This window comes from Cornus florida, unplaced genomic scaffold (assembly GCF_030987335.1).
Source record: "Cornus florida cultivar Cherokee Brave unplaced genomic scaffold, ASM3098733v1 CherokeeBrave_3.0.0_Hap2_Chr11, whole genome shotgun sequence".
Taxonomy (NCBI): domain Eukaryota; kingdom Viridiplantae; phylum Streptophyta; class Magnoliopsida; order Cornales; family Cornaceae; genus Cornus; species Cornus florida.
This window is the reverse complement of record NW_026775581.1, coordinates 63,689,153-63,753,545: the sequence shown is the minus strand read 5'-3', so window position 1 is coordinate 63,753,545 and position 64,393 is coordinate 63,689,153. Positions and strand designations below refer to the sequence as shown.

Sequence of the window (64,393 nt, the reverse complement as noted above, 5' to 3'; positions counted from 1 at the left end):
TGGAAGGAAGACATCTTAGCAACCAATTAGAATGCAACAAGTCATCCAACCTTTTTGCCCTTTTTTTTATTTATTTTTCCCCTTTGAGTACCCAACCACACACTGACACACGCAACAGTAAATATTCTTCCTCTTCTTTCCTCACACGCATCTAAAACTACGTCGTTTGGTTACTCCCCCAGGCCATTCTGTATACACACACACATATATATTTACATATATACATCTTAACTGTTCATCTTCTTCACAACACATCTTCAGTTTTAGTATCTTTTTTAATTGCAGAAGCGAATTTTCTATTTGTGGAATCTCATGTTGGAGTTGGGTTCCCCTACACTAACACACCCTCTGATTTCACCAAATTGGATGATGGGTTTGTGGGTAATTCAATAATTAATCATATTTAAATCACAAATTGCAATCATTTTATTTTTCTTATTTCTTATTTCTTATTTATATATTCAACTTTTATATATATATATATATATATATATAGGCTGAGGATGCCTACAATTTTATGGTGAATTGGTTGAAAACATTTTGACAGTTCAAAACCCATGATCTCTTCATATCAGGAGAGAGTTATGAGGTAATTGATTAATATAGCCTAACCTCAAGACTCCATTGACCAAACAAATTTTCGATAAAAAAATTTGGGTGCCTTTTTTATAATGCCAGTGAGGACCGAGAGACCAAAGTGGCGAGGGAAAAAGTAGGCCGGAAGTTTCGACGAGCGCGATGACCAGCAGATGTTACGGTGACGGCGAGAGAAGGCTCCAACGATGAAGATCCGACGGCTTAGTGATTTATCAATCGATTTCATCATCACTAATTTGAGAAATTCGAATCGTCAGAGCCAAAGTAGTGTTATAGTATAGAACAGGGGCATTCACTTCTTCTCAACTGGGTGTGACATGGTGCCTGTGTTGACTTGAGGCGAGCCGAAGTCCCTCGCAGACAGTGAATCCCATAGCCGACGGTTCCTTGTTGCCGGCCGATCCTCATCGCCATCCCCATGGCTGCAGTACTTTTCCCTTCTGGTTTGCAGAGACATATATGATATATGTGTATAATAAATAGGGCAATGTTTGGTTAGGATTTAATGGTAATAAAAGGGGCATTGTGGTCTTTTAGCTTCATAAAGGGTTGTTTTGGGTTGTCACGTGACCCATTATGTGATTCTTCACGGTCAATTTCAACCGGCTTCTCATCGGACGGGGTTAATTACAACAAATTGGTTAATTCAAAGAGGTTATATGCCAAATTTAAGGATGGCAATGGGGCGGGGTGGGGCGGGGATTCCATTCCCCATCCCCATCCCCGATGCATTTTTCATTCTCTATCCCAGTCCCCATTCCCGCTTAAAATTTTGCCAGAATCGTCATACCCGCCCTTGCCCCCGACACCTTATCCTCGTCCCTGCCCCACCCCTCCCCTGGCCCCGGCCTCATAATTTTTTTTATTAAAAAAAAACACATTTTTTCTTATATATATATATATATATATAATAAATCTAATTTAGTAATAAATTATTATATGTAAGGGTATATTAGTAATTTCATATTTAATCGGAGCGAGGTGGGGCAGGTTTATCCTGTCCTAGCCCCGGCAGAAATTTATAATTTGCCCCCATCCCCATCTCTGTTTAGCTAAAAAGATCCCCATCCCCGCTATAAACGGGACGGAGAGAGGCGGGCCCAGACGGGGATGGGGAATTTGCCATCCCTAGCCAAATTATTATATTAGGGGGGTTTTCTATTATATGGCCAATACTTCAAGGGATTTTTTTTTGCACTTTACCATATATATATTTGTTTTCAGTAAATATGATGATAGAATAGTATTTTATAAAGTGATGACAACTTTAAACTAGAGATGTGAGAAGTGAAAAGAGGTTTGATAAGTTCAAAATTTTAATATGTTTACACTCCAAATCCCCTCAAATTCTATCAATTTTTCTTGGATTTCTCAACATTATGAAATTTCCTTTGATATCTGCAATCCTATTTCGTTTAAAATTCCATCTATTCCAAACCACCGAAATCCTTTTTGAAATCCAATTCCCATGAAATCCTATTGTTACAAAAACAGTGTATTTCCTTGTTTTATATTGCCCTTGAAAACATACATGTTATGGATTAAAAATATTTGGCAATTACATATTCAAAAATAAAATTTGTAATTACATATTAAAAATAATTTTCAAAATATTATCCTCAAATTTACCTAAATTTTTTCACATTTATAAGGTTCAAATTAGCAAATAATTATAAAGGAATTACTCCTAAAAAAATTATAATTAAAATGATTTCAATAGAAAAGTATGGGTAAACATGTCATTTGAATACTTAAAGAAATAATTTAGTTAGTCAAACTAAAGTCATATGAGGGTAAATATGTCATTTGAATCATTAAAGAAACAATTTAGTGGGTCAAACCAAAGTCAAATGGTAAGAATAACTTTTTACCTGTAAAAAGTGGTCTGACACCCTGTCAACTAACTTTTGGGATGTGAGTGAGAAACGGAGTAAACGTTTATACCGTAAGTGATAGTTATTTTCGAAAGATGGTTGAGGGTGATATTTGGCCAAACCTGAGGTGTCAACTAACTTTTGGGGTGTGGGTGAGAAACGAAGCAAATGTTTATAATGTGAGTGATAATTATTTTCGAAATATATTTGAAGGTGAGATTTGGCCAAACCTAAGAGGTATCAGTGAAATTATTCTAAAAATAAAATATAAAGTAGTTTGGAAAAAAAAAAAAAAAAAAATGAAAATTGTCATCTTCATTTTATTTATGAGTAATTAAGAATTTTTTTTATTTATTATAAAAAATAAGGAATTATCTTTCTCACTTCACTCATTTATAAAATAAACAAGCTTCAACTCCAATCATGCTTTCAAAGTTCAAACTCTCTGCCTCTGTTATGGAAGAACACACGGAGTATTATTTTAATCAGGTTTGTTAATCAATGGTAATATATTACTACTATGTATAATATTAAGAATAAAAAATTAGATAAGAGTATACGATATAATAGTGATTACTTTTCAAATTAAATTTAAATTATTTAATTTTTTAATGAGATGAGTAAATAGTATTAAATTATAATACATTCTTGAATGATGACGGCTTTTAGACTCAAATTTATCGTCATTTGTACTCTATAAGTAAAGCAATTATTTCAAAAATCATATTCATGCTTTAGCATTTGCCAATCTAACATAAAACGCCACCAAAATAATAATAATGATAAGTTAATAACAACAACAACATTATGTTAACTTAAACAAATAATTCTTACAAGTTACAATTATAACATGAACCATCCCAAATGATGATAATAATAATTCTTACACCTAAAACATGCCACCAGACTTTAATTAACTGGACTCTTTGAAGAGACGTTCTTCGATCTGCTTTTTTCATGAGTAAAAATATCCGTCATATCCAGAGTTTTTGAGAGATGATAGAATAAGTTTATTTTCCGGTAAACCACCATCCATTAATTTTAGAAATTTAATATTTAGTAACAAAAATTATATCTAGTTTAGGGAGTGTTTGGACCCACAAATAATTTCAGCTTTTAGATCGGCCTCCAATCACTCTTAGTGATGGGTTATATATGGGTCTCAGTCCCACCTAACTCATTTTTCGTAAATGTTGGTGATACTCTGCATGTAATATACAACTGATAAAAGAGTTATGTTTTACATGCGGGCATCACCAACATATTGAAAAAAGAGACGGATTAGGTGAAACTGAGACCCTTGTCCCATCACGAAGCACTTTGAGTGATATTGTTTGATCTAAAAGCATGTTCCCCTATCAATATGATATTTTTTTGTTACTGAATGCTTGAAAATCTAGACACAGAGAATAAAAAATAGTAATTTATTTTGAAAATGAAGTCACTCTAATCTTCTCTCAAAAATTCTGGTGGATATCTTAAAAGTCAGATAATAAAGAATTTGTATAAGATTGGAACGAAAGATGACCACGCATGCTAAATCAACCGAGTACAATTGAAAAAATAGTAAGAATTCGACATAACGAATACAGAGTAATGAAAGATTTTGTAAACGATAGGATGCTAAGAGTTGGGCGGTCTGTACTTATGTTTGTCACCTCCTGTATTTGTTTTATCGTTGACGATAGGACGCTAAGAATTGAGCGGTATGCACTTATGCTATTCACTTCTTGTATTTGTTTAATCATTGGAGGATGTGTAAAAGTTGACTCCAAATGTAAACGTATTTGCCCGACGTTTGTTATAATTTGGACTACACATTCCAGCCATACATAAACGCATCTAGGTGCCAATGATGTGCATAAATACTATAGTATAAGTTAGTAGGGGTACACACGATGCGGTTCAGTATGTTTCCGTCAGGAATCGGAACTAGTTCCATCGATTCCTTAAAAATAGAATCAGAATCAGAATCAAAACAATTAGATATGGAACCGAACCGAACCGTGAATACTGGTTCGATTCGGTTCCACGATTCCCCAACTATCTATTTCTTTTATTGCAGTTCCCAAACTTATTTGAGACTTTAAGCCCATAGCTAAAACAATTAAACAAAATATAATAGCAAAATAATAATAATAATAAATATAGAATAGAAAACTTCAAACTGATTGTCAATATTCAATAATATTACATCCCATGGTACTGAGTCAAGTAATCAACCGATAGTCTGAATGTCGGATACTGAAATATTGATCGTCCATTACACTTCCAAAAAACCGAATCAACGTCATTGATAATCAATTACTTTATTCCAAAAAACTGAATCACTGATAGTCATGCTTCAATTCCATTATGCTTCTGCTAAGTGCTAACTAGTGACCCCCAGTAGCCACTTCTGCAAAAGCCAAAAACACAAATTTTATAATAATTTCAATAAAATCTTTTGTTTCTTGTCTTTGCTGAAGTATTTGGGACAAACTTTAGTAAAATATTTTTTAAAAACACTAATCTCATTCTCACTCAATCACTTAAATTTTGATCCACAATACTTACATTTAGCACAATTTGGCTTCCCAATATCAAATTCTTTAGTAAAATGTTGCCACAGACTCACGACCCTTTTTTCAGGAGGAATTTGAAATACCGTTTTAGAAGAAGTAACAATAGGTTCATGAGAATGCTCATTGGAATCGCTTGAGTCACTTGGCAGAGACGGTCTTGACATCTGGTGAAAATTCATCAAAAGGTAAAAATAAAGCAAAAGTTTGATTAGAACCAATACCTACCCTGAAATTCGGAGAAAGAATCAATACCAACTCTGAAACAAAAATATTCACCCAAAAAAAAAATTTAGAAACAAAGATTCCAGTTTGGTAAGCGCATCTCTTTAAGTTCAAATCCTTTCACCTTGGTGTGACGAATTGTAAGATCAATTCGAAGTAGTTCCCTATTATGAAAGTTGTGGAACTATTCCGAATTGTAATTTATCAGTCGATGAATACAGATTCTTCTCTTTAATTTATACACAAAAAAAAAAAAAAAAAAAAAAAAAAAAAAAAAAAAAAGAAAAAATGACTTTGAAACAAAAATCAAGATAAAAGATAAACACACTCACAAATTTTTCATAAGAAAAGGAAAAGGAAAAATGAAAAATATAATAAAAAATAAAAAAAAAAAAATTACTTTGACTGAGGAAGATGATAAAGCCGTGTGGCTTCAAAATATTTATGTAATCATTTGAATATACTTTTTTGAATTAATTATACTCACACTTTCTGAGTTTTGTTTTATTAACAACCAAATAAAAGTTGGCCAATTTTTGAACAGTCACACCTCCAATTTGATCCAAGCAAAACCCAAAAAAGATTGAAATGTCTTACTTGCCCTTTAGTAAAATATTAATTTTTGATCTAAAATATCATAATCTTTAAATGACATAATTACCCTTCAACACCCAACCCCACCTCCCACTGTTACTTCTCCCATCATCTCCACCCCCCGTTTCTCTCTCTTCTCCACCTCATCTATGGTCGTCCCAATTCTCACAGCCACCTTCTCTCTTCTCTCTTTTCTCCTTTTGTTCTAATTCCATGTATATGTATTTGTGTGTGTGGAAATTCACATCACCCAAATTTTTTCTGTTTTATGTAAATTCACTTCCCCTAACTAAAAACACTAATAATTTAGTTTAGGTGTGTCATTCATTTCCATTGATCTGTTTGGCTACTAAGAAAAATTGTACGCAAAAGTAAAACAAAAAATTACTAGTTTAGTTGAATGAAGCCTTAACAATCATTTTGGCTTGATTGAGTTTTAAAATAAATAGGGCATTGCGTGACTCTGTTGGCGATTGGTGATTTTCTGATGAATTGCTTTGAATTCAAAGAGATACTGAGTTCTTTCATTCTTTATTTTATTTTATTTTTATATAAATATTTTTGTACAGTTTGGAAAGTAAATGGTGTATGTATATGACGTAAAGATGCAAATAACAGTGCCTCTCTGATCCTCCTCTGGATGGCCATTTGTTTGTGTTCGTTTCTAGATGCTTTGAACCACCCACTGTTTCAAATTTGATTTGGCAACATTACATTTATTGTTTTATATAGACAACATTACATTTATGATATAGATACATATCACACACATAATTTCAATAAGAGCATCAATGGACTCTCTCTCTCTAAAGACTTTCTCTTTCTATATATAGATGTAGATATGTGTGTGTATATATGATGTATATAATTACTTTTGTGGTGATGGAGTGAATATAGTGAGGGAGGGAGGAGATTAAAATTAGGTAGAGAGGGCATTCAAGTCATTTCATAATTCAAATGGGATGGTTGACAAGTCAAAGGGTTAGATCATTTTGCCTTGTGTCAGTTGTGTAGGTGATGATCGGAAGATGTTTGTTAACTTTACCAAACATAAGGGCTGTCTTTATTAAAAAATAAGTTAATTTTTATTTGCGTGTCAATAAATAAATCTTAGAGAATATGAGTGTAATTAATCCTAGTTTTTTTTTGCATATGGTGTTTTGAGTAAATGCGGAATATGTATTTGATATTTATATGTGCAATCCATTCTAAATTTGTAAATTTGGTTGTTGTTCAATGGGCTTCCAATTTTTCTGAATTGCTATTTATTTTGTTATCCAAATAGTCTAATGGGTTTAGGCCTATAGTTAGTTACTTTGGGCTTCTTGAGTATATCCGAGAGAGTTTGGGGATGTTTGGAGCTTCGATTTATTATTTACAAAATTGGGCTGTTTACTCTTGCATAATATTCAAGATTGGCATAAAGCTAAAATTGGGCCGATTCAAGCTTTGCTGAAGCATTTGGCGTAAACCCGAATCAAAATTAAGACTAAATCTGACTTTGATATCAATTATAACGAGTCGGGTGCGTTATAGTCCACCTTAAAAATTTAAGCTATTTATCATCCATGTTATAGGTAGATAACTTGAACGAGAAAATGATTATTACATTCTTCTAAGATGGCAATAATTATCCCAACCATAAACACAAAATAAATAAGGAATTATTTATGTATTCTGTCCAACATATTGTGCCCAGTGCACAATATGAGGAGTGAGATAGTTGAGACTGGTATGATCAACATACCATGTAACAAACCAAATTCAACTGGGGAATGTTCAAGCATACATATTTTGTCAGCCATAGCATCTGATGGTTTCTTTGCAGCCCTTTGCAGCAGATTGTTTCGAGCCGTGACCACCACCCTTCTCCAAATACTGCTGATGGTACTCCTCTGCTCTATAAAATCTCTTTGCTGGAAGAATTTCTGTCACAATCTTACTGTCTTTGAGCTCCATCTGCTTAGCTTCCATTGACTCACGTGCTTGCTGAGCCTGGGCCTCATTGTAGTAGTATATCCCTGAGCGGTACTGAGTGCCCACATCAGCACCCTAGCACATAAACAGGTCATCATATGTAACATGGATTAGCAAGGATTTCAATCCGTCAGAAAAATGCTTTTAGTATTCTTTACATTTTATATACAAGAGCAACTGTCGTAGAATTCAAAGTTCAAAACCATTTAGGGTTGTAACTTAGTTTTATCTCCTCAACTTCCCAAACGAAAGGTTAAGAGTTCAAGTCCCCACCGAGAACAAAATCAAAAAATAATAATAATAATAATAATAAATAAAAAAAAACCACTTAATCTATCCTATAGATCCTAGTTAGGACATAGAACGGAAAGGAGATTTGAAAAGTTACCACTTGTTGCTAATATTATGGCAAGTTCCAAATTTTTCCTCTACATACTTTGAAACCAAATGGAGGCTTGGGCTTACATATGGGTAAGAATGGAATACAAGACTTGAACACTTGAGGTTTAGTAGGTTTTAGGGTAGAGTAGTAGACCAAGCTAGGAGGGTTGGTTTGTTAAACTTCCAAATGGCCCCAGGTTTGTTGGGTGTGTGAGAAACAATGAATGGAAATATAAGAAATATAAAGATGGATTGCATTATGAAATAATATTCTAGCAATCATCTTCGGTCTGTTTTAGCCTTGCATATTCAAATCAAATCACATAATTAAGCATATTCCAACCCTACTTCCAATTATACTGAACATCCGTTTTTTTCCTTTCTTTATGAGTTCCCCTTGTTTGCATGATATTAATATCTAATAATTGCACTAATGAGTTCCTTAGGGAGCATTTGACAGTATCACATAATCAGTGACCCGTTCAATGAAGTCCCCTCTTCCTCTAGATAATAGGAGACTATGTCAGCCATTTTTTGGTCAGAGTTAGTGACAAACCTACACAAAAATACCCAAAAACTGATTTTTTTTTTGTACTCACACAGTATCTCTCCACTGAAGTTCGAAACTTTTCTTTCTTTGGGAAATTTGGGAAATAGAAGGCTTGTACGGCTAGATTACAGGTACGATGGTAAAAAAAATAAATAAATAAATTGATCTTTGACTAAGCTTAAAGCTGAATTAGTCATATCCAACCCATGTTGCGCAATTCAAGAACAAGCAACTTTATTAAAATTCCACATAAAAAAAGAATCTTGAATATTGAAAACAGAACAAGGATTGGAAAATACAAGAATATTATTTCAATGGGTCGAGCAGAGAATATCCAAATACCTGGCGATTAACACTGGTGGGATCATGGCGGCCCCAGAAAAGAGAGAGGAGGTTGGTGTATGGGCAAACGGACGGGTCGAACTGGACCCGGACAACCTCGGCGTGATTGGTGGTTCCGGTGCAGACCAGTTTGTAATTCGGATCGGGCAGTTGACCCTGAGAGTAACCCACCTCAGTCTTGGTCACTCCTTGAACCCTCTGGAACGCCAGTTCCACTCCCCAGAAGCACCCGGCTCCGAACTGAGCGAACTCGAGTCCAGGTTGGTCGGGGCAATCCAGATCGGGATCCAAAGCCGGATTCTTGGTGTCTGCGCCTGCTTGCTTAGAAGCCATTTTTCTCCTTGGCTCCAGTCTGAGAAGCGAGTAGATATATATCTATAATGTGTGCGCGTAACTGTGTGTGTATAAAGATAGAGAGTCAAAGATAGAAGGGTACTTTTGGAAAGTAGAAGCAAAAATTAGCCTTTTCTTAAAATAAAAAAATATATATACAGTAATTTGGGAAAAAAATAAAATTTGATGACTATATTCACTCTCTGCCTCTGTTACGGAAGGAGATATTATTTTAATCAGGTTTGTTAATCGATGGTAATATATTACTATGTATAATATTAAGAGTAAAAAATTAGATAAGAGTATACGATATAATAGTGATTACTTTTCAAATTAAATTTAAATTTTTTAATTTTTTAATGAGATGAGTAAATACTATTAAATTAAAATATATTCTTGAATGATGACGGCTTTTAGACTCAAATTAATTGTCATTTGTACTCCATAAGTAGAGCAATTATTTCAAAAATGTATTTGTGCTTTAGCATTTGCCAATCTAACATAAAAGCCTACCAAAATAATAATAATAATAATAACAACATTATGTTAACTTAAACAAATAATTGTTACAAGTTACAATTCTAACATGAACCATCCCAAATAATGATAATAATAATTCTTACACCTGAAACATGCCACCAGATTTTAATTAACAGGACTCTTTCATCTCTCAAAAATTTTGGGGTATATCTTAAAGTCAGATAATAGAGAATTTGTATAAAATTGGAACGAAAGATGACCACACATGCTAAATCAACTAAGTACAACTAAAAAAATAATAAGAATTCGACATAACGAATGAATACAAAGTAATGAAAGATTTTGTAAACGGTAGGATGCTAAGAGTTGGGCTGTATGCACTTATGCTAGTCACCTCCGTATTTGTTTTATCGTTGACGATAAGACGTTAAGAGTAGAGCTGTATGCACTTATGCTAGTCACCTCAAGTATTTGTTTTATCGTTGGAGGACGCATGCAAAAGTTGACTCCAAGTGTAGACATATTCGCTCAACGTTTATTATAATTTATACTACACATGCCAACAATGCATAAATGCATCCAGGTGCCAATGACGTGCATAAATGTTGTATAAGTTAATAGGGGAATACACAATGCGATTGGGTACGGTTCCGTTAGGAATCGAAACCAGTCCCAACAGTTCCTTCTTGAAAATAGAACCAGAACTGTTAGATACAATATATTTCTTTAATTACAGTTCCCAAACTTATTTTAGACTTTATGGCCATACCTAAAACAATTAAACAAAATACAATAACAAAAAAAAAATAATAATAAATACAGAATAGAAAACTTCAAACTAATTGTCAATATTCAATAATATTATATCCCATTGTACTGAATCAAGTAATCAACTGATAGTCTGAATGGGTTCACGAGAATGCTCACTAGAATCACTTGACAGAGACAGTCTTGACATATACTGAAAATTCATCAGAAGATAAAAATAAAGCAAAAGTTTGATTAGAACAATTACCAACTCTGAAATTCGGAGAAAGAATCAATACCAACTCTGAAACAAAAATATTCACGGAAAAAAAAAACTCTGAAACAAAATTTCCAGTATGGTAAGCGCATCTGTTTAGGTTCAAATCCTTTCACTGTAATAATCCGAATTTTTAAGAATTGAATTTAATTATTTTTATGACTTTTAATTGTTAAGATTGAATATTTATTTAAATTGATGATTTACCCAATTGAAATTTAATAGATTTTGGTTGTTTTGCATATATATATATATATATATATATATATGTCCAGCTGATTGTAGCAAAATGGAGCTACTAGCGAAATTGAAGAGAAAATGGTGATGGAAATTTAATGAGTTTCGTGGGTTTCACAAGAGTTGTTGATTTAGTTATTATAAATTAAATCAAGTGGTGGAACTTACAAATTACCATTTATAATAATTCTTTCCTCACTAATTTGGTGGCAGGCGCATCTCCTTTGCACCAAACAAATTCAACCCCATAAATAAAGTGGTGGACCTCACAAATTACCATTTATAATAATTCTTTCTTCACTAATTTTGAGGGCAAGTGCATCTTCAACCCCATAAATCAAGTGATGAACCTCACAAATTACTATTTATAATAATTCTTTCCTCACTAATTTCGGTGCAGGTGCATCTCCTTTGCACCAAACAAGTGGTGGACCTCACAAATTACCATTTATAATAGTTCTTTCCTCACTAATTTCGGGGCGGGTGCATCTTCAACCCCATAAATCAAGTGGTGGACCTCACAAATTACCATTTATAATAATTATTTCCTCACTAATTTCGGTGGCAGGTGCATCTCCTTTGCACCAAACAAATTCAATCCCATAAATTAAGTGATGAACCTCACAAATTACCATTTATAATAATTCTTTCCTCACTAATTTCAGTGGCAGGTGCATCTCCTTTGTACCAAACAAATTCAACCCCATAAATTCAGTGGTGGACCTCACAAATTACTATTTATAATAATTCTTTTCTCGTGGTGGACCTCACAAATTACTATTTATAATAATTCTTTCTAAGAATTATTATAAATAGTAATTTGTGAGGTCCACCACTTGATTTATGGGGTTGAATTTGTTTGGTACAAATGAGATGCACCTGCCATCGAAATCTGAGGAAAGAATTATTATAAATGGTAATTTGTGAGGTCCACCACTTAATTTATGGGGTTGAATTTGTTTGGTGCAAAGGAGATGCACCTGCCACTGAAATTAGTGAGGAAAGAATTATTATAAATGGTAATTTGTGAGGTTCATCACTTGATTTATGGAATTGAATTAGTTTTATTGCATTTATATCTATATTATATATTTGTATAATGTAATCTGATGGGTTAGGAAGTGGAGCACCGAGATTGGGAAATCAAAGAATGGAATTTAGTGATAATGGTTGGCGGGTCCCATAGTTTGATTTTGTTGTTTATATAATATAGATATTATGATGATTAATGTGACATGGAGATAAGAATATGAAAATAAGTGGGTTTTGACTTGAGTTTGTTGTATGCACATATGATATATATATATTAATATATTGCATGTCTGATGGAATGGAGTAAGGAGCAGGTGCCGAAAATGGGGAACAGAAAAATCACATGAGAGAAATGTGATGATGCTTTTTGCGGGACCCACCAAGAGATTGTGTGGCCAAGGTTTTTTTTCGGGCTGCACGTGGCTCTGTTGTTTTAGAAAGAGGTAGATTGTATTGTTGTGTATATCAGATGAATGAGAAAGAAATGGGATCAGGTTGCCTGAATGTAAAAGAATTAAGGAGATGATAAGATAAAGTGGATGGTGGCGGGACCAGATGACTTTTTGGTTTAAAATGAGATTATTTTTATTTATTTATTTTAACACAAACAACTGCGAACTCACATAGAAACGGAAAAAGAAACATAATCTGAGAGTACATAACACAACTATGGGGGCAGATGCTCTATTCCAAATCGCCAACCTTGACCTTCAAATGCTTGCTCACTAAATAAGCAACACTATTACAAGCCAGAGGGACCCAAGCAAGGGAGGAACCCGAGCAATCCCCCCAAAGAGCAACACTATTTTTGGTTTGGGCATCTAAATGTGGACGCGATGAGTTGTATTGAAATTTTATGGTGTGCCTTTATATATTAGTGTATGTTTTGAATCTTTGGTAAGAATACAAAATAAAAAAATTAGAGAAACAATAGATAGAGAGTTTGAGGACAGAGCCGAGATGGACAGTGGGGGCCGAAGGTTTGAGTCTCCATTAATTTAGATATTTAATTTATAGTGTAGGGTTCTTTATACCTTGAATTGTCTAGGTGATTTTATCTCAAATATTTTGTGATTGCTCTTTTGCTTTAAATTGCATATATGTATTTTGTTTAAAATCATATCTATTATTTTGTGAAGCTAATTTTCATGAAACCCCTTGAAATTCTTGTAATGGTTTTTTCTACTAGGACTTCCCCCGTCTCACCCCCTTCCAGTTTCAGGTACCGGGGATGGACGTGGATTGCTAGGTGTGGGCTTATGTGGAAAAGTTGGTGTTGAGGATTTAATTTAATTTATTTGGAGATGTTGTATATTTTTTTATTTGAAGAAATTGATATTGTATCAATAAAAGGATATTTTTTTTTGAGATTCTGAGAGTGTAATACTGATGTATTTTGATTTGAATAAATCGAAGAATTTATTTAGAAAATTCGGATAGTGACATTCACCTTGGTGCAGCGAATTGTAAGATCAATTCGGAGTAGTTCCATATTATGAAAGTTGTGGAACTATTCTGAATCGTTTGAAGCAACAAGTTTAAACATTATACTGATTTCGGAATATTTTTACAGTAGAATTTTCTAAAACAACTACCGAAACAAAACCCTTTTTTATGCAAAAATATGTGATTCACCGTTTTGAGTATAAAACAAGGTTAGACCAACCAAGGCATACACACTAATTGATTGGACCAAAACCCTCTCCATTGGAACAGTGGCTCTTGTTCTGGCCGGTTTTCACTGTAGCAACACTAAAAAAGTGAAAAAGTTAAAATCTGTATTTATGGAAATATAAATTATATACAGAATATATATAAATTATACGCAATATATAAGTATATCAGAACAGTATTGCAGTCAATTTGAAAATTGAAATTTCAAAAGCCCGCCCTTTATTGTATCTTCTTCTCCCAAAGCTCAAAATAGAATAAGATTTTTATTTGTTACCAAAACAAGAGAAAGGTCTCATCTCTTTCCTAAAATTTGTTCTTCTTTCTTTTTTTACTTCCATAGATAATGGTTTCCAAAGAAATAGAGCAACTAGTACATGTTATGAATCCTCGGGTACATGAATGGCTGGAAAAGGAAAGTTGTAAGAAGGAAGAGAGAGAAGAAAAAGATTGCGAAAGTGTCCGGCGTAAATTATTTGAGTTTACAAAGACAAAGGAGTTTACAAAGACAAAGACTTCTCTATTTTCAATATTGTAAGTTAAGGTCGTTTCCAATATATTAGGTTTGTTTGTTTTTTTTAGTTTGTTGATGTATTTATAAGTTTATTCCTAATCTAAACCACTATTAAAGATTATTTATATTGTATGGTATCTGAACCCTAATTAATGTTGGAGACAAATATTGCATTTATTGTTCTTCTGATTATTTGGATTCGGATTTTGTGAAAGAAAAAATTGGTTCATTTTTATATAAATCTGAACCTTAATTAGTGTTGGAAATAAATATTGCATTTATCATTGTACTGATTCTTTATGATTGTATTTTGAAGAAAAAATTCCAGCCCTTTTTAATGTTGGAAACAAATATTGCATAATTATTGTTCTTATGATTAATTTGGTTCATATTTAATATTTCATATTGTAAAATTTTCTCACCAAAATTAATGTTGGAAACAAATATTGCATTTATTGTTCTTATGATTAATTAGGTTCATATTTTGAAGAATAATTCTTAACCCCATTTTTTTTTTTATGACATGCGAACCCTAATTAATGTTGGAGACGAATTTATATTTTTAAGTATCAGTATATAGTTGATAATTAATAAATGGATGGGAAATTGATCAAATTTAATTGCTGATACATACTAGAAAAGAGTTGGAATGTACTTTGTTATACAGAATGGACCATATATTTTTGTTTGATATTGTTTGTAATGGTAATTGAGAATTATGAGTGGTCGTAATAATTAGTAGTAATTTAACATAATTTTAATATTTAAGAAAATACTAGCCCCAAAAAAGATTTGAGGTTCATGTCTCAGTTGGAAAAAGTAAAATTAAAAAATTAAACTGTCACATTATTGTACAAAATTACATATATTCATTGACTTTAATTTTTTCTATAGTCTTATCCTAACGTTATAGAAAATGGATTGGCTTTGGTTTAAATTTGGTTTGTAATTGAGGGTCTTGGATTCTTGATACATTGTGTTTGTTTAATAATCTTAATGAGTCAGAAAACTGTAGTCGTAAATTTGCTGAGATGAATGCAATTTATAGTTGTGGTAAAGGCAAAATTGGGGAGCAACAAAAGCACTGACAAAATCCCCAATAGCCTCAATTGTAAAAATCTATGTAAATAGAAATGTAAGAGGTTGAAACCAACCATGGAGCTAAAGATTCACAATAAGATGAACTCAACGAAAGGAACAGTTCAGGTTGAGGTACTTTTCTCCCCTTACCATTTTCCATGTAGTTTTATAAGTAATACCATTTGTCTATTAAATTATGCACACGTAATAAATCTCATTATTATGTTGCAGAATTTCACTGAAGCCCTCGTATCTGGAGAGGCAGGTGGCAGTCAAAGTTGAACAATCCCCTACCACTTGTTCTTTACTGTCAGTATTGTTGCAATTATAAGAATTTTCATATGTGACTCCACCAGCACCTGTAATATTAATGGTGGTGAACTCAATACTCTATTAACAAACTAAGCAAATGTGCTATTAAGGTGGAACATGCATTTAAGAACCACTCCAGATGTAAATTGGATTGCATTTTGTCCCATCATCATATTCAAAGACTGGCACGCCAACGTCCCACTTGCCAATTTCGGAGATAGGTTGACCAATTCAACAACGACTCTTTGATTCTTGACAGTCATTCCAATATGTATTTGACTTTAATTTTATGATGTTGTTCATTTACGTTTACGTACTTGTAACCTTTTGGAATTTGCGCGAGTTGTTTTATATGATATGTACATTTTGGTATATCTGGAAATGTAGTAGTTGACCGACTTTTGATAATTTTGTGTATTATGTATGTATTAAAATTAGATATTTTCTTTCGATGATTAAATACAGGTGACTGACCTATTTAAAATGAGGCAATGCATTGACGTATTAACACAATATATTTGGCATATAATACCGTTTATTACTCCTAATTTTAATGATTCCTTTTAAGTCAACTCATCAATTCAAGTAAAATTGTTTTACAACACAACTTTTTTAACTTATATAGGCTAAGTTAAAAAAGTTATAAATTGTTTTACAAAAATGCAGTTGCTCAATAAAAATAGGGATTAATAGTAAACCATCAATTTAATTTCATTTCATAACATATTTTCATTCATAATTTATAGAAAACATCGCAATAGATTTGTCAGACATTTTGCAAGGCTCAAAGGAATACAATCCAAATATAACTCTCAACTGATCCATTTATGCAAATACATATATTATACTTATCCTTATATTTATATAGATAATTTTGTTAATAATTTATAGATAATATCCCAATAAATTTGTAAGACAATTTGCAAGGCCCAAAGGAATATAATCCAAATACAACTCTCAACTGATCCATTTATGCAAATACATATGTTCTATATATCCTTATATTTTTATAGCTAATGTCGTAAATAATTTATAGCAAACATCCCAATAAATTTGTAAGACAATTTCCAAGGGCCAAATGTAAATAATCGAAATACAACTCTCAAGTGATCCATTTATGCAAATAGATATGTTCTATTTATCCTTATATTTTTATAGTTAATGTCATCAATAGTTTATAGAAAACATCCCAATAAATTTGTAAGACAATTTCCAAAGCTCAAAGGAAAATAAAATCCAAATACAACTCTCAACTGATCCATTTATGCAAATACATATGTTATACTTATCCTTATATTTATATTGATAATTTCGTTAATAATTTATAGATAATATCCCAATAAATTTGTAAGACAATTTGCAAGGTCCAAAAAAATACAATCTAAATACAACTCTCAACTAATCCATTTATGCAAATACCTATGTTCTATATATCCTTATATTTTTATAGATAATGTCATAAATAATTGATAGAAAACATCCTAATAAATTTGTAAGACAATTTCCAAGGCCTAAATGCAAATAATCAAAATACAACTCTCAAGTGATCCATTTATGCAAATAGATATGTTCTATTTATCCTTATATTTTAATAGTTAATGTCGTTAATAGTTTATAGAAAATATCCCAATAAATTTGTAAGACAATTTCCAAGATCCAAATGAAAATAATTCAAATATAACTCTCAAGTGATTCATTTATGCAAATAGATATGTTCTATTTATCCTTATATTTTTATAGCTAATGTCGTTAATAGTTTATAGAAAACATCCCAATAAATTTGTAAGACAATTTTCAAGACCTAAAGGAAAATAATTGAAATACAACTCTCAAGTGATCCATTTAAGCAAATACGTATGTTCTATTTATCCTTATATTTTTATAACTAATGTCGTTAATAATTTATAGAAAACATCTCAATAAATTTGTAAGACAATTTTCAAGGTCCAAATGAAAATAATAGAAATATAACTAACTCTCAAGTGATCCATTTATGCAAATATATATGTTCTATTTATCCTTATATTTTTATAACTAATGTCGTTAATAGTTTATAGCAAACATCCCAATAAATTTATAAGATAATTTCCAAGGCTCAAAGGAAAATAATCGAAATACAACTCTTAATTGATACAGTTATGCAAATACATATATTTTATTTATCCTTATATTTTTATAGCTAATGTCGGTAATAGTTTATAGAAAACATCCCAATATATTTTTATATACTTATATTATTCATGCAAAAACATTAAGACTATAGCGTATACGCATACTCATTTCCTACGAGTAACTTGTTTACTCCCCGTAGTTGTTTGGGATATTTTTTAGGTAAGGAGACCTTATTTTAGGATGCACAACATCCCTAGGTTGGCTTGGTTGTATTGACGTCCTTTTATGTAATCGGTGATCAATAGCCGAATTCGAGACTCGAAATCTTCATATGCAAATACATTTGTACATCCCAGACAATCTCGTACATTTGTTTAGATTAGCTTGGTTGTATTGACATCCCTGTTCTCACAGTTTTGTTAAGTTTTTTGTAAAATTTAGAGGTTTCATATCTTCTTTATTTAGACTCCGAATCAAGTGATTCTTGAGTCTAACTTTGTTAATTTTTCATTATCTTTCCAATGGTGTGCACTAAATTCCATGAATAATTGTAACCGAATCACCATTTATTTCTCCTTCAAAAAATCATCTTTAATTTTTTTATTTTGAACATATTTAATTATTCATCATGGAAAATATGTATCCCATAATATATATATATATATATATATATATATATATATATATATATATAATATGTGTTAAATTATAGTTAATATAATTCCAACGATAACCTAAAATGAATCATCTTTTATTTCACGTCAACACAAGAACATCATGAAAATATATACATCCCAAAATTAAATGTAATATGTGACAATCAAATATCATACAATAAATCCCAACAAAATTGTAGAAAGAATCACCCCTTATTTCACTTGAACACGGTTTCTAGTCTTCATAGATAAAACACACATCCCAATTAAAAATAACTTTTGATTACATTTTAAGAAGACAAATTAAGTCAATCTTAATAGAAAACATACATCCCAAATTAAAACTGAAGTGTGTGAAATTATAATTATTCATTAAATCCCCAACATGAACCAAAAATGAATGCTCTTCACTAGAACACATTAATATGGGTAGAATACATCTCAAGTTAAATGTAACGTGTTTCAAAATTATTTCTTCTCTATATCATAACATAAATGTATAATAAAAATTTCAATTATACGTAAATAATAATAATCGTAAATAACAATAATAATAATAATAAATAAATAAATAAATATATATGGCATTTATGCCAACTTGTACATGAATAATTTCCTGTTCTAGCTCAACTCCATTTGTATTCAGGAATGCCAACCATCTAGTGTCGTAGATAATCCAATCTACCTGCAATCACAACAATTTAATTTGCAGTTTAAATTTAAAAATTATAAATTTTTAGAACTCTTAATATAAGTTTAGAATCTTAGTTACCATACCACCCTTTACAAACTTTGCATCATGATTCCTAAACTCAAAACAATGTTGGAGGTACATATGCCGATCTCCGATTAAATTTTTTGGCCCCTCAAGTCCAAGTATTTGCTCTATTGCACCGTAACATTCCCATGTCGTCGTCCATTTAAAATCTAAAATGGTTAGCTATCAGGACCAATATCTATGAATATGACACACACACACACACACACGAGACTGAGCATATAAAGATCCTTTTGTTGGTAACTAACAACAAATGATATGCCTGAAACTAATGTGGTCCGTGTTAATAGAAGGTTTTAAAAGGGATAGACATTGATCATAAAAATACCTAATATTTAACATTATTTGCACAAAAAAATACAAGATAAAAGAATATTGATCGGAGACAATTGAACATAGTATAGCAAAAAAAATCATGATTATAGACTACGCATAAGATAAAGGAAAGAGTAGCACCGGTTAGCTAAAACTCAATATTTTCAATTTATAGTACTAAAAATTCAAATACCAAAGTTTTAATACATCGAGATATAAATCAAAATATGGTATGAGAGATATATAACAAAAATCATCATAGATGGAATCAAACACTAACATAAAAAAAAAAAAAAAAAAAAATGATATGTAAACCTAAGAAATTAAACACATGCAAAAGAAATCAAAATATGAAATACAAGTTAATGCACGCAATAGAAATCAAAGGTGGCATGAAAGAAACATGAAGTTAATATTACGGTCACCAATTAACTAATTTTGTTGCTTCATAAGAATGCGTACAAGAATGAACACATTAATTTTAGAATTAAAAAAAAGTGAAAAAAGAAAATAAATGGTAACTAATACAGAGTTAATATTACATTCAGCAATTAACTGATAAAAATTTGCATAAAAATGCAAACAAGAATGAACACTTAATTTTAAAATTGAAAAAAGAGAGGAAGGAAACTATTTCTTTGGATGTTTTTTTGATAGACTTAGTTTTTTGCAAAAGAATTATCTTTAAAAAATATATATTAAATAAGGAACTTGTTTACCTGTGTGGATAACATATATATACTCTCCAATTCTATATATATGAAGCCACTGATATAACATTTACCGAATAAGTTAAAATAATGATAGTAATAGTAATAATAATAATAATAATAATGCCACCATCAATCTTATTATAAATCAAATAACAAAACCTTAAGCCAAGAAAGTGACAAATTTGTTATCCAAACTAAAGTAAAAAATTTTGGTGCATAAATTAGTCTTTTTCTAAACGGTTAAAAAAGAAATGATTGAATAACTGAAACAATATATATACATTCGATACTAGCAGTGCCTGTAGGATATATATACATTAAATTTTATGTGAATTAGCTCTCAAACTTAAAATCAATTCATTGAACATAACTAATGCAATGCAACCAGTACATAAAAAAATAAATAATAAAAATAGAAGGAAGTTGGAAATATAAATACAATCTTAATTGGTTTATAACATATAGTCAAACAAGTCATTCAGTACATATTTTTCTAATGAAATTAATTCCATGAGTAATTGAATGATAACACTTTTATCCTTCCTTGACGGCTGCGAAAGCTTACCTAAAGAAATGAAACAACAGTACTAACTTGCTAATTTATTTTTCCTTTCACTGGAAAACCAAAGAATTAGGAATTGAAAGAAATTTAGATTTCCTTTTTGTAATCTTTCTACTGGTTTCTCAGTAACCAAATGAAGTTGCTAACTAAATATAAGATTGAAAAAGAAAGATAAAAATATAATCTGAAAGAAACAAGAGAAGTTTAGCCTTTAAATTGCCATTAAAGGGCTGAGTTGCAGTCGTCATATTTTACTGCAAACCACTGAACCAAATGATCAAATGATGATATGATTGCAAATGTTGAATGTTACAATATTGAATTTTTAATTATTAAATTAAGGAACAAGACCTAGAGAGCAACTACAACCGAATAAGGGCTAAACATGGATAAATTTAACCCCAGAATGAAAATTAAGGTTCTTTTCAAAAAAGGCTATATATGCCTACCATGTGCCATGATTTCCAAGAACCTAAAAATCTATTCGAACACTCATCCTTACCATAAGTGAAAATCACGAGTTTCTAATCGACTGGCTAAAATTATTGTTGGAATAGTATTCTCAAGGCACTTTCTATCATTATGAACATTAGACTAGTTTCTCTATTTAAGCAACATAAACAACAAACCAGCACTACTAACCTATGATTTCAATTTATGTGATAGAAATAAAGAAATTCGAAGAGTGATCGTTTTTCTACCTTGGAGCTAGATTTAGATTTATTTCCATTGTGACTTGAAACTGATGTCTTTGCTCGTTTCTTTGTTGCCCCTATCCTAACTTCAAAAATTGTTAGAAGATCGTTTTATGATATTGAAGAGGCGTTTCCTGCATCAAACACAACAAAATGTCAATGGAGGGATGAAACCATAGAATATCACAACCCATAGGAAAAATGCAAGAAATAGTTTGGCCATAGTTGGCAAAACTTCAGAAACCCAAATGCAAGACTTTTGTGCTTATTTTTTTGATGCCTCAATTTCAGTCATCATTAATTATGGAAATAGAGGAGGATTTTGTATACTGAGGCAAAGTATCAAACAGGTGGTGAACTGAAATATTAGCCTGACAAACGAGTACTTAGAAAACAACAACATATATAGAATTCCATTTCTTTAAACAAACATGCTAGGAGAATCAATTTTGGAGCAATCTCACCGGGAAGAAAGATGATCAAATGATCACTTCATAACTTATTCTTCAGAATTCTCGAATGGCAGTAATTGCTGCCGCATTTTAAAATCTCAATTTCAACCATCTCCTAAATTCATGCTTGAAACATTCCCCGCCCAAAATTCTTGCAATAATCTAAGCTTCTTTCATTAATAAACTTTCAACTGCTTTACCAAAAAAAAAATTCACCCACCCTATACTAAATAATTGTCTAAGGAAAACCATGACAAAGTCTTCATCTTTCTTAATATGTTGTCTTCTTCAAGTATACTTTAAGTAATTGGCATAAAGTTTATGTTTGGCAGCTAAGAAAGTTTGTGAAATGGAAAAAAAAAAAAAAAAATTATATTGAAGTCGTATTCTTGGGTTCCATCAAGAAAATTAAACGTGTATTTCCTCTCAACCAAGAGGATTGTATTAGGTAAAGTAGAGTGGAGAATTAACTTTTTCTTCGGTTCCAAATAATAAGATTTTCAATTTCATCCACAACCGCAAATCCACATAAATTTAGGAACCAAGTGAAAAAATTAAACACATAGTAGTAGCTGAATTAAAGAATAATCAAAGTGTCTTAGCTGGCAATTCTACGACTAAAACTAGATAATTACAAAATAAATAAATAAAATAAAAAGACTCATAATTCATATTACATTGATAATTATTTTCGCCATTAATATGAGTTCTCTTTGAAAATTAAACAGTGAAAAAAATCCGTTTCACATAATCTGATTTGAATTATGGAGATCTATAAAATAAAAAAAATAAAAAAATTATTATATGAAGAGATTAATTGGGTATCAGAACAGGAATTAGATGTAATACTGTAGATGGAGAGAGAATCATCTTTGATGATTTTGGAAGGTGGCCTCCAAGCATTCCAGAGAACTTGACGACGATCTAACCCTGATTATGGAGATGTATAAAAAAATAAAAAAAAAATAAAAAATTATTATATGAAGAGATTAATTAGGTATCAGAACAGAAATTAGATGTGGAAATAGAGGAAGATCAATAATACCGTAGATGGAGAGAGAATCGTCTTTGATGATCCTGGAAGGTGGCCTCCAAGCATTCTAGAGAATCTTTTAACTCTCAACATTTCCTCTCCCTTTCTCTCTCTAAAACTCTCTCTAGAAGTTTAAATGACAAGGGCATATTTGACTTTTCCTGAGATAACATAAGGACCCTTTGGTAAATTTATTTGTTTAGATAATTGTCAAAGTATTTTGTTAATATAATACAAACGTATATATATATGTGGGGCCTGCTGTGGTTAAACATTTGTTACTACAATCAACAGTATTTTTTTTAATTGACGTGGCCCAATCTGGGCCACACATCTGAACAGGAGGGAATAGGAACAGGAGAGGATTTTTGCCCCTAAATGATTACCTTACCTATCTATTTTATTTTGTTTTCATGGAATCCTAACAATCGTCCATTCAAATTCTGATTAAAGAGATTATAGAAGAGACGTCCTATACTATTTTTATTGTTTACAATACAAACTAATTAACTATAATTCCGAGTCAGTAATTTAAGAAGTGACTGTAAGAGTGAGAGAGTCGCAAAAAATAAAATAATAATTATAATGATGAAATTCTAATAATATTTCAAGAATTAGGTGGTAATAAAATTCTAATCAATTCAACAAATGATTTTGGTCAATTTTTTCGGTATGATATTTGTCAACTTGCATGGCCTTTAACAATATCATTTAAAGGGTAAAGGCCAAAACATCATTGTTGAACTATGTTTGAATCGTAAATAACCTCCTTAAACTGTATTTTGTGCATAATATCTTCTAAATTATCACATTTAATTATAAAATGCCCCACTGCCTTAACTATTTTTTATTAAATGACTATAATACCCTTTCTATTTGAATTACAGTTAATCTTTTTTTTCTTATTGAAATAAATTATGAAAAAAATTCATATTAATTTGATGACATATTCTTCATTAAATTTGCATAAATTTACCTTTAAATTTTGAAATTAACTATTTAAATAAAAATCTTAAGTATAAAATTTTAAAATAATCAAAGTAATTTCTTATTTTTTCATGAATATATTGCATAAAAAAGAAGTTATTTTTTTATTTAAGTAATTTATTATTTATTTATGCATATATTATATATTGTATGAAAAAGAATATTTTTTTTCAAGTAAAAGAGTTTAAACTAAGTATAATAAGTTTTATTATAAATAGTAAAGTTTTAATAATAAGTTAATAATGTGACAACCCTAATTTTTAGGATTTTAATTTATTTCATCATTTTTAATTGTCATGATTATTTAATTATGATGGGAGAGTTACCCACTAAAGAGATATTTAGTTGGTTAATTTGGATTGTTACATTATATATATATGATATATATATATATATATATATATATATATATATATGTATGTAATCTAATGGCACAATTTGGGTAGCAGCCGAAAAGAGGTTAGAGAGATTGAAATGTTTTTTATTTGCGGGTCCCAAGTGGCTTTGCTTTATGGTGTGAGTAATGATTATTAAAATGGATAAAACATAGAGATAAGAAGAATAAAGTGATAAGATTAGAGAAATGGGAGATGCACCAGCTGAAGTGAGGAGGAGAAAGAAAGATTAAGTTGGTATAGTGCGGGACCCACGGAGATATTTAGGTTTGATTTAGTTTTATTATATATATATATATATATATAGTATGCTAGTGGTGCTGCCAGCCGAAATGGGTTTTTGTTTGGCTTTCTTCATGTGGCCTTATTTGTTTTTGGTCGGATGTATTTTGTGGTTGTGTGCTATGAGTGTGAAGTGGGACCCACTTGTACCAAAGTCATTACAAATGACTTAATTCACATATCATACTCTCATTTTCTCTCTTCTCAATTACGTTCTCTCCTTTCCCCCCTTTCAGTTCCTTTTTTTCTTTTCTTTTACCATCATTTACAAGCTTGATTTTTCTTCAACTGTTGGGAGTTTGTTAGTGTCGTTTGCGACAAATCGGAAAGCACGGCGAGATCTACGCGTAGGTGTGAACAATTCCTTGTTTGGTCAACTCTAGGGATTTCAAAATTTTGAACCTATTTGGGGGGTTTTTGCATCTTTGGAGATAGGGGTATTCTAATTCACAATTTCTTTGATTCTTTGTGAATTTTCCTTTCTAAAGTTGGTTATAAGCATGCTTAATTTTAGTTATTTTGAACATGGTGATTGTATTTAGTTATGTTCATGATGATAAGTGATGTGGTGTGTTAATTGAGTCTATGAACTTAATTAATTTGTTGTAATGAAAAGCACGCTCATTAATAACAAGTTGTATGAAAAATGCTTGCCAATTGCTATGTAAATTTGAGATTATTAGTTGTAGAAATAAATGTTTAGAATATGACATTGATGGAATGTATAGAATTTAATTGTTGGATTTGCGAATTAAAAGTATGTAAAATGCCATGATTTAGAAATATGAGAATGTAATATTGTGTGGAAATTCATGTTTTAAACATGCTTAAATGATGTGGATGATATGTATAAAATTTCTATATTGTTATGGCATTGAAGAAATTGCATAATTCATGCATTGCCATTGGGAAAGTAAAGGGAAAAGTTTATTTAAAAAAAAAAAAACAAATGAAATTATTTTGAAAAATGGTTTTTGAAAAGTGTTTGTGAAAACCCAGACGTCTAGGAGGAGCCTAGTGGTCCGTGGTGTTAGTGTGGTCTAGAGGGGAGCTAGAGAGAGACTCTAGCGTGGTTGAGCTACTTAAGCCCAGACGACGCCATGGATGTGCCATGTGGTTGGGGAAAGCTAGCCAACCCTCCTTTCGTGACGCCTTAGAGGTGCCTTGTGTCGGATCGCACTAACGGTTTGAAAGTTAAAACGGTAATGTTTCGGAAATGGGGAGCGACATTACATGGCATATCATTGAATTGGCATACATTGTATATTTGGTGGTTAGACGACTTACGTATGTATTTGTTGATTATTATCGTTACTTTACTTATTTTCCTCAAGATATGATCCCGTTCTCTCGTATCCTATTCATTGTATGGATTCACAGGGTCGTAAGATATATGTCTTAGACGTTTTCTACTGAACTTTATACTCACCCCATCATTTTAACATTTTTCAGGTCACGTGAAAGAAGTTGTGGACGACGTTCCTCGATAGGTTTGAATGGGTTAGTGGACTGTTTTATCATCTTTTATATTTATGATTTCATTTGTCTTAGGATAGCACGTACATTATGTATCGACCTTAGAACTTACCATAGTGCCCTTAGCTGACCTCGGGTTCGGGTAAGAACCCGATTAGCAATTCGGACCCTTGGGTTCGGGTCGTCACAAATTTGGTATCAGAGCCTTAGGTTCAAAAACCTAAGGATGACGGGTAGGGTTGACCTAAGTGGGACTTGAGTTGATTTAGAAGTATTATATGTTAAAATGTTAATTGTTTTGTGAAACATGTTTACTTGTTACTTGCTTATGTGTTACGATTTTGAAAGACATGCTTTCTTGATAAGTGTTCACATGTTTACGTGTTTAAATGCTAAAAATTGTGTTACATGGTCATGTATGTGGAATAATTATATATAATTCAAACATGTAAATAAAATGTGAAAGTATTTAAAGCATGTTATATATGATAAGATGGAAAGTATGTGATACATGACGATGGCAAGCAGTAGGCACGGTTGGTGCAATTTTCTTTTATGATAATGTGACAAGTAATGAACATAGTATTTTGGGTTTCATTTATTTTGTATATGGAAATATATTACTATATACTTATGTGTGTTTATGTGGTCGAGTAGGGGATGGTTGCTAGTACAGTAGAGTATTTGTCACGGTGTAGATGGTTATGTAAGTTTTGACCTGAGTAGGTAAGGAGCTCGGTTGCTCTAGGTAATTAGGTACTGGTTCTTATTGAACGACAGATATCGACTTCTAGCTTGTGGATGAGCTATTCAGTATGTAGTTATCCTGATTTTCTTATTACATTTTATGCGGTGCTTAGGGCACGACTTTAGAATGGATTCATATTTCATGGCATGGTGTTTTTGTTGTGTGTGAGTTTCATGCATCGGTGGATGGGTTCCTGTGACCATGGAGGTCAGGTGTGTGAGTGAGGGTTTTGAGGGAGAAAGGTATGACTTTAGGAGGTTAGTGTTTGTGACTTGGGTCACAGTTTGGTACAGAGGTTCTTTTCGAACCAGTTGTGGTAGGTGTAACAGAAGTTGTTTGAGTCACAAATGTAGTCTTTGGGTCATAGATGTGTACTGCGGGTGTTCTGGTACGGTCTAAGGAAGTGTGTTGGTTACGGTTGGTTGAGAGGTGATTCCCATCCTGGGAAACTACATGAGCATGTTACGGGTAATTGACTCTCGGTGAGTTGATTGTATGGCTCTGCGGATGAGCGGGGTTATAGGTTGTCATAGTTGTCAAGAGAGTCTCGAGGTGAGGTATTATGGTCAATTTTAGCTTTGTAGTGTAGGGTTGTGCGATAAGGCAGGTAATATAGGGTCATTGAAGTACTGGTTGTTTAAGGATCTAAAGAGATAGATTGATGATTCAAATGATTGGGACGAGGGTGATCTCGTAGGTTTAGTTGGTAGCCTCATTTGACTTTTATCGGGGCCAAGGGTGCTCTGAGGAACGGTAAAGAGTGAAAGGGATGGTGTTGACGGTAGGGCATAATGTTTCTTTGGTTGAGTATGTAAATTGTTTTAGGAAGAATGGTCGAAGTAGCCGATTAAGTGTTAATGACTGATTGTCTTATAAATGGTTTAAGGAAACATTTGGATGTTGAGCATTTTGGTTTTTGTGCTCATTTTTCCTTTGGGATTTGTCAGCATGGGATTGCCATATGGAGGTCCTTTTTTAGTCGTAAGCAGTGGTTACTGAAGGGAGTATTGAGAGTGAGACATACTCTTTTATTGTGATGGTGTTATCTTAGGGATGTTTGTGGAGAGATCGCTTGGCGGTAGCCTGTTGAGTCGATGGGATGGGAGTTCGAGTTGTCATTCGAGGATGATGGTAGTAGAGGTGTTGTGACGTGATGTCTTAGTATTGATGAGCAAAATGGTATAAGGTATGATCCGAGGGTGGATTAGAGAGTATGGGTTGTTTGTTATGTGTTGTCAGGTAGGTGATGGGATTGGGCACCAGTTGAGGCGATTGTGGACGGTTTAGTCTTTAGAGCCAGTAAGGACAATGTTACCATATAGGCACCTTTTTTTTTTTGACGAGTTAGTGGGTTGTTGAGACTGAAGTCACAGGTCTTGTGTGTACGGTGTTCGAGGGAGTGTCGCCTAGAAAGGTAGAGATGGAATGAGTGGTTAAATGTTGCTGTATAGCATAGGGGTTGTCATTTAGGAGTGACGAGTTCCAGTTGGAATGTGACGCGGCATCTGAAGGGCAGTGATTGTTTCTAGTGTTAGCATGTTGTAAGCATTGGTGCTCTCATCTGATGATCGTGTTGTGAGCTGTATCCTGGTACTCAATGAATGGGTGGTATAGATCTGATTGGTTTTGGCTAGCATGGGTGTTGCAGGGTAACGTATGCGAGGTTCCGGGGTTGATAGTGTATGACGGTCCGTTAGTGGCAAGATCGCCTAGAATTGAGTTCATAGTTCTGTACAGGTATCCAGCTAGTTCTTCTCCTTGTGTGTAGGAAGTTCAGTTCTTCTCAGGTAAGATTAGGTGTCCACGGTTGGACGATTGATGAGTAGCGTGTGATAGGGTGTCGGGTGGAATCAGGTCCGAGTCGTCAATCTCTTATGAGAGCGGGGTTCGTTACCCTTTCCGTTTGTTTTAGTCCTGAGAAGGACGTCGTTGGTTGGAAGTCTTGTTCTCCATTTAGGAGTTGTGCACGTTTGCAGGTGGGCGGACCCGTGTTTGATTTGTTATGCTGTTAGAGTTCACCGGTAAAGGTTTGGTTGAATGGGTTGACTCACTCCCATGGAGGGAGATGGAGCCTTTGGTTTTGTTTTGCTTATTCTGAGAGTGGTTCTGACTGGTGGCGTATGAGGCACGAGTTACCGAATAGGAATTGTGTGTTTCTGGTGCCTGGTACTAGCGGTGAGGGCTAGGGGATGTGTCATGAATTGTACATTCGAGGATGATTAGGTGATGTGATGTAATGTGAGTCATGTACTCGGTTGTTTTTATAGACATTTGATTCGAGCAGTGTCTTGAGGATAAGTGTCGATGTCACCTTAGAACTACGTGATTAAAAAAGTGAATGTTAGGATTCCGTTGAGGAATAATTGGAAAGATTGACTTTGATTTTGAGATCTCAGGCATGAGATAGTCGAATTATGTGTTTTGACAAGGTTAAAATTGAATTGAATGATGTTATGGAGTTGTCTACCTAGTATGGGTGTTATGAGGAGATCGGGAAGTTTTATGTTGGTCAATGATTATGGTATTTGGTGTTGTGTTGCTTTTCATTTATTATGGGTTGTGTGTTCAGGGCATGGTTGGGATTTTAGAGCAGGTTTATGACTGTATAGTTGTTAAGGTTACGTAGAGTATGGATTGATAGTGAGTGGATTCCATGGTTGTATTGTGGACTTTGTGACATTGTATTTGAGGTTTGTACCTGAGGACAGGAATGACGTCTGTGTTGAAACCGGATCAATGATGAGAATGGCCTGACCAACCATTTCTCTTGAATCAGTCCCTCTTTAAGACAATGTCGAGTCAAAGGTCAATGATTGTTTCGATTTGTTAGTAACAGTGAGAGCATGATTTTGCACGTTGTGTTAGTGTGACAATGTGGATTTGGGTGGCTTGTCTTGGGTGATGAAGTGTGTTAGGTAGGACCAAGTGTCCGATAAAGGGTTGTGGTAAAACCATTGACTTTTAAAGATCTCATTATGAGGATTTAGGTCATAGGTACAGGACAGTACATTTTATTGTTCTGATGACTCATGATTATGTAGTCATTGGGAGATTTGTTGTTTAACCATCTTGTTGTTGTTTAGTATGATGATTGTCGTATAGTGCGGTTGCTAGTCGCTGGTGCGGTTATGCGATGGTGTAGTTATGTGGTAGATAGCGAGTGCTTGGTCTAATAGGGATATGTAGATTTGAGTTTAAGCTTGATGGTGCGACGGATGGGATTCCTTGTCTGGGGTTTTGTGTATCATTTAAGGGATAAATTGGGATTGGATGTTTTTGGGTATGAGGAAACTGTTGGATCTGAATATCGGGACGAAATTCTTTTTTAGTGGTGGAGAATGTGACAACCCGAATTTTTAGGATTTTAATTTGTTTTATCATTTTTAATTGTCATGATTATTTAATTATGATTAGAGAGTTACCCACTAAAGAGATATTTATTGGGTTAATTTGGATTGTTACATTATATATATATATATATATATATATATATATATATGTATGTAATCTGATGGCACAATTTGGGTAGCAGCCGAAATGAGATTAGAGAGATTGAAATTTTTTTTATTTGCTGGTCCCACGTGGTTTTGCTTTATGGTGTGAGTGATGATTATTAAAATGGATGAAATATAGGGATAAGAAGAATAAAGTGATCAGATTAGAGAAAAGGGAGATGCACCAGTTGAAGTGAGGAGGAGAAAGAAAGATTGAGTGGGTATAGTGCGGGACCCACAGAGATATTTGGGTTTGATTTAGTTTTATTATATATATATATATATATATATATATATATATATTGTATGCTAGTGGTACTGCCAGCTGAAATGGGTTTTTGTTTGGCTTTCTTCGCGTGGCCTTGTTTGTTTTTGGTCTGATGTATTTTGTGGTTGTGTGCTATGAGAGTGAAGTGATAAAGGAGATATTTTTCTAGCAGTGGGACCCACCTGTACCAAAGTCATTACAAATGACTTAATTCACATATCAGACTCTCATTTTCTCCCTTCTCAATTAAGTTCTCTCTCTCTCTCTCTCCCTTCTCAGTTCATTTTTTCTTTTCTTTTACCATCATTTACAAGCTTAATTTCTCTTCAATTGTTGGGAGTTTGTTAGTGTCGTTTGCGACAAATCGGAGAGCACAATGAGATCTACGCGTGGGTGTAAACAATTCCTTGTTTGGCCAACTCAAGGGATTTCAAAATTTTGAACCCATTTGTGGGGTTTATGCATCTTTGGAGGTAGGGGTATTCTAATTCACAATTTCTTTGATTTTTTGTGAATTTTCCTTTCTAGAGTTGGTTATAAGCATGCTTAGTTTTAGTTATTTTGAATATGGTGATTGTATTTAGTTATGTTTATGATGATAAATGATGTGGTGTGTTAATTGAGTCTATGAACTTAATTAATTTGTTGTGATGAAAAGCATGCTCAATAATAACAAGTTGTATGAAAAATATTTGCCAATTGCTATGTAAATTTGAGATTATTAGTTGTAGAAATAAATGTTTAGAATATGACGTTGATTGGATGTGTAGAATTTAATAGTTGAATTTGTAAATTGAAAGTATGTAAAATGCCATGATTTATAAATATGAGAATGTGATATTATTGTGTGAAAATTCATGTTTTAAACATGCTTAAATGATGTGAATGATATGTATGAAATTTCTATATTGTCATGGCATTGAAAAAATTGCATAATTCATGTATTGTCATTCGGAAAGTAAAGGGAAAAGTTTATTTAAAAAAAAAAAAAACAAATGAAATTGTTTTGGAAAATAGTTTTTGAAAAGTGACCCGAACGCCTAGGAGGCGCCTAGTGGTTCATAGTGTTAGTGTGGTCTAAAGGGGAGCTAGAGAGAGACTCTAGTGTGGTTGAGCCACCTAGGCCCAGACGACGCCATGGAGGTGCCATGTGGTCGGAGAAAGCTAGCCAACCCTCCTTTCGTGAAGCCTTAGAGGTACATTGGGTCGGATCGCACTAACAGTTTAGAAGTTAAAACGGTATTGTTTCGAAAATGGGGATCGACATTGCATGGCATGGCATTGTATTGGCATACATTGTATATTTGGTGGCATACATTGTATACTTGCGTATGTGTTTCTTGATTATTATCATTACTTTACTTGTTTTCCCCGAGATATGATCCCGTTCTCTCGTATCCTCCTCGAGATATGATCCCGTTCTCTCGTATCCTATTCATTATATGGGTTCACAGGGTCGTAAGAGGTGTGTTTTAGATGCCTTCTATTGAGCTTTATGCTCACCCCATCATTTTAACATTTTTTAGGTCACGGGAAGGAAGTAGCGGACGACGTTCCTCCATAGGTTTGAATGGGTTATTGGACTGTTTTTTTATCTTTTATATTTGTGATTTCATTTATTTTCTACAACAAGTCTTGGGATAGCACGTACATTATGTATCGACCTTGGAACTTACCATAGTGCCCTTAAACAACCTCGGGTTTGGGTAAGAACTCGGTTAGCGATTCGAACCCTCGGGTTCGGGTCGTCACAAATAATTTTAGAAAATGGTGTTACAAATTTAATTATTTTTTCTAATTTATTATAAATTGATATTAATAATAAAATTAAGGTAAATGATATAATTAATTTTTAGATAAGAGAAGATAATAAAAATATTTAATAAGAAATGAAAAATTTAATGAGAAAAGATAAAATAGTATTTTGGAATGAATTTGTCCTTAATTGTAATAAATCAATAATTTAGGGAGTTACTTGCGAAAGGATAGTAGTTTAGGAGTTTTTTTACACTTTACCCTCGTACATAAACCTAAGACTTCAAAGTAACAAATTTTGAGAGTTACATCATTTAAGTTTTTATTACTACATGCAAAATATTTATGTTAATCAATTGAATATAGTTTCTTTAACATTTAGTGTTTTGAGTAAATGCGGAATATGTATTTGATATTTATATGTGCTATCCATTCTAAATTTGTAAAACAAATACTCTGGAAAACAAGAACATAAAAATATATAAATTTTTTTAAAGGGAGATGTTATTGACACTGTAAAAAATTTTTGGTTGTTGTTCAATGGGCTTCCAATTTTTCTGAATTGCTACATATTTTGTTATCCAAATAGTTTAATGGGTTTAGGCCTATAGTTAGTTACTTTGGGCTTCTTGAGTATATCCAAGAGAGTTTGGGCCTGTTTGGAGCTTTGACTTATTATTTACAAAATTGGGTTGTTTACTCTTGAATATTATTCAAGGTTGGCATAAGCTAAAATTGGGTCAATTCAAGTTTTGCTGAAGCGCTTGGTGTAAACCTGGATCAAATAAAGACTAGATTTGACTCTGATATCAATTATTAGGGGTGCTATCCTAATCACTTCTTTATTTCTGGGATTGGTTCCCCTTATAAGAGCATCTCCAATGCGAGAAGCTAAATTCGCTTGCCAAATCTATATTTTGACAGGTGCTACAGTGTCAAAATGCTACATTTTAGCAATTCTGCTCTAATGGTGCATTTCATGCAAAATACTATTTTTTGACACAAACCGTCATTCTTTTTCAACTACCATTCCCACCATTTATATTTTTATCAGTAATATTAATATTAGGCAAATTTCAAGTCAAGTTGTATACAGTAGAAGAAAACTAAAATTAAACCTAATTAAAAAGAAGCAAAAATTTAAAATATCTGGTCAAAAAAGGAGCCAAAAAATAATAATAATAATAATTTTTTTACCACTATTTGTGAATTAATTTTTTTATATAATTTTTTTCTTTTTCGGAAATTTATATATATATATATATATATATATATGTATATTATATATATTTGATTATATTATTATTAAAAATATATATATTTTTAGGGCAAATCATTTCAGCCTCCCCAATCACCTCCATCTCTATTCTCCTTCTCAACTCCGAGAACTTGCCCTCTCTCTCTCTCTGTGCAACTGCAAACTACAACTCCAACGACGACAGAAAGCTTCGACAAGCAAGGAATTGTTCTTGAGACAACGGAGAGCTTGGGACGGCAGTCGCTTGAGGCGGTGCTTGGCGGGATGAAGCGATAACCGAGAACAGCAGCTATGATGGATCCGGCGGGGATGGGCTGGTGATGAGTTCAGATTCTATATTTGCAAAGGACTTCCTGCATTTTTTTGTTGCTTATTAACTTGGGAATTATTTGTGAAATTTTTTGTTGCTTATTAACTTGGAAATTATTTGGGAAATTTATGAATATAGATGTTTTAATTATAAGACCTCAAACAATTGTTGTAAGGTTCAGATAACAGGGATGGATGGATTAGAATTCAGTGATGATGGTGGTGGGGTTAGATTAGGGCTTTCTCGAGACGGATAGGATGAAAAGGGGGAGAGACAAAAGGACAATGAATCGTATAGTGAAATAAGAGATCTGCCAAAAAAATTGGCAGCTGCTAGATTTGAGAGTGAATTTGAGAATCTCAAATTTTGAGAGGCCAAATGAGAGTGCATTGGAGAGCCTACCTTTTTGCCACCTCTCATATTTTGAATTTGAAAGCTCAAATAAGAGAGCATTGGAGTTGCTCTAAGTAAGTCATCTGACGCTAATGCCTCATTAAGTATCTGGTTATGAAATTTTATATTAAAATATTATATATAGATGGTAAGTAGTATTAAAAAATACTCCCAATATCTTATATAGATAGTCTCAAACCAATACAAATGCATCTTTGCATCATTGTCCTTTTAAGTTTTTAAAATTCTTCTAACCTTATAATACACATATTTAAACATAAATGAACGACTTGACAATTTTAAAAGGAGATAATGCATTAATTGCATATCTCCTTAAATAATTCTAATAACAAAAATAAATAGTAACTACTATGGTAGGAAGGAGTAAACAACATTATAGTCACGTCTAACGATGTTAAAAGTTACCAACGGACATCTAGCCCAATCCAAAGTGTAGGCAAAAAAGTGTGTGAGTAAAGGTGTGTTTCTTGCCATATATATATAATAGTTAGCAGCCTACAATCCAAAAAGACCAGAAATTTTAAATTTTCATCTATTATCATAGAGATAACAATTCCAATGTGACAAATTTGACTACAATTGTCACATAAATGAGGTACTAAGACTAGCAGACTCCAACAGCACACCACTAGAGCAATTCCTGAAGTATAAGGCTCTGAAAGCTACCAATGGTTTCATAGAACAAACAAGAATTAGATGAATTGGGCCTCTACAGTTATAGGGCTATAAGTCTGAAAAAACTTTTATTAATAACATTGTTTTCAGATAGAAAAAATGCTACTTTTAATTGCATGGACTAGTGATGAATCAGCACTTTCCCTAGCCCATCTCATTTGAAAGGCAAAGGTTGAACTTTCAAATATAATTAAGATGCACGTGATGAAATAATTATTAAAAATAATAAAAATAAAAAATAATGTCATATATTAAAAATTTTACACAATTTGGGAATAAATTAATAAATGACCAAACTTATATCATCAAGCAATTCATTCATCTCTCAACTAAATTTTAGGGTTAATTACAATGACATCTTCTGAGGTTTGGGGTATTGATAGGCATATATAAGTTAGACCTTTTTTGAACAATAAGACCCTTGAAATTTGACAAAGTTAACAAAACATCCCCTGACACAATCTGGTATGCCCGACACATGAAAAATTGACCAATTTGTCTTTGTTTGTGGACCGTTATTACTTTACAATTGAATTAACTGGACCAAACTACCCTCATTACCATTTGATGGGAAAAAAATTACATAACTACCAAAAACCGCTAGTTTGGTGCCAAAAATTCTAACCATATTGACAGGCATAACTACCATATTGACAGGGTTAAATACAATGGAACTTGCTATATATAACCAACATTTAACATTAATGGAACTTGTACCGGAACTTGCGATATATATATGTCAAAATACAACTAGTGAAATAGAGGAGAAATAATACAGAAAATGGCAAGTGGAAGCTTTGTGTCATTTTAAGTACAAAGCTTTGCACCAATTTATTTATTTATTTATTTATTTTTTTTACAATGGAACTGAAGTTTTGCACCAAACAAAAATTGAAGCTTTTCAATTACAATGGAATTGAAGCTTTGCAACAATAAAAAAAAATTGGTAAGTACTTCAATTGTCCTTTATATCATTGTAGCCAACAGAAGCTTTACACCTAAAAAAAAAGGAAATTTGCAAGTACTTCAGTAGCCTTGAATAAAAATAACATTACAGTCATTACAAACTTGTACAAGTTATTACATAACCGTCATTTGACACCAAAAATTTGTATAAGTCATTGCATAGCCATCATTTGACACCATAAATTAACCAAATATGATGGGCAGTTAGCAACTATGTTGTGCAATTAGCAACAAATGCATGTGCAATAAACCAATTGTGCAAACAAAAACCAGTTTTCTAGTGTCTCACCCAATGAACAAAAAAACAACCCAACTGGTGTTCTATGTGTCATATGTGGCATTTACAGAAACATAAATATTACTTAACTCCCAAAAATAACAACGATTTCATAATAAAACCCTCAAACATAAATTAACAACAAATTGAACATAAAACTCTCAATCAAAAACCCTAAATGGAACTAATTTTTTTTAAAAAAACAATAAATTGATAATAATTAAAAAAAAAACTTATAAAAAAACCATATATGCAACTAATTTCATGAAATAACAACAAATTTATAAAAACTCCCATCAGAAACCTCAATCACAACACAAACCCCCAAGAATCTGACCGGTTGATTACACCAACCAACCAACTTTAGAGTTCATGAAAAAAAAAAAAAAAAAAAAAAAAAAAAAAAACCATCAGAAAAACCCCATCACAAACCCCCATCAGAAAACCCTCAATATCTAAAGTTACAAACAAAGAAGCACTAAGTCATCATATATGCAGCAGAGGAAAGATTAGATCACTTACAGAGAAAGTGAAGAACAGAAAAATGAACAACACAACGCAAACCACCAAGAATCCGAACGGTTGATCACACCAAGCAACCAACTTTACCATTCCAGAAATTTGATAAAGAGAGGAAGAGGAAAATATGCACGATTTATACTAGGGCTTCGAATGGTGGTTCATGTTTGTAGAAATAAAGGTTCCATTTTTGCAGCAAATAAAAAGTTTGAGAGATCGAGATAGAGAAATGAAAGGAAAAAAGCTTTGTTTTTCTTTCAGAGAGACAAATGTGAAATAAAGGGGTAGGTGGGGTAGGCTGCTATTAATTGAGGGGCATATTAGACATTTTGTCATGCCTGATATTTTAGGATAAAAGTGATTTAAATATTCAGGGGTAATATCATCTTTTCGAAATCAATAAGGCCTTGTTTGGATTACAAAAAGGGTCTTATTGTTCAAAAAAGGCCTAACTTATATATATCTGTCAATACCTCAAACTTTAGGAGGTGTCATTGTAATTAACCCTAAAATTTAGTTGAGAGATGAATGAATTGCTTGATCATATAAGTTCGGTCATTTATTGATTTATTTCCAAACTGTGTAAAAATTTTAATATATGACATTATTTTTTATTTTTATTTTTATATATTTTAATAATTATTTCATCACCACGTGCATCTAAATTATATACACAATTATATTTTTTTATAATTATTTCAATCTCACATAATGTCGTTGTAATTTACACAATTTGAGAATAAATCAATAAATGACCAAACTTATGCGATCAAGCAATTCAATCTTCTATAAAACATGCGCAGGCACTTCAAATGACAGTTAAGAAGTCAAATACTCTTCATCAATTAAATTTTATGAATGTGGGCCCACAGTTGGACAAAACAAATAATAAGTCCATTGTCAAGGATTCCATCAAGCCACAGGCAATTAGTGAGACACTATTCTCCTTCAAGTCACCCTTAGCACTTTAATGGGAAGAGATTGGCTTTCTGGCCTCATTATAATGCCTCTTCAATTGAAAATCTTGAATAAGGTCACGTAGAGGCTAGTGGAAATTTGATCTTTAAATGAAGTGTAATCAATTCAAATTTAAAATGATTGTCATATAAAAGAACACAAATCTCTAATTTATGAAAATTAAGCATAATTAGGAAAAAAAAAAAAAATGAAAATACCCCTCTTTAGCCTATAAATACAAGATCATCATACACATTCAAGACACACACGGAGACACTAAAAGATTGCTAAAGCTTTGCCGAATCTTTAACACATTAAAATCTCAAAGTACTGTTCTTCCTTAAAAAAACCCCAACATCCAAAATTCTAAAGACGAAGAACAACAAGTACGTCACACTAGGGTCGTTTTTAACACTTGAAATTTCTAAAAACGAATTAAGAATAACAAGCACGCCACATCTCTGAAGACGAAGAACAACAAGCATGCCATGAAAGTGTTGTTTGTAGATGTCTAAAATTTGTGATGGGTACGTAGACAGCTTGGAGGTTTGTTCCAAGTTCAGTTATCCATCAAAAAAAAAAAAAAAAAAAATGTGTGTTCAACTCCTGGCCCGCAAAAGTATAAACTGTGAACAGTTAAACAGATAAACAATGACAACATCTCTGTTAAAAGAATAGGGGAGATAATAAATCATTTATATTGTTGGGATTCAAAGTTACAACTTTTGGGATTGCTTCAAAAAAAAAAAAAAAAAAAAAAAAAAAAAAAGGATGATGATCAACATTAAAATTCCGCTATGATTTCATCACGTTTTTGTCGTAATATCTCTTCTAATTGCTTCACTACTTTAAGATCACGATTAGAGATGACGTTAGCTTCTTCCACTGATTTTTTATCTTCCCAAAGTTTGGTGACGGCTTCCTTCTTCGTTGGGTTTGGAACCATCAATGTCAATTGCCTAAGGTGGAAGGGCATGCATAAAAGTTCATCTTTCGTTGGGTTTGGAACCATCAATGTCAACCATATTGCCTAACATTGTCAATTGTTTAATGGGTCCAAATGGACTAGTAAAGACGCGTTCCAACGGAACCATAGGTCCAAAGGGACTAGTAAAGATGCGTTCCAACAGAACCATAGGTCCAAAGGGACTAATAAAGACGTGTTCCAATAGAACCATGGGTCCAAAAGGACTAGAAAAAAGTATGTTCCAACGGAACCATGGGTCCAAATGGACTAGAAAAGACGCGTTACAACAAAACCATGGGTCCAAAAGGTCTAATAAAGACGCGTTCTAACGGAACCACGGGTCTAAAGGGGCTAATGGAGGTGCGTTCTAAGGGAAGCACGGGTCCAAAGGGACTAGTGAAGGTGCGTTCCAAGGGAACCATAGGTCCAAAGGACACTAGTAAAGGAATAGATGAAATATCAATCACTCTGCAAGTCAGCACCAAGAATTACAGCAGCATTCTTGTCCCAGCCAATTTAAGTAGTTTTAAAAAAAAGGACAATGCTTAGCTACTCATTAGTGAGTAGGGTGAAGTTACTCACCCTTATATTATCCAATAACAAAATAACACATTACCTTTAATAATAAAATAATTTATACCTTTCTATACTTTCTTAGATCAACTATTAAATAAACGTATATAGTGTTTTTAGGTATGAATTATTTTATTATTAAATATGATGAGCCTTCGCTCAAGGTTAACACATTAAATAGGGCTCGGAAGAATGAACCCTCGGGGAGATCACTTCCACTAATAAGAATTTCCCTTACGACTACATAGTGGGAGATGAAAAGACTCACACTATTTATAAAATTACCTAGTCAAGCGTTATTTTATTATTGAACTACATAAGGGTGAGTAGTTTCACCCTACCCACCACCACTAAGTAGTTAAGCATTGTCCTAAAAAAATTGTGAAAAGTTTCTCCAAGCTGTCTGCGCAAGTTCATTTCATTCGATCTGGGTTCTTGATTTTGAAGGCTAATGTATGAATAGAAAACTAATCATTATTGGAATGGACGCGGGAAGAAAAGGCTCTAAGAAAAGTCTCTATTTTCTGTCAAAGAATAGAGCAATATCCAGTCATAAAATAATAATATATATATATATAAAATAGAAAAAAAAAAAAAAAAGGGATAGAAAATGCGTGTATAGCGGATCAAGTTCTCTAGTCAATGTTGGTGTGAATGGAGGATGGGAAGCGTGACAGAAAATTCATTGGGTCTGACTTTTCTTCCAAAAAAAAAACTTTGCATGGATTGGTCTTCAAGTGGGTTACGCAACAACCTACAGCTCCATTGACCAGGAAACAACTAGTGGAAAGTAACTCAAGAAGCACATAAAATTGTCAACTCCAAGTTAAAAATGGTCAGGGGCAATCACAGAAATCACGGCACCAAGGTTGGAGCTTTCCGTTCAGAACCATGCCAAGTTGCCAACTCCTTGCTGTAGTCGGAACTTGAAAATTGTCCAGATCCCTTGCTTCGGCTTGGAAGCCCATGTCGACTTGAAAAGATCTCTAAGCAAAGCTTTCATGAAACCAGAGCAAAGGGAACTCATTGTAAGCCTGGAAATTGCTGATATCATGAAAATTGAATTGACAAGCAATACCAAAAATAAATAAATTGGAAGACTGCATTACAAAGTTCCCTGTGGTGCACAGTGCTCATGTATTAGGAGTATGAAAGAAGAAGAAGAAAAGTGTACAATATTCTTTTAAGAGAGAAAGCTCACTGTGATTGGCACCAAAAGAAGATAATGGGCTCAAGCCAACTAACCACCCTTAGCAGAGAGTTTTCAGCCATCTAGTCCCAGCCAATGTAAATGGTGCTAAAGGACTGGAACACTCACGTCTCTCCAAACTCTTACAAGCAACTTCATCAAGCTATGTACACAAGTCCATCTGGGTTCTTGATTTTGAAGCCTAAGGCGTGAATAGAAAACCAGTCAATTCCCAGAAACCACCACTAGAAGGAAAAAAAAAAAAAATTCAAGATAAGTAGGTGAAGTTTCAAGACTTGACACACAGTGAAGTTGGCAAAAGAAGTTGGTAAAAGGAGCGTTGATTTATATGACAGTGCAAATTCCTTTTGGCTCCAGCCAAATAAAAAAATGCACATCCATCATGAGAATGAAGCAAGATTAGTTTAGTTATGTTAGTATGCCATTCATGATCAATACTGCGTATATACGGATTGCAAAGCAAAATCATTTTGTAAAAAAATTTGCACACGGAATATAAATAAGATACCAGATTTTGGAGGCCAGCGACACGAATTCCAAAAATGGGTTAGTATACTTCTTCAGCGATTTCGCCTCTTATGATGACTCTAGAACATTGTCGTCGACCAAACTAGGACAGCAACGGAAACGCACAACCATGGATTAACTGTCTGCACTTGATTCATATTGGATATGATCATCAGATGGCCACATAAAATTGAATTCATGCACCTCAAATTGGTGGAGCCTTGCCTGCCAACTATTGGAATTCCCAATATACATATATTGAGTCAGGAGGAAAAATGCTCTCTGTATTGTATACAACCCATCACTGTCCAAAAAAAAAAAAATCCCCTAATAATTGAGGCCATAATTCTACTCCCATATCTGCTTCTTGTTTGGATGAGGTTGCGACATCTATTTTCTCATGTGCATTTGAAAAGATAAACAAACTACTCTTGAATAATGGTGATGATTATCTGTCAACAGCGAGGAAGAAACAACTTAAATTGGACATGCAACACCGCATGGCAGTGGTAAAATGAGGATAGTCGACACAATTAACGAGTACATCAAAAAAAAAATTCTTCAAGCTTTCTATATGAATGAAGAAGAGTCCAGTTTCTTGAGATGGCCAAAGCATCAACATGCCCAGTGGAGTGTCTTTCACATGGCAGATTTTTAGGTTAGTTGTTTAAAAAAAAAAATTGGTGATGCTCTAAATGGGAGTGTTGGCTGGGTCAAAAAAAGTTGCAGAGGTCATTCAGTGTGCATGTATTATCTTTAAATATGCATGTATTATCATTAAAATAATTGTGTACATTGCAAAAAAAGAGGGGGGGGGGGGGGGGGGGGGGGGGGGGGGGGGGGGTGGGGTGTTGTGGGGGTGGTGGGGGGGAAGTTTGTATACATGTGTACAAAGTTATGAACATATATATGATCTCAATACAATGGGAAATGCAGTATATGGGCAAAGTCTTTGAAAATAGATTTATCGGCCCAAAGTGTAGAAATTGGTCCGGCTTGGTCGAAACTAATGACTTGAAGACATGACGACGAGAAGGACGTCTCGAATCGTCTGGTGGGTCGTCAAAGTCCTCCAGAGGAAGTAAAACGTAGCTCATGCTGGCTGCTTTGAGAGGAAAGCTTGAGAACCGTCGGTGGGAATGACAAAGGTGTTGTTGAAGCAGCGGAGGGCGAGTCGCTTGGCAAAGCCAAAGACTCGTCCTGGACTTGTAAATGAGTTTCCATGATGCTTCAAATTGATGACACTGATGCAGAAGAAATGTTCTTTCTTGGCCTTGATTTATAAACACAATGAGTGACACGTTTTGCCTAAAGATTAGGCAAAAGATCTGCCACGATGAGTGTAAAATAATCATTCATTGCCTAAATTGTTTAGGTAAGTTTGGAAAGGAATGATTCCACCGTTTAAAAAAAAAAAAATTTCACAGGCTGCCAATGAAAATTTTCGTAGTCTCTTACATATATATATATATTTGGGTTACTTTCCAAAGAAACAGTTTATTTCCATTCAAGAATTTTAACCTTTTTATTTATTCACAGTTTATTTCCATTCAAGTTTGGAAACTTTCGTTCATCAAGGGATTTGAGGTCGGCACAGCTGTGTGAAGAAAGAAATCCTTGGTAAAAGAAATCATTGATTCAGGTTGTGATTCAAAGATGAAAATTAACTCTCCACGGTCATCAACAAATTGATCAAATATATATATATATATAGACCCGGTTCTCTTTCCAAGCAAAACTTTCTACTTGTTTCATAGAGAAAATATGCTTGGGAAGATTTTGAAATATTGGGTCAGAATTGTTGTTATGGAAAGTAATGTTGAAATTCCCGACATGTATCAAGGATTCAATTAGAATTTTCCTAGTGCACATATGGCATCGCACCAAGCAAGAGATGAATTAAACTGGCTTACACTTCAATACATGGAAATCAAGTTTGGTAAGAAAGCCATCCGGAGCTGGTACTTCGGAACTTAGTGTGGGCTCAAATTCTTTCACCATTTCAAAGCTTGTTATCCATGCATGCATGTCGTCAAGTTCTAAAGCGGGGGTAATTTGTAGACGTCTAAAATTTGTGATAGTCTAATCACCGTCTGATCAGTCAAGAAGTTAAATATTTCTTGATTAATTAAATCCCACAAATATGGGTTCCATCAATGGACATGTGTCAAAATTTTACAGGTTCAAACCTTTAAAGAAAAATGCGGTAAAATTCAAATGAATTCAAATTTGAATTTGAATTGATTTCCATATAAAATTAAACAAATCCCTTATTTATGGAAGAATCGCACAATATTGGGAAGTTTCCAAACTAAATGACCCACTCCTTGGCCTATAAATACAAGGCCACCTTACCAGAGAAAGGACACCTACAGAGACACATAAAATACACACAGAGAAAGAGACAAACAGAATGCCGAAGCTCTGACTCAACAAAAACTTTGAAGTACTTTGAAGTTTCTGAAGAACAACAACAAGCAGCGTGCCACACCTACGCCATTCTTCATCACCCTTCAATATTCAAAGATTCTAAAGAACAACAAGCACACAAGTGCCGTTCTCCTTTGAAGACTTTCAAATCCACCGCTCGAGATCAAGCCTCACCGGCCCTCGTTTAGAAATCTATTTAAGTTTTCTTCAATTTTAAAGAATTCAAACACAGTTCAACCACCGGCCCAAGATCAAGCTTCTGAAGTCCTTGCGCCAACGTTCTAAGGAGATTCAATCAGATGGAGATTCTATACTGTAATAGAATCACCAAACAGAGAACTGTACTCATTTATTTTCTGACATTTATTTAATAAAATTATTGTTATCGCATTTATTTTCTTTCTTGAATTTCTGGAATCAAAATTTGTGTGCACATTGTTCTTCAAAGACCTTTGATCAAAAATTCAGTCAAGCCTTCTTCAACCTTGAAGATTTGAACCAAACTCACCATAATCGACTCATGATCAAGCTTGTGAAACTCTTGCACCGAACACCTATGAGATTTAATTAAAGGAAGATTATATATTGTAATACAATCGCGTACAAAGGATGATACCATTTTTCTTGATATTTAATAAAATTGTTATTTGTTACAAAATTTCGTCCCTAAATTTTATTATAGAAGATTTTGTGTACAATAAGAAAGAAAAAGGAAAGACCAGTAGTTAGTGGAAGTGACATGTGACCAGGGACGGATTCTAGTAATAAATCCTTATAATTTGTTCATTTTCAGTAATATACCCATGAAATATTACCTTTGTCCTCCTAAAATTACTATAAAAAATACATTATTATCTCTCCAAAATTCATTTTTACTCTCTTACCTTACATCTTGACCCGTCTCTACACGGGACATTAACTTATTCGACACAAAAAATTTATGTGTTGAACCCATGACCAAAATGATGTTATGGCTAGGTAAAGTGTGCTCATGCGCATGCTGTAAAAGTATGGTGATCATCCTATTGTACTATATTTGAAAGCACCACTATAAATAACCCAAATGCATCACGGCTATGTTGTGTCACAAAGTTACGTCCAAAAAGGAACCCTTTGGCACTAAATGGAACTCCACAAGGACCACAAGACATAATTAATGTTTTGCAATTGGTGGTATAGTTTCTTGTATCATATGAATATTAATAGCCCAAAAAAAGGGACAATTGAAAACCTAACACATTAAGAGACAAGGGTCCACAGAAGCTTCCTGGTTGCTTAGTAGTGTTGTTTCTGTTTCTCTCACATATTTACCTTTCATTTAGCCTCTTATGTGTAGCGATGGCAAATTCCCCATCCTCGCTCAGGCCCCACCCCACTTCGTTCCGTCCCATTTATAGGGGGATGGGGATCATTTTAACTAAACGGGAATAAGAATGGGGACAAATTATGAATCTCCGCCGGGGTCGGGATGGGGTAAACCTGCCTCGCCCTGAATAAGTGTGAAGTTACTGATATACCCTTATATATAATAAATTATTATTAAATTAGATTTAGTATATATATGAAAATAAGAAGAAAAAAAAATGTGTTTTTTTTAATAAAGAAAATTATGGGCTAGGGCCGGGGGGGGGGGGGGGGATGGGGATAAGGAGGCGGGGGCGGTGGCGGGTATGGGGACGATGGCGAAATTTTAAGCAGGGATGGGGATTGAAAAATTCATCGGGTATGGGTATGGGGATGGGGAATGGAATGAGGATTGAAAAATTCATCGGGTATGGGGATGGGGAATGGAATCCCCGCCCCGCCCTACCTCGTTATCATCCCTACTTATGTGCATCTATGTATGGCTCAATTTCAAAATCATGGAAACCACTTTTGTGCGCTTTTGGGTAAATTATGAAAGAAAATAAAGGAAAAAATAACAATTTGTTTGGAGAAAGTAAAGGAGTGAAAAGGAAGGAGACTATTTTATTGAATTTATTATTTGATAGGGAAAATAAACCTAACCTACTTTGACCAGCCGCTAGACCTCTTTGGTGATCAATGATAATATTTCATTATTAGAGGTAACGATTTCCATGGATAAAAATGATGACAAATCTTATCAAGGATAAGATCTCCATAGGATAATGATGATGAAATTCCCTTATCAAGAATAAGGGAAGCGACGATAAATAGGATGACGACTCGGGAATAAGGTACGAGGAAAAAACTATTAAAAAATCCCTGCCTTCCTTTTTAGACCTCCGGTGACTAACTTGATCGTCAGAGAGCTCTTGGCAGGCACCACACCGGTGTTGTTAAGGTTTATCGATTTTCTCATCTTTCCCTTGTAGGTAAACGGTGTCGTATCGAACAGTGCGAATTTCACCCTCAACAGTTGGCGCCGTCTATGGGAACGACGATTCCCTTGAATCAATTAATTACTCGGTTAGGTATATACGTTTGCGGTCTGGTATGGTTGCCGAAGGAACACCATCGCAGGGATCTGGTCAAAGGGTAGAGTCAGATGAAAACCTAGACGTCCTAAACAACCAGACACGGCTTACAGCGTTGGAACTGCAGGTCCAAACTCTGAGTCAGAGAATGGACCAGTTGATCCAGCAAAATGCAACGCTCCTGCAACATCTTGTTCCATCTGTTCAACAAAACTTACCACGACAAGATCTCTCAAATCCAAATGGAGGGAATGGGAATCTTACAAAGCAGAATAATCATCCCTCCCAAAATGAGACCGAAGTGGAACAAAACCAAGTGGGAAACCGACATAGAGAGGTGGTACACCCATCTCTCCCATGGAATTCCCAACCTCAGGAAGGCACAGCTTTCTGTCTTAAGGAAAAGACAAAGAAAGTTACCTATTTCGACCTGCAGGCCGAGGATCTCAAGGGGAAAATGGAAGGTGTAATCCAGGTTATGAAAGGGAAAGGTCTTGCCGTCGTAAATGACCTGGTACAAAGGACCCACTTGCCGTTCAGCCCCGCCGTTATAAAATGTCCACTGCCTAGCAAGTTCAGGATGCCCTCATTCGAAAGCTTCGATGGGACCAAAGATCCCCTCGATCACCTGGAAACTGTAATACCCCTAATTTAAAAGGGATAAAAATTGGTATTTAAATGTTATTTTATGTGCATTTTTATTTTATTTTATTTATTTATTTTGTGCCTAAGCGTTTATGTGTCAAATTATTTATTTGTGTTTATTGTTTGATTTATTTGAATTATTTGTATTAATTGAATTAATTGCATTATAGTGATTTAATTGAAATAGTTTGTTTGCATTTATTGACTTATTGGAATTCTTATGTGAATTAAACTACGTGAGTTTTTAAATATATTAAGTTATTTTTACTTACAAGTTTCGGGATGTCATCTGGTGTAGTCGACATAGAATTTAATCGTAGGTTTTATTATGGGCCGACTAGGATTAAGTTTAGGGCTCTGTCTCTATTATGACAAGGATTAAGGTTTTGGTATTAAGCCTATAAATATACCATTATGCTTTAAGCTTAGGGTTTACGATATATCATATAGCATACACGTAGAGTTGTTCTGTAAAAACAGAGGGTAGAGGAACAGAGCATTGTAAGAATTGTCAAGGAGGAAATCAGAGAGGACCAAGGGAGAGTTATGGTGGATTAAAACAAAACCATGGGAGGCTTGAAGGTGGTCAGTGTTTGCCAAAAATTAGGAAGACGATGACAAAGTTTTGAGACCAAAACTGCAGGCAAGTTCTTCTCTTTCTCCTTCCCTTTGGCTTGTGTTCTGTGCACCTAGATAGTCTCTAGGGTTTAATTGAACGTTAATTAGAAATTATATGTTTAGTACATGTTATATCAATGATTTGTAGGTGTTGATATCAATTCTGTAAAACCAAATTTATGCATGCTTTCGTTTCAGCATTCCGTTCTTAAAGTATGTTAAGTTAGTTGCAATTTTAGCCTCTGTAATTGTTTCCAACTACTATAGATAGGCCATTGGAATGATACTAGGTATTTATAAGACTAGTAAGTTCAGTATTTAAGAGAAACAGAGGAACTGGAATGATCGGAGGTGGAACAGATAGGCTGAAACGGAGTAGAACAGGGACGGAGGCTCTCAAAGGAGGTGAGAGCTGGCTCCATGGATGTGGGAGCCGGCTCCCACACTTAAAGAGCCGGCTCTAAGACCTATAGAGCCGGCTCCAGGCTCAAAAGAGCATGCTCTTTAAAACTTAGAGCAGGCTCTCTTCAATAGTAAATGTTCTGTAAACTTTTCTACGAACTGTTTGTTACTTTAGAGCATGGGAATGTTTCTGTTGATTCTGGGGTTTCACAGAAGGATTAGAAGGTTGATTTTGGGTGTTATTAAGACCTTGAATTAATTAAATTTGATAAGGCTCCTAAGTTCAGTAGAATTGTTGTTGAAAAATAGTTTTAGTTTTGTTCTTAACACATATTAATTCGGTAGCGAATTTAATTTCTGTAGTTGATCTTAATTGTTGTTTTCAATTCATTGGGATGCTCTTTGGTATTAATAAAAACTTTAGGATTAGTTTTTGAAATCAATTTAATGGTTGGAAAAGGCCGGAGAAGAAGCAGAACGGTCGGAAACGGAGAAGTAACTGAAATGAGGCTCATAGGGGAAGAGAGCCGACTCCATGGAGGGAGGAGCCGCCTCCCCCATGAGTAGAGCCTGCTCTAGAGGAAGTAGAGCAGGCTCTACCTTTAAAAGAGGCTGCTCTACCTCTAAAAGAGCCTGCTCTTTTAGGATTAGAGCAAGCTCCCTTCATTTTGCACATTCAGTTAATGTTTTTACGAACTTTTTGCTACTGTTTGGGCACTTGGGGTTCTTGAAAAAATTCTAGAACTTTAATGGGGGTTTCAATAATTAATTTAACATGTAATTAAGATCTTAAATTGCATAAACTACCCTCGTTGTAGTAATGGAATTAACAATGCGCTAATTAACAATTTTGCGTACGGTTAACGGCTGGAAGGAAATAAATTGTTTAATTTTAATTTGACAATTTAAGGTGTTATATATGTTTCTAAATTAAATTTTAGATGTGTGAGGGAGTCTTTTAATTAATAAATTGGACTCGTAGCATAGTTTGTGGCTGGGTGCTTAAACAACAAAATAATATACAAGTATGCAACCTAGCTTGATATTGACGGATAAAAGGAACTGAATTGGTAGAATTAATTTTTAGCAAATTCTTGGATAATATTATGATTTTAAATCTTATTTGAATGCATGATAGAATAGTTGATTTATTAAAACTAATTTATTCATGCTTTGGATGCTTGTTGATGAACCGTTAAATAATACATAGTTTTAACTCTTGGATTTAAATTGCTAAAATAATAAAAATTCTTCTGCAATTGTTTGGAATGGTTTCAGATTGTAAATTACTAACATGTATTTATATGTTGTAATTTACATGGTTTTGGATTTTAAATTGCTGAAACTTAAAACACTTTTCTGTAAGGATATGGATATTTGGTTTTGGACTGTAAATTACGTGCTTAGTAGTTATATGTTGTAATTTATATGGATATGGACGATTGTATGCACCGGTATGGGATGGTAGCATACTAGGTATGGTTTAGCTCAAAACTCTAATTCCTACCTTATGGATTTTAATTGGTGAACAATTTTATCTGTTTTATCAATTATATGGATTTTGTGAATTGTATACACCGGTATGGGACGGTGTCATACTAGGGACAGACTGATTCAAAATACTCAGTCCTACCTATTTTGGAATAAGGGTACGAATTATAAAAAACATAATTCTTCTTATATTTAAGTCTGTGCAGTTGAATAAGCTGAACGACTTACTGGATCTCTTATATAAGTCTGTGCGGCTGAATAAGCTGAACAACTTATTGGATTTCTTATGGATGGATATGAACGGATTTTAAATATATGGTTATGGTACCACGAGATGAGCTTGAGTCTCAGACTCGTCGGTTAGGGTGCGTATATACAGTGGATGCGTAGCTGGTTATAGTAGGTTGAGGTGTACCCTGTTAGGTCTAGGTACTCATACCCACCTTTAGGTGCGTTTTCGCATGTTACCTTCTATTCAGGTTGAGACCCCTATTGTAGTTCAGTGAATGTCCCTTAGTGTTGATATATATATATATATATATATATATATATATGTGTGTGTGTGTGTGTGTGTGTGTGTGTGTGTGTGTGTGTGTGTGTGTGTATGGACTAGATAGCTATTGTTGAGATGTCTAGGGTGTATCTGCATATCGAGTCACTGTTTGGATTACAGTTAGAGAAGAATTTGCATGTGGGCCTAACCCACTCTTATTTTTACAGGTGTTCGTTAGTTCCAGTCTTAGAGCTGGATCGTACTGAGCAAATACAGGCATTCACTCCACCGATGCTGTAGGATTTTGTTTCATGTTTTAGGCTTTGGGTTTTTTCCAGTCATTTAAGTTCAGTGGGATATTTTAGGGGTCCACTAGATGGATTCCCGAGTTGTATAATTTGGAGAACGATTTGTATTCGTGAAGAATCAGTTGTAACAGAATAGTTTTATTTATCAATAAAATTTTGTTCTGAGGTTTCAGTTTTTGGATTATCATTGTAGTTTCTTTTCCGCAATTTATTTATTCCTGTTTTCTTAATTGTATTATGTGTTCGTTAACTGTTAATTGGTTTGATATCCTCGGATAATCGGGCGTGGGCCTGGCCAACCCGCATCCGGAGATCATGGGTATCACAGTTGGTATCAGAGCACTCCAGGTTCTTGTGTCCTTAGGAGTGTCTTTCGTTATAGGACTTCTGTGTTGCGTCTCTCTAAAACTTAGAGCCATAAGTTGTACTCTATTTACGGTTCTTTAGGAGGAGTTGATGTCAATTATATTCTGTAGATACAGAATGGTTGACACTAGAAGGGAGGATTGGGTCTAAGGCAAAAGCGATAGAGTCCCAAAGGAGTAAAGGAGTGTGTGATCGAGTTCTTTGCCAGATATAGAACTTGGGTTCAAAGTTTTAATTATGGGGTTGGCATTACTTAGAAAGTATGAGCCAAGAGAGGATTAAGGTGTATGTGTTGGGTTGCCGCCTATTGGGATCAACACGACTTCAGTTGATCTCAACTAGGAGATAAGTGGGGAGTAGGAGTCCGAAAAGGATCCTAAGGGTCAAGATTTCAGAGTGTCCAAGGAATATGATACTAAATCTTCGGGATGAAGGATTACACGAGGATGATTTTGATTCACTCATAGTGGAATGAAAAATACAAGTAGAGTTAGTGTGAACCAATTTACATATAGGCAAAATTACATAGCATCTCTAGGAGAAATATGAATGTGATACTCTTTAGGAATTTAGGGATCGGGTGGAGTTCTTCGCAGAATGAAATACCAGATTATATATCACGTTCTAGAGAGTATGGGGATTAGGTTGTAACATTCTAAGTTGCTTATTAAAGCCACGTTAAACCGTTTGTTCTTCGCATATATGGAAGATAAGAGTTAAGTTCTTTGGTTATTATTTAGGCGACTGATGGTTGCTTTTAAGTTATGTTTAACGGATAAGTTTTGAGGTTGGATGATTACCTACGAAACTAGAAAAGGAAATAGTGAACCCAATTTGGTAAGGTTGGGTCCAAAAGAGACTTACTTTTCTGCAAGGGATGAAGTTTTAAGTAAAATTATATTTTTATTTTAGGTTGTGTGTCTTATGTGTTTCATTTTCGTCATTTTATGTATCTTACGTGTTTTATTTTTATTTTATTAGTCTAGATTAGGATTATGTTTTAGTTGGGACACATGTATCTGATCCGTCAACTATTGTATTTACAGCATGGAGTAATAGCGCTATGTGCGCTAGGGTTCGTAAGCATGTGGTCATAGGTTGTGGTAGATATACATGAGTTTAGCCAATCTTTTGGACTTGGACATGTAGCATTATGGTATGCTATATGGGATGGGATAGTTAAACTATCGATACGTGTCAACTATCTTAAAACGATTAGTTTGATATACTTCACACTAGATAGGGATTTGTTTTTTTTATTTTTTTGCAACACCCTGAGATTGGTGGATGTTATGATAATTATATCTATGGGGTTGTGGTAGATAAAGACCATTGTCATGCCACCATGATTTGTGAAAGGTGTTGGAGGTGCAAAATATCTTTAGAGAAATTTCTGAAGCGACCACCAAGTCGGAAAGAAGAATTCGTGTTAGTGGGTATTTATTTGAATGTCGTCAAGAGAGGAGGGTGGACTGATTAAATATTTATCAGTCTATTCGTAATTAAGACACGATTCACGAGAGTGTCATTTGGAGGGGTTGCTGGTGTTGCACTTAGAGGAGGAATCTAAGTTTCTACACTGAGAATAAGATGTGAAAATTTTTAGGGTCCTAATTTGCAACAATTTGTTGTTCCTCGGACATTAATGATTATACGGAGAATGGGAAAAGTTCCATATTTGTTTGGAACGAAACAAGGAGTCAAATTGACACTACTTATATTAAGCAAGTAGGGTGTGTCGAAGATAGGATGGTGAAACCGATTACCTATCATAAGGAAGCGGTGCACGGTGTGTGTGAAAAAGGTCATAGTAAGTTGACTTTCGATGACTGGAATTTCTAGTTGATTTTATGATCGGTAAGTTTATCACTAATTGGTACTGCATTGGTTCAGCTGCAGGGTTAGCTTTTGATGATGCTCCAAATTAAGTATTGGATGCAGACGGAAGCTGGTGGTACCAGACTAATGGTACTTTTGGTAGATGGAAAAGAGAATAGGCCTAGTCAGGGGTGGATAATTGGTTGAGATCATCAAAATTTATTGGAAGTTTAATTTCCTACGGATTAAGAGTGGTGGATTGAGCAAGTTTGCTACTCGCCCAAATTCTAGTAATGTTCACTTTTGGACTTCGCAATAGGTCCTCATTGCATTGCTAACAGAGATATAACTGTGTTACATATCTCTTGATGGAGGATTAGATCGAGAGGGTACATTTGATCATGAAAGAGATATGTGGGATAGATATCCTAGATTTTTATGGGAAGTTGGAAGTGTTTACTTCATTTCTTATCTTGATGGCACCGGAAGGTTTGTGTGACCACGTTTGGGGCTTTATATATTAATAGAGTAGACCTCTTACCTATTGGTTTAGAATGGCAGCATGGGTTGTATAATCAGACCCTGGCTTCCTTAAAAGATATATCGGGAAGAAATACTTCCCTTTATAATGGATTGCGTGTGGTTGGGCGGTGGTCGTACGATTTTGTAAATCAGTACACTTTTACACTAGCGTTCTCAATCAGGAGACCGTTGATTAGGGATGTCTTCCGTATCAGAAGCAAAGTGTGTATTTCAGGAAGGTCAATTTTTATGTCTTAAATTGACTTTTCGTGGATGATGGTTCTCCTTTTAAGCGATAGCCTATCGATTGGTGTTTTTAAAACATTGGGATGGGATGCATAGAAGTTTTACACATTTATGCTATGGAATTTGGAAGAATGTGAATTTTTTATAAACAAATTTGGGTAAGGATGAGTAATTACTAAATACAACTTATGTGCTGCATAAATTTTTTTTTTTTGTGTCCTTTATATCGGATCGATATTTTTCTTTACGGATTTGGAAATCAGTGGAGCCCATACACAGAGGCAGAATCCACAACGAAACAGAGTAAAAATAATAATAATAATAATAATCATAAAAATATATATATAATTCAAAGTTTCGTGAATTTCGAGGACGGAATTCCTTTTGTTAGGGGGGAAGAATGTAATGCCCCTAATTTAAAAGGGATAAAAATTAGAATTTAAATGTTATTTTATGTGCATTTTTATTTTATTTTATTTTATTTATTTATTTTGTGGCTAAGTGTTTATGTGTCAAATTATTTATTTGTGTTTATTATTTGATTTATTTGAATTATTTGCATTAATTGAATTAATTGCATTATAGCGATTTAATTGAAATTGTTTGTTTGCATTTATTGAATTATTGGAATTCTTATGTGAATTAAACTACGTGAGTTTTTAAATATATTAAGTTATTTTTACTTACAAGTTTCGGGACGTCATCTGGTGTAACCGACATAGAATTTAATCGTAGGTTTTATTATGGGCCGACAAGGATTAGGGTTTTGGTATTAAGCCTATAAATATACCATTATGCTTTAAACTTAGGGTTTACGATATATCACATAGCATACACGTAAAGTTGTTCTGTAAAAACAGAGGGTAGAAGAACAGAGCATTGTAAGGATTGTCAAGGAGGAAATCAGAGAGGACCAAGGAAGAGTTATGGTGGATTAAAACAAAACCATGGGAGGCTTGAAAGTGGTCAGTGTTTGCCGAAAATTAGGAAGACGACGACAAAGTTTTGAGACCAAAACTGCAGGCAAGTTCTTCTCTTTCTCCTTCCCTTTGGCTTGTGTTCTGTGCACCTAGATAGTCTCTAGGGTTTAATTGAATGTTAATTGGAAATTATATGTTTAGTACATGTTATATCAATGATTCATAGGTGTTGATATCAGTTCCGTAAAACAAAATTTATGCATGCTTTCGTTTCAGCATTCTGCTCTTAAATTATGTTAAGTTAGTTGCAATTTTAACCTCTGTAATTGTTTCCAACTACTGTAGATAGGCCATTGGAATGATACTAGGTATTTATAAGACTAGTAAGTTCAGTATTTAAGAGAAACAGAGGAACTGGAATGACCGGAGGTGGAGCGAATAGGCTGAAACGGAGTAGAACGGGGACAGAGGCTCTCAAAGGAGGTGAGAGCCAGCTCCATGGATGTGGGAGCCGGCTCCTACACTTAAAGAGCCGGCTCTAAGACCTATAGAGCCGGCTCCAGGCTCAAAAGAGCCTGCTCTTTAAAACTTAGAGCAGGCTCTCTTCAATAGTAAATGTTCTGTAAACTTTTCTACGAACTGTTTGTTACTTTGGAGCATGGGAATGTTTCTGCTGATTCTGGGGTTTCACAGAAGGATTAGAAGGTTGATTTTGGGTGTTATTAAGACCTTAAATTAATTAAATTTCATAAGGCTCCTAAGTTTAGTAGAATTGTTGTTGAAAAATAGTTTTAGTTTTGTTCTTAACACATATTAATTCGGTAGCGAATTTCTGTAGTTGATTTTAATTGTTGTTTTCAAATCATTGGGATGCTCTTTGGTATTAATAAGAACTTTAGGATCAGTTTTTGAAATCAATTTAATGGTTGGAAAAGGCCGGAGAAGAAGCAGAACGGTCAGAAACGGAGAAGTAACTGAAATGAGGCTCATAAGGGTAGAGAGACGGCTCCATGGAGGGAGGAGCCGCCTCCCCCATGAGTAGAGCCTGCTCTAGAGGGAGTAGAGCCTGCTCTAGAGGAAGTAGAGCAGGCTCTACCTTTAAAAGAGGCTGCTCTACCTCTAAAAGAGCCTGCTCTTTTAGGATTAGAGAAGGCTCCCTTCATTTTGCATATTCAGTTAATGTTTTTACGAACTTTTTGCTACTGTTTGGGCACTTGGGGTTCTTGAAAAAATTCTAGAACTTTAATGGGGGTTTAAATAATTAATTTAACATGGAATTAAGATCTTAAATTGCATAAACTACCCTCGTTGTAATAATGGAATTAACAGTGCGCTAATTAATAATTTTGTGTACGGTTAACGGTTGGAAGGAAATAAATTGTTTAATTTTAATTTGACAATTTAAGGTGTTATATATGTTTCTAAATTAAATTTTAGATGTGTGAGGGAGTCTTTTAATTAATAAATTGGACTCGTAGCATAGTTTGTGGCTGGGTGCTTAAACAACGAAATAATATACAAGTATGCAACCTAGCTTGCTATTGACGGATAAAAGGAACTGAATTGCTAAAATTAATTTTTAGCAAATTCTTGGATAATATTATGATTTTAAATCTTATTTGAATGCATGATAGAATAGTTGATTTATTAAAACTAATTTATTCATGCTTTGGATGCTTGTTGATGAACCGTTAAATAACACATGGTTTTAACTCTTGGATTTAAATTGTTGAAATAATAAATATTCTCCTGCAATTGTTTGGAATGGTTTCGGATTGTAAATTACTAACATGTATTTATATGTTGTAATTTACATGGTTTTGGATTTTGAATTACTGAAACTTAAAGCACTTTTCTGCAAGGATATGGATATTTGGATTTGGACTGTAAATTACGTGCTTAGTATTTATATGTTGTAATTTATATGGATATGGAGGATTGAATGCACCGGTTTGGGATGGTAGCATACTAGGTATGGTTTAGCTCAAAACTCTAATTCCTACCTTATGGATTTTAATTGGTGAACAGTTTTATCTGTTTTATCAATTATATGTATTTTGTGAATTGTATGCACCGATATGGGACGGTGTCATACTAGGGATAGACTGATTCAAAATACTCAGTCCTACCTATTTTGGAATAAGGGTACGAATTATAAAAAACATAATTCTTCTTATATTTAAGTCTGAGCGACTTACTGGATCTCTTATATAAGTCTGTGCGGTTGAATAAGCTGAACGACTTACTGGATCTCTTATATAAGTCTGTGCGGTTGAATAAGCTGAACGACTTATTAGATTTCTTATGGATGGATATGAACGGATTTTAAATATATGGTTATGGTACCACGAGATGAGCTTGAGTCTCAGACTCATCGATTAGGGTGCGTATATGCAGTGGATGCGTAGCTGGTTATAGTAGGTTGAGGTGTACCCTGTTAGGTCTAAGTACTCATGCCCACCTTTGGGTGCGTTTTCGCATGTTACCTTCTATTCAGGTTGAGACCCCTGTTATAGTTCAGTGAATGTTCCTTAGTGTGGATATATATATATTTATGTATGGACTAGATAGCTATTGTTGAGATATCTAGGGTGTATCTGCATATCGGGTCACTGTTTGGATTGCAGTTAGAGAAGAATTTGCATGTGGGCCTGACCCATTCTTATTTTTATAGGTGTTCATTAGTTCCAGTCTTAGAGCTGGATCGTACGGAGCAGATACAGGCATTCACTCCACCGATGCTGTAGGATTTTGTTTCATGTTTTAGGTTTTGGGTTTTTTCCAGTCATTTGAGTTCAGTGGGATATTTTAGGGGTTCGCTAGTTGGATTCCCGAGTTGTATAATTTGGAGAACGATTTTTATTCGTGAAGGATCAGTTGTAACAGAATAGTTTTATTTATCAATAAAATTTTGTTCTGAGGTTTCAGTTTTTGGATTATCATTGTAGTTTCTTTTACGCAATTTATTTATTCCTGTTTTCTTAATTGTATTATGTGTTCATTAACTGTTAATTGGTTTGATATCCTCGGATAATCGGGCGTGGGCCTCGCCAACCCGCATCCGGAGATCGGGGGGTATCACACTTAGTATCAGAGCACTCCAGGTTCTAGTGTCCTTAGGAGTGTCTTTCGTTATAGGACTTCCGCGTTGCGTCTCTCTAAAACTTAGAGCCATAATAGGAATCGTTGTACTCTATTTATAGTTCGTTAGGAGGAGTTGATGTCAATTATATTCTGTAGATACAGAATGGTTGACACTAGGAGGGAGGATTAGGTCCAAGGCGAAAGCGATAGAGACCCAAAGGAGTAAAAGAGTGTGTGATCGAGTTCTTTGCCAGATATAGAACTTGGGATCAAAGTTTTTATTCTGGGGTTGGCATTACTTAGAAAGTATGAGCCAAGAGAGGATTAAGGTGTATGTGTTGGGTCTCCACCTATCGGGATCAACACGACTTTAGTTGATCTCAACTAGGAGATAAGTGGGGAGTAGGAGTCAGAAGAGGATCCTAAGGGTGGAGATTTCAGAGTATGCAAGGGAAAGGATACTAAATCTTTGGGATGAAGGATTACACGAGGATGATTTTGATTCACTCATAGTGGAATGAAGGATACAAGTAGAGTTGGTGTGAACCAATTTACATATAGTCAAATTTACATAGCATCTCTAAGAGAAATATGAATGAGATATTATTTAGGAATTTAGGGATCAGATGGAATTCTTCGCAGAACGAAATACTAGATTATATATAACGTTCTAGAGAGTATGGGGATTAGGTTGTAACATTATAAGTTGCTTATTAAAGCCACGTTAGACAGTTTGTTCTTCGCATATAAAGAAGATAAGAGTTAAGCTCTTTGGTTATTGCTTAGGCGACTGATGGTTGCTTTTAAATGATGTTTAACGGATAGGTTTCGAGGTTAAATGATTACCTACGAAACTAGAAAATGAAATAGTGAACCCAATTTGGTAAGGTTGGGTCCAAAAGAGACTTACTTTTCTGGAAGGAATGAAGTTTTAAGTAGAATTATATTTTTGTTTTAGGTTGTGTGTCTTATGTGTTTCATTTTCGTCATTTTATGTATCTTACGTGTTTTATTTTTATTTTGTTAGTCTGGATTGGGATTATGTTTTAGTTGGGGCACACGTATGTTATCCGTCAACTATTGTATTTATAACATGGAGTAATAGCGCTATGTGCACTAGGATTCGTGAGCATGTGGTCATAGGATGTGGTAGATATACATGAGTTTAGCCAATCTTTTAGACTTGGACATGTAACATTATGGTATGCTATATGGGATGGGATAGTTAAACTTTCGATACGTGTCAACTATCTTAAAACGATTAGTTTGATATGCTTCACACTAGATAGGGATTTGTTTTTTTTTTTTTTTGTAACACCCTGAGATTGGTGGATGTTATTATAATTATATCCATGGGGTTGTGCTAGATAAAGACCATTGTCATGCCACCATGATTTGTGAAAGGTGTTGGAGGTGCAAAATATCTTCAGAGAAATTTTTGAAGCGACCACCAAGTCGGAAGGAGGAGTTCGTGTTGGTGGGTATTTATTTAAATGTCGTCAAGAGAGAAGGGTGGACTGATTAAATATTTATCAATCTATTCGTAATTAAGACACGATTCACGAGAGTGTCATTTGGAGGGGTTGCTAGTGTTGCACTTAGAGGAGGAATCTAAGTTTCTACACTGAGAATAAAATGTGAACATTTTTAGGGTCCTAATTTGCAACAATTTGTTGTTCCTCGGACATTAATGATTATATGGAGAATGGGAAAAGTTCCATATTTGTTTGGAATGAAACAAGGAGTCAAATTGACACTACTTATATTAAGCAAGTAGGGTGTGTCGAAGATAGAATGGTGAAATCGATCACCTATCATAAGGAACCGGTGCACGGTGTGTGTGAAAAAGGTCATAGTAAGTTGACTTTCGATGACTGGAATTTTTGGTTGATTTTATGATCGGTAAGTTTATCACTAATTGGTACTGCATTGGTTCAGCTGCAGGGTTAGCTTTTGACGATGCTTCAAATTAAGTATTGGATGCAGACGGAAGCTGGTGGTACTAGACTAATGGTACTTTTGGTAGACGAAAAAGAGAGTAGGCCTAGTCAGGGGTGGATAATTGGTTGAGATCATCAAAATTTATTGGAAGTTTAATTTCCTACAGATTAAGAGTGGTGGATTGAACAAGTTTGATGCTCGCCCAAATTCTAATAATATTCACTTTTGGACTTCACAATAGGTCCTCATTGCATTACTAACAGAGATATAACTGTGTTGCATATCTCTCGATGAAGGATTGGATCGAGAGGGCACATTTGATCATGAAAGAGATACTTGGGATAGATATCCTAGGTTTTTATGCGAAGTTGGAAGTGTTTACTTCATTTCTTATCTTGATGGCACCGAAAGGTTTGTGTGACCACGTTTGGGGTTTTATATATTAATAGAGTAGACCTCTTACCTGTTGGTTTGGAATGGCAGCATGGGTTGTATAATCAGACCCTGGCTTCCTTAAAAGATACATCGGGGAGAAATACTTCCCTTTATAATGGATTGCGTGTGGTTGGGCGGTGGCAGTACGATTTTGTAAATCGGTACACTTTTACACTAGCGTTCTCAATTAGGAGACCGTTGATTAGGGATGTCTTCCGTATCAGAAACAAAGTGTGTATTTCAGGAAGGTCAATTTTTATGTCTTAAATTGACTTTTTGTGGATGATGGTTCTCCTTTTAAGCGATAGCCTATCGATTGGTGTTTTTAAAACATTGGGATGGGATGTATAGAAGTTTTACACATTTATGCTATGGAATTTGGAAGAATGTGAATTTTTTATAAACAAATTTGGGTAAGGATGAGTATAGTTGCTAAATACAACTTATGTGCTGGACAAATTTTTTTTTTGTGTCCTTTATATCGGACCGATATTTTTCTTTACGGATTTGGAAATCAGTGGAGTCCATACACAGAGGCAGAATCCACAATGGAACGGAGAAAAAAAAAATAAAAATAATAATCATAAAAAAAATATATAATTCAAAATTTCGTGAATTTCGAGGACGGAATTTCTTTTGTTAGGGGGGAAGAATGTAATACCCCTAATTTAAAAGGGATAAAAATTGGAATTTAAATGTTATTTTATGTGCATTTTTATTTTATTTTATTTATTTATTTTGTGGCTAAGCGTTTATGTGTCAAATTATTTATTTGTGTTTATTATTTGATTTATTTGAATTATTTGCATTAATTGAATTAATTGCATTATAGTGATTTAATTGAAATTGTTTGTTTGCATTTATTGACTTATTGGAATTATTATGTAAATTAAACTAATTGAGTTTTTAAATATATTAAGTTATTTTTACTTACAAGTTTTGGGACGTCATCTGGTGTAGCCGACATAGAATTTAATCATAGGTTTTATTATGGGCCGACTAGAATTAAGTTTAGGGCTATGTCTCTATTATAACAAGGATTAGGGTTTTGGTATTAAGCCTATAAATATACCATTATGCTTTAAGCTTAGGGTTTACGATATATCATATAGCATACACGTAGAGTTGTTCTGTAAAAACAGAGGGTAGAGGAACAGAGCATTGTAAGGATTGTCAAGGAGGAAATCAGAGAGGACCAAGCGAGAGTTACGGTGGATTAAAACAAAACCATGGGAGGCTTGAAGGTGGTCAGTGTTTGCCAGAAATTGGGAAGACGGCGACAAAGTTTTGAGACCAAAACTGCAGGCAAGTTCTTCTCTTTCTCCTTCCCTTTGGCTTGTGTTCTGTGCACCTAGATAGTCTCTAGGGTTTAATTGAACGTTAATTGGAAATTATATGTTTAGTACATGTTATATCAATGATCTGTAGGATATCAATTCTGTAAAACAAAATTTATGCATGCTGTCGTTTCAGCATTCTGTTCTTAAAGTATGTTAAGTTAGTTGCAATTTTAGCCTCTGTAATTCTTTCCAACTACTGTAGATAGGCCATTGGAATGATACTAGGTATTTATTGGACTAGTAAGTTCAGTATTTAAGAGAAAAAGAGGAACTGGCCGGAATGACCGGAGGTGGAACGGATATGCTGAAACGGAGCAGAACGGGGACAGAGGCTCTCAAATGAGGTAAGAGCCGGCTCCATGGATGTGGGAGCTGGCTCCCACACTTAAAGAGCCGGCTCTAAGACCTATAGAGCCGGCTCCAAGCTCAAAAGAGCCTACTCTTTAAAACTTAGAGCAGGCTCTCTTTAATAGTGAATGTTCTGTAAACTTTTCTACGAACTGTTTGTTACTTTGGAGCATGGGAATGTTTCTATTGATTCTGGGGTTTCACAGAAGGATTAGAAGGTTGATTTTGGGTGTTATTAAGACCTTGAATTAATTAAATTTGATAAGGCTCCTAAGTTCAGTAGAATTGTTGTTGAAAAATAGTTTTAGTTTTGTTCTTAACACATGTTAATTCGGTAGCGAATTTAATTTCTGTAGTTGATTTTAATTGTTGTTTTCAAATCATTGGGATGCTCTTTGGTATTAATAATACCTTTAGGATCAGTTTTTGAAATTAATTTAATGGTGGAAAAGGCCGGAGAAGAAGCAGAACGGTCGGAAATGGAGAAGTAACTGAACTGAGGCTCATAAGGGAAGAGAGACGGCTCCATGGAGGGAGGAGCCGCCTCCCCCATGAGTAGAGCCTACTCTAGAGGAAGTAGAGAAGGCTCTACCTTTAAAAGAGGCTGCTCTACCTCTAAAAGAGCCTGCTCTTTTAGGATTAGAGTAAGCTCCCTTCATTTTGCATATTCAGTTAATGTTTTTACGAACTTTTTGCTACTGTTTGGGCACTTAGGGTTCTTGAAAAAATTCTAGAACTTTAATGGGGGTTTAAATAATTAATTTAACATGTAATTAAGATCTTAAATTGCATAAACTACCCTCGTTGTAATAATGGAATTAACAGTGCTCTAATTAACAATTTTGTGTACGGTTAACGGCTGGAAGGAAATAAATTGTTTAATTTTAATTTGACAATTTAAGTTGTTATATATGTTTCTAAATTAAATTTTAGATGTGTGAGGGAGTCTTTTAATTAATAAATTGGACTCGTGGCATAGTTTGTGGCTGGGTGCTTAAACAACAAAATAATATACAAGTATGCAACCTAGCTTGCTATTAACGGATAAAAGGAACTGAATTGCTAGAATTAATTTTTAGCAAATTCTTGGATAATATTATGATTTTAAATCTTATTTGAATGCATGATAGAATAGTTAATTTAGTAAAACTAATTTATTCATGCTTTGGATGCTTGTTGATGAACCGTTAAATAATACATGGTTTAACTCTTGGATTTAAATTGCTGAAATAATAAATATTGTTCTGCAATTGTTTGGAATGGTTTCGGATTGTAAATTACTAACACGTATTTGTATGTTGTAATTTACATGGTTTTGGATTTTAAATTGCTGAAACTTAAAACACTTTTCTGCAAGGATATGGATATTTGGTTTTGGACTGTAAATTACGTGCTTAATATTTATATGTTGTAATTTATATGCATATGGAGGATTGTATGCACCGATATGGGATGGTAGCATACTAGGTATGGTTTAGCTCAAAACGCTAATTCCTACCTTATGGATTTTAATTGTTGAACAGTTTTATCTGTTTTATCAATTATATGGATTTTGTGGATTATATGCACCGGTATAGGACGGGGTCATACTAGGGACAGACTGATTCAAAATACTTAGTCCTACCTATTTTGGAATAAGGGTACGAATTATAAAAAACATAATTCTCCTTATATTTAAGTCTGTGCAGTTGAATAAGCTGAACGACTTACTGGATCTCTTATATAAGTCTGTGCGGCTGAATAAGCTGAACGACTTATTGAATTTCTTATGGATGGATATGAACGGATTTTAAATATATGGTTATGGTACCACGAGATGAGCTTGAGTCTCAGACTCGTCGGTTAGGGTGTGTATATGCAGTGGATGCGTAGCTGGCTATAGTATGTTGAAGTGTACCCTGTTAGGTCTAGGTACTCATGCCCATCTTTGGGTGCGTTTTTGCATGTTACCTTATATTCAGGTTGAGACACCTATTGTAGTTCAGTGAATGTCCCTTAGTGTGGATATATATATATATATATATATGTATGGACTAGATAGCTATTGTTGATATATCTAGGGTGTATCTGCGTATTGGGTCACTGTTTGGATTGCAGTTAGAGAAGAATTTGAATGTGGGCCTGACCCACTCTTATTTTTACAGGTGTTCATTAGTTCCAGTCTTAAAGCTAGATCGTGCTGAGTAGATATAGGCATTCACTCTACCGATGCTGTAGGATTTTGTTTCATGTTTTAGGCTTTGGGTTTTTTCCAGTCATTTGAGTTCAGTGGGATAGTTTAGGGGTCCACTAGATGGATTCCCAAGTTGTATAATTTGGAGAACAATTTGTATTCGTGAAAGATCAGTTGTAACAGAATAGTTTTATTTATCGATAAAATTTTATTCTGAGGTTTCAGTTTTTGGATTATTTTTGTAGTTTCTTTTCCGCAATTTATTTAATCCTATTTTCTTAATTGTATTATGTGTTTGTTAACTGTTAATTGGTTTGATATCCTTGGATAATCGCGTGTGGGCCTGGCCAACCCGCATCCGGAAATCCGGGTGTATTACAGAAACCTTTTAAGCTCTTATGTATTTATACGCCGTACCAGACGAAATTATGTGCCGAGCTTTTCCCACTACACTTAAGGGATCAGCAAGAGTTTGGTTCAACAAGCTAAAACCAAGAACCATCAACACCTTCGAAGAACTGAGTAAGCAATTTGTAAGCCCTTCATTATAGGTCAGAGGCATAGGAGGCTAGCCACCTACCTGCTTACCGTGAAGCAGCAGGAGAGCGAGTCGATCCGGGAATACATCACCCGATTCAACACAGAGATGTTGTAGGCAGAAGAGGTGGACGACAAGGTGGCCTTGACCGCTTTCATAGGAGGACTCCAAACCTCCAGATTCTTGTTTGCCCTATCCAAAGAACCTCCCACCAGCATGGCAGAGTTGTTGATCAGAGCACATAAACACATGAACACTGAAGACGCTATGAATGCACGGAAGGAAAAGGAAAGAGAGGATAAAAAAAGGTCAGCCCCTCTCACCAGGGATGAGAAGGATACCATTTATAAAAGATCATTCTTCAGCTAAAGCGATATGACATATAGTGAGGAGGACTCAGATAAGTATACCGATTAACAATTGCCTCACAACTAGAATTAGCCTTATCAAGTTATTCAAAATAAAGACTGGGGGCATCTCAGTTCATCATTTCACATGTTATTTTATTTTATTTTCCAATAAAGTCACCATCACCAATGAGGTGGATGACCCTCAATTTCTACGCAATAAAATATTATATTTTCAGTTCCCTACTACCTATGTGGTAATATTAAGCCCATAATAATCTATTTATCTCCTTAAAGAGCCAACTACACATTCTTCCCTTATTAAAGGGACAAGAAGCCGACTACTCCTTAT

The 64,393-nt window shown here is 34.2% G+C and overlaps 1 protein-coding gene and 1 long non-coding RNA gene across 3 annotated transcripts; one reads left to right on the top strand and one right to left on the bottom strand.

Annotated features, from left to right (window-relative positions):
• Positions 1-7,437: 7,437 nt before the first annotated feature.
• LOC132284827 (peptide methionine sulfoxide reductase-like) lies at positions 7,438-9,482 on the bottom strand. The gene is made up of 2 exons (XM_059786964.1): positions 9,102-9,482; positions 7,438-7,903 (listed from the first exon to the last, which is right to left on the bottom strand). Exons 1-2 carry the CDS (start codon positions 9,432-9,434, stop codon positions 7,649-7,651), a joined length of 588 nt encoding a protein of 195 aa, XP_059642947.1. The 5' UTR covers positions 9,435-9,482; the 3' UTR covers positions 7,438-7,648.
• Positions 9,483-24,869: 15,387 nt separating this feature from the next.
• LOC132286369 (uncharacterized) lies at positions 24,870-34,335 on the top strand. Of its 2 annotated transcripts, none has more exons than XR_009472758.1 (3): positions 24,870-25,115; positions 26,217-26,264; positions 33,833-34,335. It is a non-coding gene; the product is annotated as an uncharacterized LOC132286369 (long non-coding RNA). The 2 variants fall into 2 exon arrangements; XR_009472759.1 differs by having other exon boundaries at positions 32,277-34,335.
• The last annotated feature ends 30,058 nt before the right edge of the window (positions 34,336-64,393 follow it).

Bases quoted from the DNA above. Each gene is read 5' to 3' on its own strand.
- LOC132284827 (XM_059786964.1), bottom strand. From the start codon at position 9,434: ATGGCTTCTAAGCAAGCAGGCGCAGACACCAAGAATCCGGCTTTGGAT. The intron at 7,904-9,101 runs GTATTTGGATAT...TTTATGTGCTAG, and splicing joins CCACCAGTGTTAATCGCCAG to GGTGCTGATGTGGGCACTCA.